Source organism: Pongo abelii, chromosome 3, assembly GCF_028885655.2.
Source record: "Pongo abelii isolate AG06213 chromosome 3, NHGRI_mPonAbe1-v2.0_pri, whole genome shotgun sequence".
NCBI classification, from domain to species: Eukaryota; Metazoa; Chordata; class Mammalia; order Primates; family Hominidae; genus Pongo; species Pongo abelii.
Window position 1 is genome coordinate 165,142,671 of NC_071988.2, and position 70,065 is coordinate 165,212,735.

Sequence of the window (70,065 nt, forward strand, 5' to 3'; positions counted from 1 at the left end):
ATACATTCTTTTCAGTACCACATCACACTTATTCTAAAATTGACCACATAATTAGAAGTAAAACACATCTTTTTTTATCTAAAAAATACATATCCCTGGTTATACATCTTTGAGAAAGAATATGTACAAAGCCTCAGAAACAAGGCAGCAAAATATTATTTGAAATATTTGGTTGGCAATGTTCACATCAATTTAAGAAAACTCTTCAACATATGTGTACATGTGTATATGTATATATGTGTGTATCCAATTATGATAAAGGAAGTTAAAACGTGTAATTCCTAAGGCTTTATAACACACAAAAAACTTACTGCCTGTCAAATCTCTCCTTAAAAAATATAGATATATGTCAAATGAGCATATATCTCTAAAATTTTTCATAATTATTGAGTTCTGAGTACTATAAGATATCATGCTGGATGCTGGGTGAGGAGCAGGAGGGACGATACACATTATCCCTGTCCTCAAAGAACTTATATCCTAGTGCAGAATAAAGATATTTAAGAATTACAGAAAAAATTATAATTATGATAAGTGCTAGAGAGAGATTAAGGATGGTATAAGGATACCTTGCAGAATAAGATCTATTTTGTGAAGTTAGGTAAAGCTTCTCCTGACGATGGGATATTTGAGCTGAGACCTGAAAGCATGTGTTAGTGAGGCTACAGGAAAGGGACTGTGACAGGAAACATCTAGTGTGATTTTAAAAGCAGGAAAAAAAAAAAAGATGCATGTAGCTAGCACAACATTAAAGAATTTATCTAAATAGCTAGAGAGGTTCATTGCAGCCAGAAGTGATTCCTTTATTTCTATAACACATTCCAAAAGCTAATAGGATAATCTCTCAAAAACAACTTTGAGGAAGGAAAATGCAATGTAGACCAAGCATTGAGCTATGCACCTTGTGTGTTTTCTTTATTCTTACAACAAATCAAGGAGGTAGCTATTTACAGACCCTAGTTTTATTGTCTCTATAATCTGCTGTGCTAAAAAGTGTCTTGTGCACCAATTGTCACAGCAGACTTAAGAAAATAATCTAAACATTAAATAAACTCTGTCTTGTCTGCCCTTTAAATCTTCAAAACCTCTACATAAGCATTACACTATTATGCATTCCAGCCCCTTCCTTTTGTTTTAACAAACATGAATTTTCAGACTGTGCAAATACCTTAATCACATGAAAACTAAAACTGTAACCATGCCATAGTGACCGCTTTTCTTGCTCTATACCCACATTCCTGAAGTAACATTCTCCTTTCCTAATCAGTCAATGCCTTGATTTTCTCCAACCAGAAAATTGTTCGCCTCTCAACATTCAGCAATAGATATGATATTTCTGAGTTCCTGTTATAAATAAGTGAACAGGAGACACACAAGTCCAGGCTTACAGGTAGAAGATAAGTGGGTTGACCAAAACGAGAATGAAAAAAAATTAATATTCTCACCTACTGTTTTCTCCTATATCACATGGTGATAATTTTAGGCAGCATAGGGGGAACCATTACAGCTTTTATATGCCTATAAACATTTATGTCGTTTTTTAGGTTTGGAGTCAGATCACCATTTCTTTATTCTGAATTCATGTTCAGCCAGTTATGACTGCTTTGGTGTTTTGAAATTTTTCAAAATCAAAATTCAAAATTCAAATTTTATTTGAATGTAACAAACAATAGGTAAAATGTGTATAAAACAAAAAGATGCTTCAAACTCTTACCAGGCAAGAGGACAGAAACTTTTTGCCTAGATTTTGATCCATAAGAGGATCATGAAAATCTTTAAAATAGCAGCAATAATTGCTGCATGATGTCAATTAAGATAATGAATAATAAGCCTTGATTATCTTCAAGGTCTTCATAACCTCACATACTACTTTGTGGCCTTCACAAGGCAGACATTTTGCCAACAGGCATTTCACTCATGACTAATCTAAAACCAAGCTTGTCCTTGAATCTGCATTGAGGTTGCACGTTTGTTTCACTATAGCTTCAATTATGAATTTAAAGCTTTTATTAAAGACTTCCATCAAGATTAAGTTTATTATGCCCTTTATGCCTGTTGATTTTAGTTGCCACAAAAAGTCAAAATCAACTCATCCTCGGGACTCTAATTCCCAAAAGGTTCTGAACATCCCCTTATTTAATTCCATTTCTTATCTCTGCCCAACTCCTGAAATCTTTCCACTATGCTGAGACTCAGACAGTCATCAGCAAAATCACCTCAACATTCACTTAATTTTTACTTGATCAACCCTGTAGCCCTCTTGTCTGCAGCTAACTCAAAAGGTAAAGATTTTGTTCTTTCCCTCAAACTCTACTGCTATTGGGTCTAGAGATTAAGAAGGTGACATTCTTGCTACTTGTTACTCCTTCCAGACTATTCCGCCTCCCTCCTCCATTTAGATTTTATTAAATCAGATTTAATAAAATTTAGATTTTATTAAATCCCTGATGCAGTGCTCAACTTCCAAGTCACTCTCCTTCTATCTCATATCTTCAAGATTGTAGCTCCTGACTCACTGTCACAAACCCTATTCCTGTCATAATTCTCGGTTGATTTCAATGTCCACATAAATTACCTTTCCAGCATATTGTCACACAGTTCTTTGACTTGATCTCCTTTAATGGTTTTGCCCTCCCCCCTATTCCAGCCACTTACTCTCATGGTCATAACTAAATGTCATTCCCAATAACTATAGCCCTTCTATCATTTCAATTTAAAACATTCGGTTTTCTGAGCACCAACTCCTATCTTTCCAGCTCACTCCCTCTAGTTGGAATTTGGAGAATTCCAACAACTCTCTGACCTACCAGAACCTATAATTCATTGATCCTAACATCTTTTTATTGTCCTTCACCCCTTATATTATTTACTCACTTCATTTTTATTCAGCTTAAATTCCATGGTCCATCATAATCCCTCCCTTGCATACAGACTAACTTTCCTGCCCTTACCCTGCTTCCTTGTACTTGGCTAAAACACCACCCTGGTTCTGTCCAACTCTCTACCTATTCCATGCTTACACAATGTATACCTGTACATGTGAACGTGGCTGGAGGAAAACAAAATGAACAAATTGACTGGTATCACTAACTTCAAACAGGCCCTTAATGCTGACTAGGAATTATACTTATTTCCAGTGTCCTAAACAACTATTACATCACTTCACCCCTTAAAGTCTCCATCTCTTCCTCTGTCAGTCTCATTCTCAACTGATGATCTTGCTTTTTATTATACTGAGAAAATAGAAGCAATCACCACAGGCACATTCACTGACCTACAATGAGTGAATTTTGTTCATTCTCCTAGCAAAGGAAAATCACTTAATTTGCATGCTAGATTCTTTCTTGCCTACTCAAGGGCATTGTCTCAGCAACTTTTCTTTCTTTCTCTGGTATCAATAATTTTTCTTCCTCTTCTAAGTTTTTTATCCATTAGCCCAACAAACATACTTTTTTTCTATTCTTAAAATAAAATTTTTGCTTGATCCTACTTCACTCTATAGCTACTACTCCCATTTTTTCCTTTCCTTTGGCAAGTCTCCTTGAAATGAGTGTTTACATTTGCTGTCACTACTTTCCCATTTTCTCCTGAGCTTACCATTAGGCTTTAATACTCACCACTCCATCCAACTGTTAATCTTTATGTTGTTAAACCCAGTGATCTATTCTCAATCCTCATCTTATCAGACTATTTAGCAATAGGTGACACAGCTAATTATCTTCCTTACATGGCTTCCAGGATACCACACTCTCTTGGTTTTCCTCCAACCTCACTGGTTACTCCTTCAAAGTTTCCTTTGTTCCCTCCTTGCTATGGTCTGAATGTATGTGTCTTCCTGAAAATTTACAGTTGAAACCTAACTCCAAGAGGACGGTATTAAAAGGTGGGGTCTTTGGGAGGTGACTAGGTAATGAGGACAGTGTCCTCATGAATGGGATTAGTGCTCCCATAAAAGCGGCTCAAGGGGGCCCCCAGCTCTTTCCATGTGACCATGTGAGGACTCCACAAGGCACTGACATTAAAGAGAGCTGTCACCAGACTTCGAATCTGCTGATGGCTTTATCTTGGATTTGCCCACCTCCAGAACAATGAGAAATAAATTTCTATTGTTTATAAATTACTCAGTCCAAGGTATTTTGTTATAGCAGCTCAGATGAACTATGACACCCCTTTTCTCTCAAATATCTTAATGCTGGAGTTCTTAACTTAGAGCTAGATCTCTTCTATCTAATTTCTTTAGTGATCTCAATTACATCGTGCCTGAAATATCACCATGTGTGAATAACTTGAATTTTATCTCTAGCTTTAAAATTTTCCCTAAACTCAGGACTCATATATTCAACTAATTAACATCTTCACTTGGTGGTTTAGTAGCCATCTCAAATATAATATACCCCAAATGAAGTTCATCTCTCCTAAACCTGCTTCTTTGGCAGTCTTCACCATCTTAGTTATTGGTCACTCTATCTTCCAAAATGCTCAGATGAAAAACCCTGGAGTCAATCTTGACTTCTTTTTTCTCTCACCCTCCTGATTCAATCTAACAAATATTAAGAGTGCTATCTTTAAATTGTATTTGGAATCTTAACACTTCTTTCCACCTCCAATGTTAATAGCCCTGGTCCAAGCCACAACCAACTATCTCCTAGATTACTCCAATAGTGATTTAACTAATCTCCCTGCTTCTGCTGTAATCCCCCATGCCTTCCTTAAGTCCCCTCTCAAAAAGAGATCTAGAATATTCCTTGTGGGTTTTTTTTTTTAACTTTTTATCCCTATCACCTATTTTCAACAATTATCATAGGCCATTGTTTTTCAGTGAAACCCACAACCCTACTCCTACATCATTCTGGAGCAAATCTATATTTTATCTGTGAATATTTCAGTATGTATCTCCAAAAGATAAGGATTCTTTTAAAACATAATCACAATGCCATTATTAAACCTTTAAAAAATTCTTTTATATTATCAAATATCCATCCAGGGATCACTTTTCCTCAAGTGTTATATGTTAATTTTTGTGTGGTTTAAATTGAGATTCAAATAAGGTCTATATATTTTGACTGGTTAAGATTTTTTATTTTCTTGAGACAGGGTCTCACTCTATCACTCAGGCTACAGTATAGTAGTGTGAACGTGGCTCACTGCAGCCTCAACCTCCTAGGCTCAAGGGATCCTCCTGTGTCAGCCTCCCTTGTAGCTGAGACAACAGGTGTGCACCACCACACCTGGCTACTTTTTAAATATTTTAATGGAAATGGAGCCTCACTATTGCCCTGGCTAGTCTCAAACTGCTGGGCTCAAGCAATATTCCCACCGCACTTAAGGCTAGGAGTTCGAGACCAGCCTGGCCAACATGGTAAAACCCCATCTCTATTAAAAATACAAGTTAGCCAGCCATGGTGACATGCACCTGGAATCCCAGCTACTTGGGAGGCTGAGGCAGGAGAACTGCTTGAACCCGGGAGGCAGAAATTACAGTGAGCCAAGTGATCCATACCAGTGCACTCCAGCCTAGACAACAGAGTGAGACTCTGTCTCAAAAAAAAAAAAAATCACTAGAAATATTTCCTTTTTGTGTGGTATGAACCAAAGTACTATATTACACAAGTAAGTTTGTTTCATTGTATTTTGTATTTTAGAGATTTCTTCTTTTTCCTTTATTGTGTTCTATAATTATGTAAAATATTTACATGGTCCTAAAATCAAACATGCAAACAAGAAATTTTCAAAGAAGTCAAGTCATATGCTCTTCTTCCCTTATGTGTATCCTTTTTAGGGCTTATTCTTTCATTTTAAAAAATAAGCAAATACGTGTGTGTGTGTGTGTGCGCGCGCGCGTGTGTGTGTATGTATTTCTACCCCCATACCTTAGGAGATAAAAGATAGCTTCTTACAAACATCCATACAGCTTCTTTTCCTACCATACTTTTTAAAATTAATAGTAGGGGGTGGAGCCAAGATGGCCAAATAGGAACAGCTCCAGTCTACAGCTCCCAGCGTGAGCGACTCAGAAGACGGGTGGTTTCTGCATTTCCAACTGAGGTACCGGGTTCATCTCACTGGGGAGTGTCGGAAAGTGGGTGCAGGACAGTGGGTGCAGCACACCAAGCGGGAGCCAAAGCAGGGCAAGGCATCGCCTCACCCGGGAAGCACAGTGGGTCAGGGAATTCCCTTTCCTAGTCAAAGAAAGGGGTGACAGACAGCACCTGGAAAATCGGGCCACTCCCACCCTAATACTGCGCTCTTCCAATGGTCTTAGCAAACGGCACACCAGGAGATTATATCCCACGCCTAGCTCGGAGGATCGTACGCCCAAGGAGCCTTGCTCATTGCTAGCACAGCAGTCTCAGATCAAACTGCAAGGCAGCAGTGAGGCTGGTGGAGAGGCACCCGCCATTGCCGAGGCTTGAGTAGGTAAACAAAGCAGCCAGGAAGCTCAAACTGGGTGGAGCCCACCACAGCTCAAGGAGGCCTCCCTGCCTCTGTAGACTCCACCGCTGGGGGCAGGGCATAGCCAAACAAAAGGCAGCAGAAACCTCTGCAGACTTAAATGTCCCTGTCTGACAGCTTTGAAGAGAATAGTGGTTCTCCCAGCATGCAGCTGGAGATCTGAGAACGGGCAGACTGCCTCAAGTGGGTCCCTGACCCCCGAGTAGCCCAACTGGGAGGCACCCCTCCAGTAGGGGCAGACTGACACCTCACACAGCCAGGTACTCCTCTGAGACAAAACTTTCAGAGAAACGATCAGGCAGCAACATTTGCTGTTCACCAATATCTGCTGTTCTGCAGCCACCACTGCTGATACCCAGGCAAACAGGGTCTGGAGTGTACCTCCAGCAAACTCCAACAGACCTGCAGCTGAGGGTCCTGACTGTTAGAAGGAAAACTAACAAACAGAAAGGACATCCACACCAAAACCCCATCTGTACATCACCATCATCAAAGGCCAAAGGTAGATAAAACCACAAAGATGGGGAAAAACAGACCAGAAAAACTGGAAACTCTAAAAATCAGAGAGCCTCTCCTCCTCCAAAGGAATGCAGCTCCTCACTAGCAATGGAACAAGACTGGATGGAGAATGACTTTGACGAGTTAAGAGAAGAAGGCTTCAGATGATCAAACTACTCCGAGCTAAAGGAGGAAGTTTGAACCCATGGCAAAGAAGTTAAAAACCTTGAAAAAAAAACTAGACAAACGGCTAGAATAACCAATGCAGAGCAGTCCTTAAAGGACCTGATGGAGCTGAAAACCATGGCACGAGAACTACAGGATGAATGCACAAGCCTCAGTAGCCGATTCGATCAACTGGAAGAAAGGGTATCAGTGATGGAAGATCAAATGAATGAAATGAAGTGAGAAAAGAAGTTTACAGAAAAAAGAATAAAAAGAAACGAACAAAGCCTCCAAGAAATATGGGACTATGTGAAAAGACCAAATCTACGTCTGATTGGTGTACCTGAAAGTGACGGGGAGAATGGAACCAAGCTGGAAAACACTCTGCAGGATATTATCCAGGAGAACTTCCCCAATCTAGCAAGGCAGGCCAACATTCAATTTCAGGAAATACAGAGAACGCCACAAAGATACTCCTCGAGAAGAGCAACTCCAAGATACATAATTGTCAGATTTACCAAAGTTGAAATGAAGGAAAAAATGTTAAGGGCAGCCAGAGAGAAAGGCCGGGTAACCCACAAAGGGAAGCCCATCAGACTAACAGCAGATCTCTCAGCAGAAACTCTACAAGCCAGAAGAGAGTGGGGGCTAATATTCAACATTCTTAAAGAAAAGAATTTTCAACCCAGAATTTCATATCCAGCCAAACTAAGCTTCATAAGTGAAGGAGAAATAAAATCCTTTACAGACAAGCAAATGCAGAGAGATTTTGTCACCACCAGGCCTGCCCTAAAAGAGACCCAGAAGGAAGCACTAAACATGGAAAGGAACAACTGGTACCAGCCACTGAAAAAACATGCCAAATTGTAAAGACCATCGAGGCTAGGAAGAAACTGCATCAACTAATGAGCAAAATAACCAGCTAACATCATAATGACAGGATCAAATTCACACATAACAATATTAACCTAAATGTAAATGGGATAAATGCTCCAATTAAAAGACACAGACTGGCAAATTGGATAAACAGTCAAGACCCATCAGTGTGCTATATTCAGGATACCCATCTCACGTGGAGAGACACACATAGGCTCAAAATAAAGGGATGGAGGAAGATCTACCAAGCAAATGGAAAACAAAAAAAGGCAGGGGTTGCAATCCTAGTCTCTGATAAAACAGATTTTAAACCAACAAAGATCAAAAGAGACAAAGAAGGCCATTACACAATGGTAAAGGGATCAATTCCACAAGAACAGCTAACTATCCTAAATATATGTGCACCCAATACAGGAGCATCCAGATTCATAAAGCAAGTACTTAGAGAACTACAAAGACACTTAGACTCCCACACAATAATAATGGGAGACTTTAACACCCCACTCTCAACATTAGACAGATCAACGAGACAGAAAGTTAACAAGGATATCCAGGAATTGAACTCAGCTCTGCACCAAGCGGACCTAATAGACATCTACAGAACTCTCCATCCCAAATCAACAGAATATACATTCTTTTCAACACCACACCGCACCTATTCCAAAATTGACCACATACTTGGAAGTAAGGCATTCCTCAGCAAATGTAAAAGAACAGAAATTATAACAAACTGTCTCTCAGACCACAGTGCAATCAAACTAGAACTCAGGATTGAGAAACTCTCTCAAAAGCGCTCAACTACATGGAAACTGAACAACCTGCTCCTGAATGACTACTGGGTACATAATGAAATGAAGGCAGAAATAAAGATGTTCTTTGAAACCAACCAGAACAAAGACACAACATACCAGAATCTCTGGGACACATTCAAAGCAGTGTGTAGAGGGAAATTTATAGCATTAAATGCCCACAAGAGAAAGCAGGAAAAATCTAAAATTGACACCCTAACATCACAATTAAAAGAACTAGAGAAGCAAGAGCAAACACACTCAAAAGCTAGCAGAAGGCAAGAAATAACTAAGATCAAAGCAGAACTGAAGGAAATAGAGACACAAAAAACCCTTCAAAAAATCGATGAATCCAGGAGTTGGTTTTTTGAAAAGATCAACAAAATTGATAGACTGCTAGCAAGACTAATAAAGAAAAAAAGAGAGAAGAATCAAATAGATGCAATAAAAAATGATAAAGGGGATATCATCACCAATCCCACAGAAATACAAACTACCATCAGAGAATACTATAAACACCTCTACACAAATAAACTAGAAAATCTAGAAGAAATGGATAAATTCCTCAACACATACACCCTCCCAAGACTAAATCAGGAAGAAGTTGACTCTCTGAATAGACCAATAACAGGCTCTGAAATTCAGGCAATAATTAATAGCTTACCACCAAAAAAAGTCCAGGACCAGATGGATTCACAGCCAAATTCTACCAGAGGTACAAGGAGGAGCTGGTACCATTCCTTCTGAAATTATTCCAATCAATAGAAAAAGAGGGAATCCTCCCTAACTCATTTTATGAGGCCACCATCGTCCTGATACCAAAGCCTGGCAACGACACAACAAAAAAAGAGAATTTTAGACCAATACCCCTGATGAACATCGATGCAAAAATCCTTAATAAAATACTGGCAAACCGAATCCAGCAGCACATCAAAAAGCTTATCCACCATGATCAAGTGGGTTTCATCCCTGGGATGCAAGGCTGGTTCAACATATGCAAATCAGTAAACGTAATCCAGCATATAAACAGAACCAAAGACAAAAACCACATGATTATCTCAATAGATGCAGAAAAGGCCTTTGACAAAATTCAACAATCCTTCACGCTAAAAACTCTCAATAAATTAGGTATTGATGGGACGCATCTCAAAATAATAAGAGCTATCTATGACAAACCCACAGCCAATATCATACTGAATGGGCAAAAACTGGAAGCATTCCCTTTGAAAACTGGCACAAGACAGGGAAGCCCTCTCTCACCACTCCTATTCAACATAGTGTTGGAAGTTCTGGCCAGGGCAATGAGGCAGGAGAAGGAAATAAAGGGTATTCAATTAGGAAAAGAGGAAGTCAAATTGTCCCTGTTTGCAGATGACATGATTGTATATCTAGAAAACCCCATCATCTCAGCCCAAAATTTCCTTAAGCTAATAGGCAACTTCAGCAAAGTCTCAGGATACAAAATCAATGTGCAAAAATCATAAGCATTCTTATACACCAATAACAGACAAACAGAGCCAAATCATGAGTGAACTCCCATTCACAATTGCTTCAAAGAGAATCAAATACCTAGGAATCCAACTTACAAGGGACTTGAAGGACCTCTTCAAGGAGAACCACAAACCACTGCTCAATGAAATAAAAGGGGATACAAACAAATGGAAGAACATTCCATGCTCATGGGCAGGAAGAATCAATATCGTGAAAATGGCCATACTGCCCAAGGTAATTTATAGATTCAATGCCATCTCCATCAAGCTACCAATGACTTTCTTCACAGAATTTGAAAAAACTACTTTAAAGTTCATATGGAACCAAAAAGAGCCCACATTGCCAAGTCAATCCTAAGCCAAAAGAACAAAGCTGGAGGCATCACGCTACCTGACTTCAAACTATACTACAAGGCTACAGTAACTAAAACAGCATGGTACTGGTACCAAAACAGAGATATAGACTAATGGAACAGAACAGAGCCCTCAGAAATAATGCCACATATCTACAACTATCTGATCTTTGACAAACCTGACAAAAACAAGAAATGGGGAAAGGATTCCCTATTTAATAAACGGTGCTAGGAAAACTGGCTAGCCATATGTAGAAAGCTGAAACTGGATCCCTTACTTACACCTTATACAAAAATTAATTCAAGGTGGATTAAAGACTTAAATGTTAGACCTAAAACCATAAAAACCTTAGAAGAAAACCTAGGCAATACCATTCAGGACATGGGCATGGGCAAGGACTTCATGTCTAAAACACCAAAAGCAATGGCAACAAAAGCCAAAATTGACAAATGGGATCCAGTTAAACTAAAGAGCTTCTGCACAGCTAAAGAAACTACCATCAGAGTGAACAGGCAACCTACAGAATGGGAGAAAATTGTTGCAATCTACTCATCTGACAAAGGGCTAATATCCAGAATCTACAATGAACTCAAACAAATTTACAAGAAAAAAACAACTCCATCAAAAAGTGGGCGAAGGATATGAACAGACACTTCTCAAAAGAAGACATTTATGCAGCCAAAAGACACATGAAAAAATGCTCATCATCACTGGCCATCAGAGAAATGCAAATCAAAACCACAATGAGATACCATCTCACACCAGTTAGAATGGCAATCATTAAAAAGTCAGGAAACAACAGGTGCTGGAGAGGATGTAGAGAAATAGGAATGCTTTTACACTGCTGGTGGGACTGTAAACTAGTTCAATCATTGTGGAAGACAGTATGGCGATTCCTCAAGGATCTAGAACTAGAAATACCATTTGACCCAGCCATCCCATTACTGGGTATATACCCAAAGGATTATAAAACATGCTGCTATAAAGACACATGCGCACATATGTTTATTGTGGCACTATTCACAATATCAAAGACTTGGAAACAACCCAAATGTCCAACAATGATAGACTGGATTAAGAAAATGTGGCACATATACACCATGGAATACTACGCAGCCATAAAAAATGATGAGTTCATGTCTTTTGTAGGGACATGGATGAAGCTGGAAACCATCATTCTCAGCAAACTATCGCAAGGACAAAAAACCAAACACCGCATGTTCTCACTCATAGGCGGGAATTGAACAATGAGAACACATGGACATAGGAAGGGGAACATCACACACCAGGGCCTGTTGTGGGGTGGGAGGAGTGGGGAGGGATAGCATTAGGAGATACACCTAATGTTAAATGACGAGTTAATGGGTGCAGCACACCAACATGGCACATGTATACATATGTAACTAACCTGCATGTTGTGCACATGTACCCTAAAACTTAAAGTATAATAAAAAAAACTCTTCAAACTATAAAAAATAAAAAATAAATAAAATTAATAGTATATTCTGAAGATTGCTCTTTTTTTTTTTAAGGGACTCAATTGTGTAGATTTACTTTATCAGCCATTCCCCTACTCATGGAAACTTGGTTTACTTACAGTAGTCTTTGGTTACTACAAAGACTGCTATCATAAGAAGACTTGCACACATATAGTACATGTGTTTTCATATTTTTACCAGTACATTTTAAGGATAGATACCCTCAAGTAAGATTGCTGGATCACATGGTAAATGCATGTAATTTTATTATTGCCAGAGTCACCTCTATATGAGTTATATCATTTTACATTCCCATCAGCAATGTATGAGAATGCCTGTTTCTCCACAGTCTCAACAACAAAGCATGTGGTCAAACTTTGGAATTTTGTCTGACACATGAGAAATACATTTAAGCATAATTTTAATTTACATTTATTTTATTAAGAGTGATGTTGTGTATCTCTTCACATGGTGGATGGCCATCTCTTTGTAAACTGTTCTAGCCCATTTTTCTATGGAGTTGTTGGCCTTTTTCCAATCTATTTTCAGGAGCTCTTTATATAGCAGGTATATCTAACTCCTTTTTTTCCCATGACTACCTGCAAATGGTTTTTCCTAACTTGTAATTTATCTTCTATTTTTCTTCTTTCCTCCCATACAAATTATTAATTTTTATGTAATAAATCTTTTCCATTTTTTTCCTTATTTTATCTGGATTTTGAGTAACAGCAAGGTTTCCTCACTTCTAGATTAAAATTAATTCATCTAGGTTTTCTAGTACTTGTATGGTTTTATTTAATTTAAATTTAAATTAAATACATTTAATTTTCCCAATTAAACTGTATATTGAACATAGGTTTAACTCCATGAAAAAAAATACCTGGTGGCACTGTAATTGCGATTGTATTAAATTTCCAAAAAAAAAATAACTTAGGAAAGAATTCACTTTCATAATATTGCAGACTGATATTTTTAAAACATCAAGTCAAATCATGCCATCTCTCTGCTTAAAACCCTCCAATGTCTCTCTACCTCACCTGAAGTACAAGCCAAAGTGTTTGCAATAGCCCACGCTATTTGACTTCCGTTCCTAATAGCCTCCCTTGAAATCACTCCAGCCACACCAGCCATAGCAGTTGCTGGTCCTTCTGTGGGACTACTCTTTCCCCCAAATGTTTGCAGGGTCCTTTGGAGCTTTGCTCAAATGTCACCACTCTTAACAAGCATTTCTTGATCATACTACTTAAAACTGTAATTACTATCACCCCCTTCCCTGAATTACTTTTCCTCATAGCACTTTATACCAACTAATACACTATATGTTTTACTTACTTATCATGCATCTTTGTATCATAGTGAATGTAAATTCCATATACCCAATAGAGAATTAAACTGCCAACAAACAATCAAATTTTTTTAATTTAAAAAACAATTTAGTATTCTAACAAACTTTTAGACCAACTCTATCTGAAGCGGATCTTGTAAGTATTATCACTACCTAAATTGCCCTTGCTTATAATATCAAGTCTTAGGTTACTAATCTAATTAAGATGAATTATTTAGCATCAGAGAAATGGACGCTCGCAGAGGTTCACCATGCTTGAATTTAAATCCTAGTCTCCTTGCTTCTTCAGTTATGGCTTTTGCCAGCAGTCTAAGATGCCTTCAATATTTAAGTCTCTCAAAGTGAGTTTCTTTTTATACCATCCCTCCAAAGTCTTTAGTGCAATCCACTACACACTGAGAAATTCATAACCTATTAGAGTTACAGCTGTGTCAGTAAGACGCCTAACTTTTCCCCATCTAGTTTCTCACCCGCAATTTAATGTGGGGAGAGGGTTTGCTTAGATTAATGTTTTCAAACGTGGTAATGCATAAGAATCAATTGGGGTCTACTAACAACACAGATTTCTGTGCCCTACCCCAATTAAAATTTTAATTAATAGATATGGCAACAACTCAAAAAAGTCACCTCAATTTTAGGTGTTTCATTGAGAAAATCTAGCTTAATGTCTATTAGATAATAGCAATAATGCAATCCACAGAGAAAAAATTGGTTTCTGTTATGGACTGAATTTTTTCCTCCCTCCCCCCTAAAAAAAATGTATATGTAGAAGCCCTAAGCCTCAATGGGCATTTGAAGATAGAACCTTTAAGGAGGTAATTGAGGTTAAATCAGGTCATAAAAGTGGGGCCTAATCCAATAGAACCGATGTTCTTATAAAAAGAGAAACCAGAGATCCTCCTCTCTCCTCTGATGCACAGAGGAAAGGCCATGTGAAAACACAGCAAGAACACAGCCATCTGCAATTTAGGAAGAGAGCACTCACCAGAAACCAACCCTACTGGCATCGTGATCTTGGACTTCCAGCCTCCAGAACTGTTAGAAGATAAATTTCTGCTGTTTAAGCCACCCAGTCTATGGTATTTTGTTATGGCAGCCCAAGCTGACTGAGACAATTACTCTCTGGATTATTTTTCCTAAAGAATCTGTCACAACAATTCCAAATGATAGAGGGCCCATGCTGGAATCTTTATTACACAGAATTCAAATAGATATATACATAATCCCTACTTTTTAATCTTATTTAATAAATACTGGAACTAAAACGCTTATTTCTAGCAACAATGATTTATTAATAACTTGTTTCCCATTTACATCTAGTTAGATAAGAGCAAGAATTAATGTGTAGTAGGCCTGATAGGCTGCATAGACCACTGTCTATGCATAGTCATGAATCCATTTGCCTCTTAAAACATAATCCTGGCTGGGCACAGTGGCTCACACCTGTAATCCCAACATTTTCGGAGGCTGAGGCAGGCGGATCACCTGAGGCCAGAAGTTCCAAGGTCAGCCTGGCCAAGTTCAAGACCAGCCTGTTGAAACCCAGTCTCCACTAAAAATACAAAAATTAGCCAGGCATTGTGGTGCACGCCTGTAATCCCAGCTACTTGGGAGGCTGAGGCAGAAGAATTTCCTGAATCCAGGAGGCGGAGGTTGCAGTGAACCGAGATCATGCCACTTCATTCCAGCCTGGACGACAGAGCAGGACTCTGTCTCAAAAATAAATAAATAAATAAATAAACATGATGTCGGAAGTTCCAATCTCTTAGTTTCTAAATATTATGGAGTTTGGGGTTTGCTTTGGTGGGGAAGATCAAACAGGGCAGACTAAAGTCACCTAATTGAAAGTACAGGCCTCTTATGGCCAGGGTTGGTTTTTTAAGGGGTGTTTTGTTTTAAACTTTTTTTTTTTCAATTAGAATGTTTATTTGAGATCTTTTCTCTTTTTTGCCATAAGCATTTCTTGCTATAAATTTCCCTTTTAGGACTGCTTTTGGTGCAAAAAAGAGCCCGCATTGCCAACTCAATCCTAAGCCAAAACAACAAAGCTGGAGGCATCATGCTACCTGACTTCAAACTATACTACAAGGCTACAGTAACCAAAACAGCATGGTACTGGTACCAAAACAGAGATATAGACCAATGGAACAGAACAGAGCCCTCAGAAATAATGCCACATATCTACAACTATCTGATCTTTGACAAACCTGACAAAAACAAGAAATGGAGAAAGGATTCCCTATTTAATAAATGGTGCTGGGAAAACTGGCTAGCCATATGAAGAAAGTTGAAACTGGATCCCTTCCTTACACCTTATACAAAAATTAATTCAAGATGGATTAAAGACTTAAATGTTTTAAACTTTTTAATTTTGAAATCATTATACATTCACACGAAGTTGCAAAGATAATACAGAGAAATCCTCTGTACTCTTCACTCAGTTATACCTCAATGTTACCTCTTACATAACTATAGCATAATATCAAAATCAGGAAATTGATATTCATACAACGTATGTATAATTCCATGCCATTTTACCACATGTGGAGTCATGCAACAGTTGCAATCAAGGTACAGAACTATTCTATCACCACAAGAATTACCCTCATGCTACCCCTTTATTAAAAGTTCTACTCATCCCTCTGCCTCTACCATCTATACCTAGCCCTTGGCAACCACTAATCTGTTCTTCATCTCTAAAATTTCCTCATATTGAGAATGTCATACAAATGGAATCACATAGTATGTGACTTTTGAGATTAGTTTTTTTCACTTAGCGTAATGCCCTTGAAATCCATCCAAGTTGTGTCCATCAATAGTTTCTTTTTATTGCTAAGTAATATTCCACAGTAAGAATGTACCACAGTTTGTTTTGCCATTCAACATACTGATGACCACAGTTTAGCCATTCACCTACTGATGACAATTTTGATTGTTTTTGGTTGTTGGCTATTGCAAATAAAGCTGCTTTGGACATTTGTGTATATGTATTTGTGTGAACATAAGTTTTCATTTCTCTGGAATAAATACCCAGTAGTTCAACAGTTTGATCATATGATAGCTGCATGTTTAATTTTTAAGAAACTTCCAAACAATTCTCCAGAGTGGTTAAACTATTTTGCATTTCCACTTGCAATGTATGAGAAATCAGTTTGTCTGCATCTTTGCCAGGATTAATGTCACCATTTTTTATTTTAGCAGTTCTCTAATAAGTGTGTTATAATATCTCATGGTCTTAATTTGCATTTCCCTATTAGCTAGTAATGTTAAACAACTTTCCATTTGTTTGCCATATGTATATCCTCTTCATTGAAATGTGTCTTGAAATCTTTTGCCCATTTTTAATTGGATTGACTTTTTTACTGTTGATTTTAATTTTTTATTGTGGTAAAATATAACCTAAAATTTACCATTCTTAAGTGTACAGTTCGGTGGCATTAAGTACACACTGTTGTGCAATCATCACCACTATCCATTTACAGAACTTTTCATTCTTTGAAAGAGAAACTCTGTACCTATTAAACAATAACTCCCCATTTATTTTCTCCCTAGCCTCTAGAAACCTCTAATTTGACTATTCCAAGCACCTCATATGAAGTGGATATTTATCCACATGTGAGAGCTGTCTCTGATTTTCCAAATTCTCACAAGGTAAAACCTTAGCAGTCATCAAATCTTACAGTCTTGGGTGCCACCATCTTGTTTACATTAATTACCAACCTGAGTGGGTAGGGAGGAGTCCCCTGATAGTTTCTACTTTGACCTTCTTCTCTTTGTATAGTAGCCCATCCCAGCCATATTAACTTCCAGAAATGGGACCAGCCCATGTTTTCTTTTTAGATTCATCTCAGAGTTAACTTTAAGGGTTCCTCAGGTGACCCACGTACTTTCCACTGGTCTTTTTCCCACCCTTCCAGGGTCTCTTTTACCAGTCCCTTGACAAGTATAGTGAGTCCACCCCCATTCAGCTGTACACATGGCCATCTCAGGGGTCAGCAGCACTTGACAGGGACCTTCTCAGCTTGGGTGGTGCTTGTCTTCTTTCCAAGTCTTAATCAGCACCTAGTCACCAGGCTGGAAGTGGCGAACTGCAAACTCAAGAGGAAGAGTTTGAGTCAGAAGTCCTTTTAACCTAAGGGATGACAGGGTGGAGGATAATGCCTGTATATAATTTCTTAAGAATTGATCCTTGGTTTCCATAGTAGGAAGATCTGTAGCTCTGCCCAAATACAGGAGCCCATATAATAACTCATAGGGGGACAATCCCAAGTCTTTTCTTGGGACTGTCCTAATCCTAAGGAGTGCTATTGGGAGACATTTGGTCCAAGGAATTTTAGTTTATTAGTTTGGAGAAATGCTTTTTGAGAGTTTGATTCATTCTTTCTACCTTTCCAGAGGAAGGGGGATGCAAGGGGTATAATAATCCCATCTAATTTGTAAACCTTCCATAATTCCCCTTAACACCCTGGAGGTAAAGTGGCTGCCATTGTCTGAATCAATGTTTTTCACCAGGCCAAATCTAGGTACAGTCTGTTATAATATTATTTTGACCACATTCCTGGCAGTGGCTGTTAGAAGGGGAAAGGCTTCCACCCAGCTGGAAAGGTGATCTATAATCACCAGTAAATACTTCAGTCTTCCTACTTTGGGTATTTATGTGAAATCTACTTGAATGCTCTGAAATGGTCTTAGTCCAGGAGGTCTTCCTCCCGTGAACTGTTTTCTAATCACCTCTTTGTTTATCCTTTGACAAGTTACACAACTTCCACATACTTGTTTAGCGAGGGTATAAATCCCTATATACACATAATTCTTAAATATTGCATCATGCAGACTCTGGGGTCCCCAATGACTCCCTTTGGGGAGTAATACAGACATCAGTTCTCTCATCAGGGGTTTACTTTATCATTTCTCTCCCATCAGGAAGTACCCATTTCCCATCTTCAGTTTGAGTGACCCCATCCTGTCTAATTCTTCCTTCTCCTCTCTGGTAAACTGAGGCCTTAATACCACCTCAGGGATGTCTGGTATCAGGCTAAATAGTCTAATTTCTTCCTCCAGGGAGGCTTGCCTAGCAGCTTCATCCACAAACCTGTTTCCTACAGCTTCTATAGTGTTCTCGTTCTGATGATCATTTACATGAACTATGGCTACCTCTGCTGGAAGCAGGAGACTTTCTAAAACCTGTTTGACCAGTTCCCCATGTACCAATTCTTTTCCCTTGCTATTTACTAGGCCCCGCTCTGTCCAGATTTTTCCAAAAGTGTGTACCACCCCATAGGCACATTTAGAATCAGTATATACATTCCCTTCCTGGCCTTCAAGGAGCTTTAGGGCCTGGTCAAGAGCATGTAATTCACAGGTTTGGGCCGACCAGCCGTTAGGTAATCTACCTTTCTCACATAATGAGTGTTTATTTCCATAAAAGACAGCATAACCATTATGTCTCTTGCTATCTATCACTCTGGATAACCCATCCACAAACAGTCTAATCCCATCACGTAGTGGAGCTTCCCTAAGGTCTGGTCTAACTTTGGCTTGGTATTCTATGGTATCTAAGCAGTTATGATCTGATGTCTCTTTGTTCTGGTCTCCTTTCCATAGGAAACTGGCTGGATTCAGGCAAATATCTGGTGTTACAACCAAATAATATTTTTCTAGTAATATGGCTTCATATTTTAGAATCTGAGAATCCACTAACCATCTCCCAGCTTTTTGATTTAATATATTCCTGCCCTGGTGTAGGGTGTTTACTATTAGGGCCCCAACAAACATTAGCTTTCAACTCTCCTCTACCAGCAGGGCTGTTGCAGCTACTGCTTGCACACATTCAGATCACCCCTGAGAGACAGAATCGAGAAGCTTGGAGACAAAAGCAACAGGTTGCCTCTTCCCTCCCCAGGTTTGAGTGAGCACCCCAAGGGCCATGCCCTGGTCTACTGTTACAAACAGATGGAACGGTTTCTCTAAAGATGGGAGGGCCAGGACCAGGACTGTAATGAGGGCCTGCTTTAGCTCTTCCACTGCATGAATTTCCTCTGGGGACCATTACAAGGGATTGGGCTCCTCTTCTAGTAACTTGAGATACAGAATTTTGTATTTTAAGCATATGAGTCAATCCATAACCTACTGTAGCCAGTTAAACCTAAAAATTTTTGGAGTTTTCTCTTTGTCTTAGGCAAAGGCAAACCCACTATTCCCAATATTCTGAGTTTATTATCCACTTCCCTTCACCAATCAGGTGTCCTAAATATTTAACTTTTCTACAAACTGCAATTTGTTCTTAGAGACTCGCAATCCCCTTTCTCAAAGAAAATAAGGCAAGATTATGGTGGTTTCTGATACCTCGGCCTTCCTTTTGCCAGAAATTAAAAGTTCATCTACATATTACAACAACTGGGTTCCCCTGGAAGGTTGGAATTCCTCCAGGACTAAGATTTGACCAAATAAGTTTGGGGCTTCTGTGAAACCTTGTAGCAGAACAGTCCAGTGGTACTGTTGTTTTCTCCCAGTTATAGGATTTTCTCATCTCTTTGTTGCCTATGAACATCCAATTACTCCAGCACCATTTGTTGAAAACACTATCCTTCCTCCACTGAATGGCTTTTGAATCTCTGTCAAAAATCAGTTGGGTATATTTGTGTGGGCCTAGGTTATTGTTGTCCATTTCACTGATCTATGTGTCTGTCTCTCTGCCATTACCATACTGTCTTAATTACCCTGGCATACAATGAGTATTATTTTTGGGTAGTGATATGGTTTGGCTCTGTCCCTACCCATATCTCATCTTGAATTGTAATGCCCATAATCCCCACGTGTTAAAGGAAGAAACAGGTAGATATAATTGCATCATGCGGGCAGGTTCCCCCATCCTGTTCTCGTGATATAAGTTCTCACGAGATCTGGTGATTTTATAACAGGGTTCCCCCTTAGCTCAGCTTTCGTTCGTCTCCTTCCTGCTGCCATGTGAAAAAGGATATGTTTGCTTCCCCTTCCACCATGATTGTAAGTTTCCTGAGGCCTCCCCAGCCATGCTGAACTGTGAGTCAATTAAACCTTTCCTTTATAAATTACCCAATCTCAGATACGTCTTTATCAGCAGCGTAAGAACAAACACAGGCAAAATGATCCCTCTCACTTAATTTCTCCTTTTCAGAATTGTTGTAACTACTCTGATTTGTTTTTCCAAATACATTTTAGAATAATCTTGCCTGTATATGAAGAAGGAAAAAAAAAAAAAAACCTTGCTGGAGTTTTAATAGGAATTGTGTTAAACCTGCATATGGATTTAGGGATCATTAACATCTACACTATGGTGAGTCCTCCAATCCATGTATATGGTCATTTATTTAGATCTTTGATTTCTTTCATCAGTGTTTTGTTGTTTTCAGCATGTGTCCTGTACATGCACTGTCAGATTTACACCTACACAGTTTTTATTTTGAGCAATTATCAATGGTATATTTTTAATTTTGGTTTCCATGTGTTCATTGCTAGTACATAAAAGTACAATTGATTTTTGTCTATTATCTTATGTTCTGAAACCCTGCTGAGTTTTTTAGTTCTAGAAATTACTGTGTAGATTCCTTATGACTTTTTTAAACCATGTTTTTCATTTCATTTTTTAAAAGTTCATTAATTCAAAAAATTGTTAGATTGAGCTGGGCATGGTGGCTCACACCTGTAATCCTAGCACCTTGGGATGCTGAGGTGGGAGGATCATTTGTGTCAGGAGTTCAAGACCAGCCTCACCAACATGGTGAAACCCCATCTCTACTAAAAATACAAAAATTAGCCAGGTGTGGTGGTGGGTGCCTGTAATCCCAGCTACTCAGGAGGCTGAGGAAGAATCGCTTGAACCCAGGAAGTGGAGATTGCAGTGAGCTGAGATTGCAGTGAGCTGAGATCACACCACTGCGCTCCAGCCTGGGCAACAGAGTGAGACTCCATCTCACACACACAAAAAATGATAGATTGTTTACTCTAGTGTTCTAACTGCTAGATATAGAGGTAACTAATAAAATTAAGGGGTTCTTTTTGACCTCATGAAGCTTAGATTCTAGAAAACAGAAAAAGGCTGTAAACATAAAATAAATGAGAACGGTAGGAAAAGACACAAGAGCAACTTTATGGAGGGCCTTAAGTCAACAGTAGCCATTTGAATTTTAAGATGAGAAGCACTGGAAGATTTAAAATAGGGTAGTGAGGCTGCTCTGCCTATGAAGTAGCCAATGGTATATTTTTAATTTTTAATTGTCTTTTATTCCTTTACTTTCTTAATAAACTTGCTTTCACTCTGCACTGTGAAAAAAATTAAATGAAATAGTGTCGTGAGATTAGCTTGATGTCCATTTTAAGTCATTAAAACAAAAACCATATCAAAGTGGTTGGTGTGTTTCTTTACAGTCTTTTTCTTTACAACTTAAAAAACATATATGAACATAAATTTCATAAAGTCAGGGATTATTTGTAATTACTTCACATGATGGTTTATTTATCACAGTCCTCTCTAATCTATACAATCAGTTTGATTCTATTAGGTGATATAAATTTCCTAAGAGAAAACTAACCTCACAATAATGTTATTGCAGCTGGCCAACTCTAACCACTGCTTTTGGAACTGCCTTTTCTCTTTGCTTATCACAAACATAAACACATACACACACTTTTCATCTAATAGTATGATGGAAATAATAGAGACTCTACAGTCAGACTTGATTTTTTTTTTAACCTCCTTTGGCTTCAGTACCTTATCTATAAAATGCAGCTATTAACATCTACTTCCAAAACCCTGTTTTGAGAACTAAGGATAAAGTATAACATATTGAGTTCCAGGCACACAGAAGTTGCTAAATAAACAATCACGCCTTATCCTGTGCTTTTTCTCTTTCATCCCCATCGCTCAGCTTCCATTCTCAGATCTAACATATTTGTAAAACCATGTAGTCTGCAATTGAGGCCTTAGACTAAATCTTTATACAACATTTTAAAGCCCGTTACAATAACACCCACTAATCCAATGATTAGTGGCATGATTCACTGCAAAAGTCTTCCACAGACTTCTGAAAATATTTTAAAATGTTAAAAAGGAACATGGTATTATTACAGAACTTTTAGTTATGCTATAAAATAAATTTAAAGTTGGCCACTTTCAACTGAAATCTTATAAAAGAGCATATTATATACATTTTTTAACCAGTGGCAAAAGAAGGAAATAAGCTTTGAATATCTTGGTATAAAAACCTAATATTTCGTTTCATGCATCTATCATTCAAGAGGTATTTTAAAAATACAGAGTCATGGTGCTTTTGGAAGTCTAATATTATGACATGTAATTTATATGGACTAATAGCATTATGTTCTCTCAGACATCTTATTTTGTAATATTCAATTTTTCAAGACCTAATATTAACAGAAACAAGAAAATGTTATAGACAATTCAAAGTAATCTGTCAAGTTTTAAATTTACCAATTTTTTTTCTTGTCTACTTTGGAATAATCACTTCACTGGTACTATTCGGCAATCTTCATCCTGTTTCTTAGCACAAAGACTAATTCCAAATTTCCTCCACTCCACCTCAAATCCACGATCCTTCTTAATACTTAATTCCTTCTTAATATTTTATTTTCTATATTATTTTTGTCTTCCACTGTGGCATTATTCCCAGTAAAGACAAACATCTCTGTACCTTCACCTCCTGCCTATTGGAAAAATCATTCCTGTCTCTAGCATGACTGATAGATCAATTACCTCAATCCTCTTTTATCTTCAGTATCTTCCCACAAGTCAACTTGGTCTTAAGTTCCCTTTTACTCAAGCTCCTGTCTCCTCTAAACTGCTCTTAAGACTACCATAATCAACGTGTGAATATATTAGTGTAATCGTGTTTGTAACTTGGTAAAAAAAACAAAAACAAAACACTAGCAAACTGAAGTAACAGAATTTTGTTCATTTTTCTACGGGACATTTTAAATGACCTATTTCTTTAAAGTTTTGTCTGTATTACAGGGCCTTAATGTCTAGTTTCACAACTATATTAACCAAGCCTGAAGGGGGCTACAGTTAGGCAATATTTTCCAATATAAAGACCTCTGATTAAATTCTTACTGTGAATCTGGAATTTGGCATGAACGAGAACAAGCATGATTGCATCTGTTCTTCCCTATTGTAAACCATCTTCAGTGTCAACATATACAATAAGTTTTGTGGTATTTCCACCTGGTTTTCTATTTTCAAAGTACTCTTGTATGACACAGGCATAAAAATACTTTGATTCTAATCTGCCATTTTCCTTACTCTCCTCACACTTTTTTGGACGGCTTATAATTTTCTATATGGTACAAAGCTCACTAACTGGTTCTTTGCTAGAGGCCTGCTACTGATACTGATGGTCGCTAAATGCTAGGTACGCCGCCGGTATTGTTCTTACTTCAATACCGACATCGCAGGATAAAGGCAGTCACATTTAGGTTCGCAAGCGCAATTCTTGATTAATGAGCCAAGGCAAAGACTTCTCAATCCGAGTTTTGAGTTTTCCTTACTTTTCCCCCCAAATGCTCTTTTCCTCGGATTTCACATCAATAGCACTTATTCCAGTTTTCACGAGTAACCTGACGCAGACGGAACCGACGGAGACTAGCCGGCAAGAATCCTACAGTCGCAGCCATCTGCGCAGCGTCCGCCGGAGACGCTCCGCGCGGAAGACCGCCTGTGACTCGACACACTCTCCAGTGACGCGACCGTCGCTGCACCTGCGCGGCGGGGCGGGAAGGAGGCCCCGAGCGCCGGGGGGAAGGGAGTCTACGACTCGGGGCGTAGGTGGGGGAGCAGGGAGGGAGAGAGGAAAGAAGAGAGGAGTAGAGGGGCGGAGGGGCGGAGGGGCGGGGGGCGGTCCTTCCCGGAGGTTCCTAGGTTCTTCACTTCCTGTTTGCCGGCACTTCAAAATCCGGGTCAAAGGGTGTCGCTTCGGTCTCTTCTCCCTGGCTGATCCCAGCACACTCCGTGACAGCGCCTCTTGACTCAGCCCAGGGCCGGCTTCTTCTCATGACCTGCTGGAGCCTGGACGCCCACACCTGACCCGGAACTCGGAGGCGCGCTTCCTCCACCCACCGTCTAGCAGGCCCGGGTCCTGGGCGCCCGCCGACGCCGCTGGGGTGCCCGACAGGCCCCTCCGCGCTGATGCTGAGAGGGATCGAGGGCCCGGGGCGGCGGCGGAGTACGGGCCTCTGGCGCCTTAGGCTAGCCGCAGGTGTTGGTTCTTACGCTCTCCAGGCTCACCAGCTCCCGCCCCGGCTTGGATGGGTCTCCCTGCCCCATAAATGTGGCTGCTGAGGCGGCGGTGGCGGTGGCCCGTCACGCTGCTGCTGCGGCGCTCCAAGTTCATCTCCGCCCCGGGGCTCTCCTGCCCCACCTCGGGGCTGCCGCCACCCGCTCCTTATCCCCTGGCCTTGCAGCGTGGCGACAATGGACAAGATCCTGGAGGGCCTTGTGAGTTCTTCGCATCCCCTACCCCTCAAGCGGGTGATTGTGCGGAAGGTGGTGGAATCGGCGGAGCACTGGCTAGACGAGGCGCAGTGCGAGGCCATGTTTGACCTGACGACTCGGCTCATCCTGGAGGGCCAGGACCCTTTCCAGCGGCAGGTGGGGCACCAGGTGCTGGAGGCCTACGCACGATACCACCGGCCAGAGTTCGAGTCCTTCTTCAACAAGACCTTCGTGTTGGGCCTCCTTCATCAGGGCTACCACTCTCTGGACAGGAAGGATGTAGCCATCCTGGACTACATTCACAACGGCCTGAAGCTGATTATGAGCTGTCCGTCGGTGCTGGATCTCTTTAGCCTCCTGCAGGTAGAGGTGTTACGGATGGTGTGTGAAAGGCCGGAGCCGCAGCTTTGTGCCCGACTGAGCGACCTTCTGACCGACTTCGTGCAGTGCATCCCCAAGGGGAAATTGTCCATCACGTTCTGTCAACAGCTGGTTCGAACGATAGGCCACTTCCAGTGCGTGTCCACCCAGGAGAGAGAGCTGCGGGAATATGTCTCCCAGGTGACAAAAGTGAGTAACTTGCTGCAGAACATCTGGAAGGCCGAGCCTGCCACACTGCTGCCTTCCCTGCAAGAAGTTTTTGCAAGCATCTCTTCCACAGGTAAGGGTCATTATCTTTCAGAATATCTCAGAAAAATTCAGTATATATCTCTCTTGCACACACACATTCACACCATGTTTTCCTTCTGCCCTGAAAACATTCTTAAGCGAGAGCAAATCCTAATACCTCATCCCAAATTTATTCACATTCACTACCTTATTCAGGACGTCACATTGTACTTTAAAAATAGGCAGCGTTCCCATTTTAAAGGTTGAGAACGTCCAGGTCTAAGACCTTTGGTACTAAACAAGTTGCTTAATTACCCAGCCTCTGCTCAAGTTATTTGGAATGCTTTGAGGATGACAGCTACTGCAGAAAGCTTCCATTCATTAGTGACTAATGGTAGCATGATGTTTATCATAGTATTTATTGTACGTGTCTCTCATTTTGTAATGAGTTTTTCCCCCATTTTTGTATTTCCTCATTTTTGAATTAATGGATTGTGCAGTTTGTTTTATTACTGGATTATCCCAGATAACTATGAAGTTTTTAACTAGTGACATTTTTTGTCTACAGTACCTAGTAGACAAAGGAGGGATACAGATAGAATGAGGGAAGGAAGAGTACGAGGATTTAAATATTTGTTTTTGTGCCCATGAACTGCATTCTCAGAAAGCAGAGAAGGGTCACATGATACTTGCCTAGAAAATGCTCTCTTGCCGAGGAATTTTACCAGTACCTCTACCTTCGTTGTTCTGTCTTGGACCTTTCAGGTCTGAAAAGATTCAAAACCATGTTCATTTCCGCTCTGCTTGGTACAAGCATTTTCCTTCATTTATAACACCAGTGGGGACTGTGTGGCTGTTCAAATTGAACTTGTGAGGGATGTGTCCTCTTCTTATTTTAAGAACCAGAAGTAAAGGTGGAGTTTTAACAAACGTTCTGTGTTCTGATGAATTTAATGTATTTACGAAAGAATTACAAACGATGTATTTGCAGTATCTGAGTTGGTTTATTTTTTTCTTATTGTAATTTTACTTCTATTGCCTGTGTTGTCATAACTGTTAGATTCTTCCCAAATTTTTTGAACTGTAACAGTAAAGGTACTTGTCTTGGATTTGCTTAATTTATATACAGTTTAAACACAGTCTCCCCAAAAGTCACTTTAATTTCTACTTTAAGAGATTTTTTAAAAATCTTCCTTAGAGCAATGTAATGATGAATAGTTTTAAGTTATTTTGGAGGGTCTGAAGTGGGAGTTGAAATGATACTTAAGTGCCCCCAAAAGTCACCTTAATTTCTACTTTAAGAGATTTTTTTTAAATCTTCCTTAGAGCGATGTAATGATCAATAAGTTTAAAGTTATTTTGGAGGGTCTGAAGTGGAAGTTGAAATGACACTTTATGTTTCTTTATATTTCTTTTCTGATTAGTGATTTACAAGTTAATATTTTAGCACAATAACTCGATAAATTATGAAAAATTAAAGTAACTTATGGACTAACCATAGCAATATACTTCAGTATTCTGTCTATAGTATGAGTGATCATTGCTGTTCACTCTTAATCTTTCATTCCTGTAATTTCACATTCCTTGTAAATTAAGAGTCTACCCATGAGGGTGTAGCATAATAATCCTTCCTAGTTAACACCTTTGCTGCAATTACTTTTTTTTTTTTTGTAAAGTGTTGTTCTTTTTAAATACTTGAACCTACTTGCCATGTTCCCTCTTCTTTTTAATTGAAAAAACAGATGCATCATTTGAACCTTCTGTAGCATTGGCAAGCCTTGTGCAGCATATTCCTCTTCAGATGATTACAGTTCTCATCAGGAGCCTTACTACGGATCCAAATGTAAAAGATGCAAGTATGACCCAAGCCCTTTGCAGGTACTTCTTCATGACACTATTAATGGTAATTGTAGATTTGGGGAAGAGGAAATATTTTGTATTTTGTGAGTAATGAAAAACTTACGAATGTTTAAAACTAAAATCATGGAATGACATATGTGAAGATTCTCCAAATAGATTGGAACTGTTTATAGTGTTGACAGGCATCCCAATAATTCACAAATCTATTTTCAATTCAACTTTTTTTAATTCCCAAAATTTACACACATATACACATATTATACACTCAGATGTTGATTGGATTATCAGTATACAGTATTTCACTAATTTCGTTGCCCATTATTGTTTCCTGCAACCTATTTCTTTCTTCTGCGTTTTTTTTCTTTCTTCCTTAGTAAGTATATACTTTACTTTCTCTTTCAACCAGGCTTAATGTGTAATACACTCTTTGCCTTTGCCTGTTTGAATTTTTTTTCTTTCTCAGTTTTAAATAGATGATTTGGCAAGATACAGAATTCTAATTTGATAGCCATTTTCTCTTAGCGTTTTAAAAATAATACTGTATTACCTTTGGCCATCTGTTGTTGCTCATGGGAAGTCAGCTGTCAATCTGACTATCATTCCTTTGTGAGTAGTCAGCTTGTCTGGAAACTTTTATGTTCTCTTTATCCTTGATGTTCTATAATTTTATTCTTGCATTTCTAGGTATAATCTTAATATTATTTGCCCTTCTTAGCACTTTGGCACTTTTATTCAGTCATTCATTCATTTATTCAAACCACACTTATTGAGTACTTACCATGAGTGCCAGGCAGTGTTCAAAATGTCCTCAAACAAACCGATAAAAATATCTGCCTTTATAGGCTTGCATTCTAGTTGGGGAGGCAGACGGTAATTTAATAACACACTTCATTGATTCCAACATGTCTTCTAATTTCAAAGATGTTTAAATGTAGAAATGCCTAGTCATTCATGTCCTAGTTAAATTGACATGGCTTTTCTTGCCTTAGTGGTACATAAGCTAATTATACCTCTTAAAATTGGTTTTTAGATTTGATTAAATATGATAAGTAAAATAATTTAGTATGTTAGATAGTGATATATGTTTGAAAAAAAAAGCAGACAAAAAGAGGGATAGGAGTAGACAGGAAGGGGGACAGGTTGTGAGGAAGTGGTTTGCAATTTTAAATAAGATGGATGAAGAAGGCTTCACTAAGGTAACCGTGAAGTGAAGACATGAAGGATGCGAAGAAGCAAACCTGTGGAAATCTGAGGGGAATAATATCAATACTATTTTATAGTTCACTAATTTTCTCTTCAAAGGTGCTCATCGTAGAGCTTAGTTACTGAGTTTCTTTATTTCAATGACTATTTTTTTCTAATTGAGTTTTTTGTGTCTGTCTGTTCTTATTTAATACCTGCCTGTTTTTGTTTTTTAATTCTTTTCCTGCATGTGTGTGTATATTAAGCACATTTACATACAATATAAGGATTTGGACAAAATGGTTTCAGTGCCCCTGTTATAAAATTATAATTATAAGGTAACATGTAAACTGAGGTATTCATATTGAGTTCTCAGCTGCATTTGTACTAACTTCACTCTCTGTAATACAAACTCTGGGGACTTTGATTTTCTCCACCTTATCCCCCTTTTCACTTCATTGTTTAAAAAGGTCTTCCTCTTCTAGCATTTCTTCTTTCTTCTGTGCTCTTAAACATGATTGAATCAATTTATCTGTAACTTTTACTTCCAGTTTCATAGTATTCATTCCCTGTTTGACTTTCGAGATTTGTGAAAGTGCTTTGTATGTTTGAGAAAACTCTTATGTAAATGTTTTTCCTGTTGTGTGACCTCTACCCGCATTGCTTTTAATTTATGATGATCCACTTGCTGTGTTTGATAATCTGTATTTTCTCCTTGATATCTTTGTATTCATTGTTCTTGAAATTTTTGTCTCTGACACCATACTGTTAGGAATTTCTTTCTGTATCTATTCTTTTTATTTTCTTCCTTCCCATTATTATCATCTCTTTATCAGTTCTGATCTGTATGTGGTTGACTTCCAAGTCTTTATGTGAAGTTCTCGTTGTTCATTCATTTTTAAGAAACTGTTATCTTGTTCATCTCCTCATAATGTAACTCCTTCTGTGCCCTGTTTAGCAGCAGCACACTTTTGTCAATGTGAATGTAACAGCACTAAAGTCTCTTTCTCTTTGGGATGAATGTATTATAACTTATATTTCCTCCTAGTAAAACAGATTCAGAGAATTACAGATTTTACAGCTGGAAGTGAAATTAGAAATTAGTTGGTCCATCACTTTCATTGCATAGGGTAATAGTAGCAGATTTTCTTTACATGACATAAACTATTTAATACCACAGTCTTTTGAAATAGTTACTGTTATTGGCCCCATCTCATAGTTGAGGAAACTGAGAGGTTAGATAATTTACCCAAGCTCGTTCAGGTAATAAACAGTGAATCCAGTATTTGAACTTAAATCTGGCTCCCGGTTATGATATAGTCAACAATGAAGAAACAAACCAGGGTAGTCAAGTTTCTCACTTAGGGTCACTCTCTTAGAGGCAGAACCTATCTTCATGGCCTGATGTTGGTGTTTATTTTTTCTTTTTTTTTACTTAAATTCACACTAATTCTAGATATCTGGTCACAAACCTATAAGCAATTTTCAACTCCATCCTTTCATTCCCTTTGATTAACATAATTAATAAGTCCTTTGGATTATTTCTTTAGGACATTTCTTAAAATGACATTTATTCTATCCCCACTACCTTGAAGAAATCAGGCTTTCCTCATTGCACAGTTTTTTAGTTGGTCTTTTTGCTAGCAGTGGCTTACTTTTCTTATCTCAATCATCTGGACTCCTGATTTTTCTCTTCTAATTAAGACATTGTAGTGACTTCCACTGCCTACTAAGTCGAATTCATATTCCACTTCTTGGCATTCAGTCCTCTTAATTTTCCAGCCTCTTCAGAAACAGTTATAGTACCCAATTTAGGAATTTTTTTTAAGATGTATTTGGGAATTAATTTTTACTTATTTTTTTTCTACGAGGAGTTGTGACTCAGTTTTTGTATTACATTTCCAATGTGGCCTGCGTGATCCTATTTACCCATAATCTACCTGAAGTAATTACTCTTATACAGAAAATGTAACTGAAAGGGATAGTGATATTTGTTTTTACCATCCACTTCCCACTTTATACCTCCCCGTGCACTGTACTTTCCCAAACATAGCAGTGATCATGTTTACAGTCATTTTCTATAATCCATAGAAATGCAAATGCAAATGTAGATACCATACCAGGACCAAACAGGTAACATTAAAATATGAAATAGGCCAGGTATAAGTGAAATGATAGGGAATGGGATACGTAAGTACCTTCTAAAAGAGAAAACTGATCATCAACTCCAGTTGTCTGTTAATACAAGGAAATTGGAATCCAGTCTTGTTTGATTTGATTTTTCAAAAGAAGCCTGAAGTCCAGTTTTCTGTGTGAAATTTCTCAATGTTTAAAACATTGGAACAAATAAAAGGGAAGACTGCCTATAGCCCACAAGCTGCCATGTAAAAGTGGAAATTGGTGTTATTCTCCATAAATTACAATTAAACCAATCTTGGTGTCTTTCATAATTTTGCCAGTTTTACTGTTATGGTTTTAAAGTTGCATGTACTTTTCTTTAGCTATATAAAGAAATGCTTTCATTTATTTAACAAATTTGAGTTCTTACTCAGTGCCAGGCACTAAGTGCTGGGAATCCAAAGATCCAAAGGTATATGAGAGATTACTGCTCTCAATCTCACAGTCTAATGGAGGAGACAGGTCGTGGAGTACATAAATGACAAGTATATAGTTAAATGTTATTTAAATAGTAAGATATTAAATCAGTATACCAGGGTTAAAAGAAAGTGTCCTTAGAATTCAAATTGATAATCACTGATACATGGTGGATAAGATTCCTATAGTTAACCATAAAAATAGCTTATCTTGCAGTGCCTGCCTGTACTGGAGAAGAACCTCAGACATGTGCAAGTCCAATCAAATTGAAACGAAACTGAAATATAATTAAAGTGTGGCAAAAAACATTGTATTCTATGCTAGCAGAGCTTAGTTTAAATGCCAGTACTGTTATTTGATAATTGTGTAATTGTTGACAAATTTCCTAACTTTTCTTTCCTTTTTAAGGACAGAAACCATATCTTACTGTTATATTCTCAGCACCAAACACAGTACCTGCTATATAATACACAAATATTTATTTCATGAATGCTTTCTTAGTCTGTTTGGGCTACTGTAACAAAATATAGATTTTAGATTGGGTTATTTATGAACAACAGAAATTTATTTCCCACAGTTCTGGAGGCTGGGAAATCCAAGGTCACCATGCCTGGCTAATTTTTGTATTTTTAGTAGAGATCGGGTTTCACCATGTTGGCTAGGCTGGTTTTGAACTTCCGACCTCAGGTGATCCAGCCGCCTTGGCCTCCCCAGAGTGCTGAGATTACAGGCGTGAGCCACTATGCCCAGCCTTCAGTTGCTTTCTGAAAGAGTTGTACCAATCTTCATTGTGGTAGAGATCTAACTTTAGGGAGTGTCTCTATCAGATCCCATATTACTTTTTTTTTTTTTTCCATTAAATTGGTCAAGCAGATTTGGTGTCTGGTGAGGGCCTGTTCCTTTAGATGGAGCTTTCTGTGTGTCCTCACATGGCAGAAAGAGCAGGGGTGCCCCCTTCAGCCTCTAATCCCACTCACTAGTCACCTGACAAAGGCCCCACCTCTTAATACCAACACACTGGGGATTAGATTTTAGCATGCGAATTTTGGAGAGACACAAACATTCAGACCACAGCAACTTCTGATTTGTGTAAACATCTGATATAAAGTTTATTTATAGCTGGTCAGGAGATTGGCATACATGAAATAAGGTAAAGAATGGAAGCTTTTGAGATGGAAAGGCAGAAATGGAAAGGATGAGAAAAAGGCTGACTGAGTAATGAAGGAAAATGAAAAGCCATGACCAAGTGGAATTTTCTACTCTCTGCGCTCTCACCCTCTCTCAGTACTCTCTTTAGGCTGAGCTTAAGGGGGTTCTGGCCTTGAGACCTGTATTCTGGTGAGTGTCTGGTTCTACTCTGACAGTGTGACTTCCCATGATGCAAAGAATCCACAGAGCCAAGATGTGCTCACACATACACTGCCTCTAGATTACATCTTTATTATGTCCATATTTACATATATATATATATTCACATGATTTTCTTTTAGACTAAAATTGTTTTTTAAAAAAACTGCAGTGGTTTTTTTTTTCCTTCTTAATTCAACAATTTCTCAGCTCTTTCCATTTTAGATTCCTCATGGATAGATTCATGTACATCTATCTTATTATTTAAAACTCTATATAGTGTTCCATAGTATCAGTACCATAGTAGCCATTTCCTTATTGACAGTCATTTAGGTTGTTTGCAGTTCTTCTATACCATAAACAGTGCTACAGTGAATACCCTCTGTACACATATGCACGTGTGTCTCTGCTTTGCTGCTCTGTATAAGTAGAATGGCCACAAAATTTTATGAGAATCACCCCAACAATAGTTGGAAGATGTGGAATAGCTGTCAAGGACTATGTTAATCAGTTGTAACCATCATTGTTGGAAAAGGCCAGAAAAACAAGAATGGAAATAAAGTTTGTGTAGAGAATGGAGGGAACATACACATAACTTGTAGTTAACATGCATTTGGACTTTGGGACCACTCTTAATATCCGAATGGACATTTTAATTTTAAAAGCAAAAACCTTAATAAAAATAACATCCGAGTGTTAATGTAGATAGTTATATAACACAACTGTTGTGAAAATAACCATATCAATGAAGATGTCAGTCCTTTGGCCAGGCACAGTGGCTCACACCTGTAATCCTAACACTTTAGGAGGCCGAGGTGGGCAAATCACTGGAGGCCAGGATTTCAAGACCAGCTCAGGTAACCCCCTTGGCGAAACCCCATCTCAGAAAATACAAAAATTAGCCAGTTGTGGTGATGCACACCTGTGTAGTCCTAGTTACTCAGATGGCTGAGGAGAGAGGGTCGCTTGAGCCTCGGAGGCGAACTTTGCAGTGAGCCGAAGTAATGCTGCTGCACTCCGGTCTGGGTGACAGAGCGAGACCATGTCTCAAAAAGAAAAAAGATGTCAGTCCTTTTAACATAGTAGTTGTTGTTTTAGTAATGTATTTATGTCCTTAGTATTTATATTTACATTTTGTACAATCAAGGTATTTATTTATTGCCACATGTATTAACATTTGGTGGAAGAGAGGCATTCACAATATTTCCAGTGTTATAGATTAATTCATTTAATCTTCACAACAGTGCTGTAAAATAAGCATGTTTATCTGTAATTTACAGGTGAGGAAACAGACAGAGAGGTTAAATAATCTATGTAGGTATTTAGGGTCCCCTAACTAATAAATGATGAATTGAGCTTTTTAAACCAGTCACTCTGGCTTCAAAAACTCATTTTTCCCCCTTCTATTTTCTTAGTATATAATCCCAAAAATAGGACTACTAGGTCAAATTATGTGAACATTTGCTTCAGTTGCTTTCTTTTTTTTTTGGAGACGGAGTCTCACTCTGTTGTCCAGGCTGGAGTGCAGTGGCATGATCTCGGCTCACTGCAACCTCCGCCTCCCAGGTTCAAGCCATTCTCCTGCCTTAACCTCCCGAGTAGCTGGGATTACAGGCGCGTGCCACCATGCCTGGCTAATTTTTGTATATTTAGTGGAGATAGGGTTTCACCATGTTGGCCATGCTGGTCTCGAACTTCTGACCCCTGGTGATCCAGCCGCCTTGGCCTCCCAGAGTGCTGAGATTACAGGCGTGAGCCACTGCACCCGACCTTCAGTTGCTTTGTGCAAGAGTTGTATCAATCTTCATTGTGGTAGAGATCTAACTTTAGGGAGTGTCTCTGTCCGATCCTATATTACTTTTTTTTTTTTTTTTTCACCAAATTGCGTAATTTAATGAGTTTTCTTTCAAGAAAAGCACTCATTAGTGCAAAATGAAGCCATTACAATATTTACAGACTTAGTTTTGTATTTATGCAAAATAATTTACCAGAAATTCTTTTTATGGAAATATGTTGGATATGACTTAAGTTTTGTATTTATGCAAAATAATTTATCAGAAATTCTTTTTATGGAAATATGTTGGATATGAGAAACTGTCAGTTTACAAGATTGGAAATTCCATGAGAACAAGCACCTGTTACATTCACTTCTACATCTTGATCAGTGCTTTTCACCAGCAAATTCAGTAAATGTTTATTCACAAAGTGAGTGGTTATCTACTGTAACTCTTGTTATCACTAACTAAATGAAAATATTTTCAATAATGATTGTTTCATTTTCCTTCAATTTCAGAATGATTGACTGGCTATCCTGGCCATTGGCTCAGCATGTGGATACATGGGTAATTGCACTCCTGAAAGGACTGGCAGCTGTCCAGAAGTTTACTATTTTGATAGATGTTACTTCGCTGAAAATAGAACTGGTAAGTGGGAGTATGGAAATCTATTAGAATATATAGACTCATAAAATCAATATTTTTTTCTTTGGGTGGTATCCTTGAAAGCATCTAATTTTGAATATGTTATTGTTGTTTTGTTTTGAATAACAATTTGAATAGGCTTTAGAAATTTTTTTAAATGTCATTTAAATATAAGTAATTAGGTTGGGCATGGTTGCTCACACCTGTAATCCCAGCACTTTGGGAGGCTGAGGCGGGCAGATCACTTGAGGCCAGGAGTTCAAGACCAGCCTGGCCAACATGGCAAAACTCCGTCTTTACTAAAAATACAAAAATTAGGTTGGCATGATGGTTCGTGCCTGTAGTCCCAGCTGCTTGGGAGGCTGAGGCATGAGAATCACTTGAATCTGAGAGGCAGAGGTTGCAGTAAGCCAAGATAGCACCACTGCACTCCAGCCTGGACGACAGAGCAAGACTCTGTCTCAAAAATATATATATATATAAGTAATTAAAATAATTTTTTCATTTTCAAATATCCAATACGAAAACATTCTTTCCATTATCTCTTGAGTCCAACTAATCAAGCTTTTACCACCATTACTCTACCAAAATTACCTTTGACACCAGTAGTTTCCAGTGTTGCTAAACTCAAGAGTCATTTCTCAGGCCTCTTCTCATTTGACCTGTCAGCAATATTTGGCACAGTCTATCACTCCCTCTTGTTTCCAGGACATTATACTCTCCTGATTTTTGTCCTCCTTCACAGGCATATCAGTCTCCTGTACTTACTCTAACTTTTAGAATGCCTTACAGTTCAGTCTTTGGTCCATTTTCTTCTCAGTGCATACTCACAGCAAAGTTGTTCTATGGCTTTAAACAACATCTCTAATTTGATGACTGCCAGATTTATATTTTTAGCCTATTTTTCTCTCTTGAATTCCATATTCATGTATCCATCTGTCTTTACATGAATCTCAGATTCACTTTATCTATAATCTTATTCCTGATTTTTCCCTCCCAGACCTAGAGGCTACTCTATCCTTTCACTTGCTCAAGCCAAAAACCTTGAAGCTATTCTTATCTTTTTTTCATTCTCTCTCAGCCCATATCCTACAAATTCTACTGATATCACCTTTAGAATATATCCAGAATCCTACCACCCTGGTCCTACATTATCATCCCTTGCTGCAAGATTGCAGCAGCCTTCCTGCTCCTGTCCTTGGTCCCCTGTACTTATCACACAAGGTCCTATGTATTCTGGCCCACTTTTTCTGTAGTCCCATTTCCCACTGTTATTGCCTCGGTCTCTTGCTTCACTTACACTGCCCTTTTTTCTTCATCTGTAGCACACCAGCCTGAAGGCCTCAAGGCCTTTGCAATGCCGTTTGCCCTGCCTATAATGCTCTTGTCCCACGTATTTGCAAGGCTTATTCAATTCCTTCAGTTTTACAGTTGGAGATCACTTCTTTCATGAGGCACTTATTGAACGCTATATAAAACAGCAGACTTTTTTGCTACACATCGTTCCCTAGTCATCATACCCTGCTTTAAATTTCTTAGTAACACTTACCACCATGTGTTACTTTTTATTGTTTCTACCTACCCTCTAGATGGTAAACCCTGTAAGATAGAGATTTTTTTTTTTTTGATCCACTGTAGTAGCACTAGTTCCTAGAACTAGGACAAGTAATAGTATGTGCTTAGCAAATATTTGTTGAGTGAATTGAATGAATGGTGGACTAGGGAGCTATTGCCTTGTAACATAGTTTGACAAATTTTTATTTAATTGGGGAGTTTTAACAGTTGGTTAGGCCAATTACATTACCCTTGATCTCTGTCACGTTGTTATTTCCTAACTTCATCCTTCTCCCAAAGTTTAATAATATAAGTTATGTTAGAACTTTCCAGAAAGGGGACATTCATATAAATAAATTTTAGCTGTAGGAAAATAACCACTGTTGGATTAATGATTTTCCTGCAAATTCTTAAGATGGTGTCTTGTCTTATTTTGAAGGTTTTTAATCGACTTTGGTTTCCTCTTGTGAGACCTGGTGCTCTTGCAGTTCTTTCTCACATGCTGCTTAGCTTTCAGCATTCTCCAGAGGCGTTCCATTTGGTAAGTTATGACATAAGCTTTCTACTTTGAAAAAGCCTCATTTTGAAAATTTAGTTTAATATTGAGTCACATTTTTATGTAGTGAAAATATTGCAAGTTAGTCCCAAATCTGTTTTCATATAGCTTTATGATTTCCTAGAAAATTGAGATTGTGAGATTTCCCTCCTAGGAATATATTTTCATGTCTCATTCAAACTACTCCACTTGCAACAACTACCAGCAGTTGAGAGTTACTGTTCACGTGGGAGATGTCACTGATGGATGTCTCTTGCACAAATGAACAGTATAGAAGGATTAAAATGATTGAAAACCACTGCTTTAGAATTTTGAAAGCAGGAAAACACACCAGTCTTTGCAGGCTTTTCATTCACTCTCAGCCTACATCCAACAAATTCTGTTGACCCCACCTTTAAAATACATCTAGAATCCTACCACTTTAAGCCAGCTGAATCATTGGCTTTTATTTGATTTCAATTATTTGATTATCAGTTACTGCAGATGAGAAATGACAAATTGTAATTTTGGTCAACTGTCCATTTACCACTCTAGGGCATCATAGGAAAACAGTGCCTTTGTGTGGTTACTTAATTCTGCCAAAGACTAATCCTGTTTTATAGCACTAGAAACTCATTGTCAATAAACCCACAGTGGAAAAATCTTAGGAATACTGATTCACCATAACAAACTTCAGAGGAGACTAATGAAGTTCAGAATTCGATTTGTTTTTATTTATCTAGAATATATTCACATAGGTTGCTCAGTGTCTCATTTCCACTGAAGGAAAGTCCACAGGCTTTGTAGTAAGTAAACCTTACTAGCAAGTAATTACATTACACATTACCACTTAGGATGAGTGATTTCTGCAGTTAATTGCCCTAATTTTGGTGAATTTAATCATCAAGCAATAACCTTACATATATGTATAATACAAACAAAACTCAAACTCTTAAGATAGCAGGTGTACTAGCAGAGTCTTCCAAGAAAAAAAACATCAATTACTTGTCCTTGTCTTCAGGCACAATCATGTGTAAGACATTTGAGAAAAGGCTTTGTTTTCCACATTTTTTTTTTTAACTGTTAGATTCAGGGAAACGTGAAAGTTTGTTACATAGGTAAACTCATGTCACGTGGGTTTGGTTTACAGATTATTGCATTACCCAGTTATTAAACCCAGTACCCAATAGTTATCTTTTCTGCTCCTCTACCTCCTCCCACTCTCCCCGCTCAAGTAGACCTCAGTGTCTATTGTCCCCTTTTTTGTGTTCATGAGTTCTCACCATTTAGCTCCCGCTTATAAGTGAAAACATGGGGTATTTGGTTTTCTGTTCCTGGGTTAGTTTGCTAAGGATAATAGCCTCCCCCTCCATCTGTGTTCCCGTAGAAGACATGATCTCATTATTATGGCTGCATAGTATTCCATGGTGTATATGTACCACATTTTCTTTATCCAGTCTGTCACTGATGGGCATTTAGATTGATTCCATTTCTTTGCTATTGTGAATAATGCTACAGTGAACATTCACGTGCATGTATCTTTATGGTAGAATGATTTATATTCCTCTTGGTGTATACCCCGTAATAGGATTGCTGGATCAAATGCTAGTGCTGCTGTTAGCTCTTTGAAGAATCACCATACTGCTTTCCACAATGGTTGAACGAATTTATATTCCCACCAAGTGTATAAGTGTTCCCCTTTTTTTGAACCTCACCAGCATGTCTTCTTTTTTGACTTTTTAATGATAGCCATTCTGACTAGTATGAGATGGTGTTCATTGTGGTTTTGATTTGCATTTCTCTGCTGATCAGTAATATTGAGCTTTTTTTCTTAAGCTTGTTGGCTGCTTATATGTCTTTTTTTGAAAAGCATCTGTTCATGTCCTTTGCCCGCTTTTTAATGGGGTTGTTTTTCTCTTGTAAATTTGTTTAAGTTCCTTATAGATGCTGGATATTAGACCTTTGTCAGATGCATAGTTTATAAGTATTTTCTCCCATTCCGTAGGTTGTCTGTTCACTCTGTTGATAGTTTCTTTTGCTGTGCAGAAGCTCTTAAGTTCAATTAGATCCCATTTGTCAATTTTTGCTTTTGTTGCAATTGCTTTTGGTGTCTTTGTCATGAAATCTTTGTGTCCAGGATGGTATTGCCTAGGTTGTCTTCCAGAGTTTTTATAGTTTGGGGTTTTACATTTAAGTCTTATCCTTGATATAACGAACACCGATACAAAAATCCTCAACTTGCAAACCAAATCCAGCAGCACTTCAAAAAGCTAATCCATCGTGATCAAGTAGGCTTCATCTCTGAGATGCAAGGTTGGTTTAGCATACACAAATCAATCACATAAACAAAAATAAAGACATAAACTACGTGGTTATATCAATGGATGCAGAAAAAGATTTCAATAAATTCAACATCCTTTCATGTTAAATACTCTCAATAAACTAGGTATTAGAGGAACACGTCTGAAAATAATAAGAGGCATCTGTGACAAACCCACAACCAACATTATACTCAATGGGCAAAAGCTAGAAGCATTCCCCTTGAAAACCAGCACAAGACAAGGATGCCCTCTCTCACCACTCCTAATCAATATAATACTGGAAGTCCTAGCCAGAGCAGTCAGGCAAGAGAAAGCAATAGGGGACATCCATATAGGAAGAGAAGAAGTGAAACTATTTGTAGATGATATGTTTCTGTATCTAGAAAACCCCATAGTCTCAGCCCAAAAGCTCCTTCAGCTGATAAACAACTTCAGCAAAGTCTCAGGATACAAAGTTAATTTAAAAAAATCACTAGCATTCCTATACACCAACAGCAGCCAAGCTAGGAGCCAAATCAGGAAGGCGATCCCATTCACAATTGCCACAAAAAGAATAAAATACCTAGGAATACAGCTAACCAGGGAGGTGAAAGATCTCTACAATGAGAAATACAAAACAGTGCTCAAAGAAATCAAGAAGACACAAACAAATGGAAAAACATCCCATGCTTATGGATAGGAAGAATCAATATCATTAAAATGGCCATACTGCCCAAAGCAATTTACAGATGCAGTGCTATTTCTATCAAACTACCAATGACATTCTTCACAGAACTAAAAAAACACTATTTTAAAATTCGTATGGAACCAAAGAAGAACTTGAATAGCCACAGCAGTCCTAAGCAAAAAGAACAAAGCTGGAGCCATCACATTACCCACCTTCAAATTATACTACAGGGCTACAGTAGTATATTAAAAGAGCATGGTACTGGTACAAAAACAGGCACATAGACTAATGGAACAGAATAGACAGCCCACAGACGAGGCTGCACACCTGTGACCATCTGATCTTGACAAAGCTGTCAAAACAAGCAATGGGGAAAAGGCTCCCTCTTCAATAAATGGTGCTTTGACAACTGGCTAGCCATATGAAGAAGATTGAAGTTGGACCCCTTCTTTACACCATATACAAAAATCAACTCAAGATGTTTTCCAAATTTCTAGGAAGGAGATTCTCTGACATAACTTTATCATTCATTCTAATGTTTATTGCCCACATTGAGGACATTCCTTAATCTAGTAGTGGGTAATGTGGTAGTTAAATCACCTATAACTCCAAATAACTCAGTAAAGGACTTGGGCTTAGGAGTTGCTAAGTATGAGCAATAATCTAGAATCAGCATCATCATAATTCATTATAAGTTTAGAATATCTTAGGGTAAGCCAAGGTTGATGTTAGAATACATGGTGTTATGGGTCAGGTTACTTTTCTTATGCATTTTACCCCGTGGAATAAATTTATTTAAACAGACACTATGGCAGACAGTAGTAATGGAGAAAGAAAAAAAATCAAAGCTTCTAATTAAATAAGTTTTATACATTTCCTCAAAAACTTTAGTATTATAATAATGTCAAGAAACATTTAGTTTCACTTATTCAAAAAAATCAGCTTTCACACATTTAGAAGGTAAGAGCCTGCTTGGAAGTATATCTGTATAACTGTGAAAGACTAAGTCTTATTTCCATGTCGTGATAATGTTGACCATTTGGGATATAGTAATAGACAACCATATAACCTGATTACAAAGACCTAATCTAATTTGACAGATTTGGAATTATAAATTTAATAATTACTTCTAAAATTTTTGCCTCTTCTGTCTCCCTTCACCTTTGAGAAAACAAAATAATTTTGGATTTCTGACTTTTAGCAAGAGAATATCTGATAAATGTGGCTTTATATGACAAAAGTATAATTCATATTTGCTTAGAAATGTAAAGATGATAGCAATAGAATGAACTCACTAGGAACTGGTAGTTTTATGGTCACATTAGTACCTGTGATGGAGGTAAGATAAAAGAAGGTAGTGCAAAAGCTACCGTGTGATTTAAGCACAAATGTGAAGCTAGACAGAGCAGAATGGAAATAGCACTGTGTTGTAAGACTATGATTATTCTTTTTGTGGGAAGGACAGGGAATTGATGGGTTATTACTATAATTGCTGTTATTGCTGTTTGATGGTATGACCCTAATAGTTATAACTTTGTTTTTTACTGTGAGTTAGCAACCCCAAAATGTTCTACAAATAGAACAGAAGATACCTTTTACCATAAGAAGTGTAAATATGTAGTATCAGATTATAATTAAAAATTAATTGAAAAAATATAGTATCATGCTAATGGAAAGAGCCATGTCTGTAAAATAGAAGTTGTTTCATTTTAATAACCTCCTAAAGATATGATTGGCTCTGGATTGATTGACTTTTTGGTTTAATTTTACAGTGAAAGAACATGGTTGTGCTGATGATCAATATTAACAATATTCTATATGTTTATGAGCAGTGATCATTTTAGATTTCACTTTTATTTTTAGCCCCAGGTCTTTAAAACTAACAGAAGTTTCTGATGCCTTTTATTTTTAGAACCGTCTCATCTTTTGGTGGGAAATGGGATTTGTTAGTAAGAATAGCCACTCTAACATAAGGCATGGTCTCTGTGCTTATCTAAAAGTAATCCCATTTCCTGAGCTGCAATTTTACTTACTCATGTAAAGATTTTCTTGAAGTAGACTTTAATGTGCAATGTACTTTTAATTCTTTCAAGTAAAAAATTTTAGATTCACACTAGATGGAGCTCTTTAGCTAATTCCAGGATTATTTTTCAAAATTTATTCCCATTGTATGATCTGGTAAATATAATAACCCTAACAATTTCAACCTACAGCATTTTTCAGAATGGTGGCAATGACTAAGATTCCTATTTTATACCTTAGTTTATGTTTTAAATGGTGTGTAACGATGAGGAGAGGGGTCATATATGGGATTACAGTCATATGAGACTTCAAAAACTAGATTTACCTTGATATTTTAGAAATGTTTAACTTAATAACAAGAAAAACTCTGTGATTGAACATACAGAAAAGTATTTGCTGATCATACATCGTTTGTGTTCTGTTTGTAGGCTAGAGAATGTGTTACCAATTTGTATAAATTCAGCATTGTTTATCTTTTTTCTTTTCAGATTGTTCCTCATGTGGTTAATTTGGTTCAGTCTTTCAAAAATGATGGTCTGCCTTCCAGTACAGCCTTCTTAATACAATTAACAGAATTGATACACTGTATGATGTATCATTATTCTGGATTTCCAGATCTCTATGAACCTATTCTGGAGGCAATAAAGGTATGATGATAGTTGTACCAATATTTGTGGAGTTGTGTTATATTAATAAGGTGAAACATTCTTATAACCAGCTACTCAATTTACTATTTTATGGTAATATGCTTTTTATTTTAAAAATGCAGTTAGAATCAGGTTTCATTTAGGGAGTAACTGCTTTCTTGCTGGAGTCACCATTCTAAATTAATAACCATATTTCTTTATTTCTGCAGTGTCATCAATTATAAGGCATATCTTTAAATTTATAATAGCTTTTTGGGAAATTTGTTTAAAAAGAAATGCTACGTTAAGTTAATGCATACATCAGATTTGCACCCCAATGTTAGAAGTGTTAAAGTATATGTAGAGTAAATCTTAGAATACAGGAAATGGAATTTAATAAAATATTTCACTTTGATTTCTTCCCCTTTTTAATCTTTTTTTTTTTTTTCTTTTTGAGACCAAGTCTCGCTCTGTCACCCAGGCTGGAGTGCAGTGGTGCCATTTCTGCTCACTGAAACCTTCACCTCCCGGATTCAAGCGATTCTTCCGCCTCAGCCTCCTGAATAGCTGGGACTACAGGCATCTGCCACCATGCCCGGCTAATTTTGTATTTTTAGTAGAGACAGGGTTTTACCATGTTAGCCAGGCTGGTCTCAAACTCCTGACCTCAAGTAATCTGCCTGCCTCGGCTTTCCAAAGTCCTGGGATTACAGGCGTGAGCCACTGCACCTGGCCTCCTTTTTAATTCTATTTTTGCTGTGGACTGTTCATCAATGTTTAGAATCTTTACTTGAATTATTTGTGGAGTTATACTGTGTTTCAATTGTATATGGAAATGGATCTAAAAAGCACTTTTTTTTTTTCGGACAGTATTGCTGTGTTGCCCAGGCTGAAGTGCAATGGCATGATCACGGCTCACTGCAGCCTCTACATCTTGAGCTCAAGTGACCCTCCTGCCTCAGCCTCCCAAGTAGCTGGGACTCCAGGTGCACACCACCACGCCAGGCTAATTTTTTATTTTTTTGTAGAGTCGGGGCCTCACTATGTTGCTCAGGCTGGTCTTGAATTCCTAGGCTCAAGTGATCCTCGTCCTCCCAAAGTGCTGGGATTACAGGCATGAGCCACTGTGCCTAGCCTATAAAGCACTTCTGTTTGTGTTGAAGACTGGATCACAATAAACATACTTTCCTCTCAGTAAACTTACTGCAAATCAGTGTATAGCAAAAGAATAGGAGAACTGAACTCAGCCAAACTCAATCAGAAATTATTAGAAATCAATTCTATTGATGGTTTTTTTGAGATGTGACTTTCAATATGAAGGTCTTATTATCTTTACTTCTGTATCTGAGATGGACTAAAAACAGTTCTTTTTACTATATCATTAACTAAATCAAATTTATTTTGGTTGAGCTCAGAACACAAAGACTGTTAAGCAATTAATGTATATTGCTGGGGTGACACTTTGACACTTCAGAAGTAAATTATGTGCAGGAGCATTGTGAAGTGGATTTGATGGTAATACTAATCTCTTTCTACATTGTCCCTGGATCCATAGATGATAGTTGCTGCACTTGTTAATTGATTGTCATTCTTTAGTTCATCAGAGTTTTTCATGTTGAAAATTCTGATAACTCATATAGGCTCAGAAGAAACAATGGGCTCGCTCTAAGCCCAAAGAAAGCACTTTTTCTTAGCTGTCAACAACAACAAAAATTAGAAGATTGAAACTCCTTCAGAAAATGTTTGTTTGTTGAGGTCTAAGTGCCAGATGCTAATAGCAGTCCAGATAAGCCCTAATGATTTTACCAACTTCCCTTACTCTCCAGTGCTCTATTCATGCTTGAAATAATTTATACTTGAAATGTTATCTCATACTTCACAAAGTTGATAAGAAAAATCCATATATTGTAATAATTTTCTATATGGGTAACATGAGATTAAGTTTTATTTTTCTTAAAGGTCATTGTGCATAGATGCTTTCATTTCTCATTTCTTAATTACTTTGGGATTTTATTTCTAAGGGTTAATACTGAGTAGTATTTAATGAAAAGGAGACATTTTTATTACAAAATTTGAAAACAAATTGTTTGCTTATGTTTAACTGTGTGCTACAATTTAAGTCTTCATTCTACTGCCTTTGAATAGCACTTCAGTGTATTCTCTGACCCCAAAGTTTTATTTTATAAACATTTTGCTGGCATATAGAGAACATAAAGAGTTCAAATGTGCCTTGAATTTCCGGCTTTTGAGTATTCCTCAACTTGATAAACTCTGTTATTAGACAGTATTTATTTTTGCCATACAGTGAAATTTGATATTTTGATGACTAGCCAAGTACTGCCAGTTACTTCAAAACTAAGTGGGGGAAAAGAAAGTTCAAATGTCAGTGTAAGAATCTTCTTAATGGTGTTAATTGATTTAACAACAAAAATAATTTTTACTTTACTTTTAAACTGTTTTTCTTCTTTATGACCTATAGGATTTTCCTAAGCCCAGTGAAGAGAAGATTAAGTTAATTCTCAATCAAAGTGCCTGGACTTCTCAATCCAATTCTTTGGCGTCTTGCTTGTCTAGACTTTCTGGAAAATCTGAAACTGGGAAAACTGGTCTTATTAACCTAGGAAATACATGTTATATGAACAGTGTTATACAAGCCTTGTTTATGGCCACAGAGTAAGTTTAAACTTGAATCTTTTCATTTTAACTGTAGAAGTTGATGCATGCTGATGAAATATAAGATGATAGAATTGTCTGCACATTATTCCTTATAAATGGCATAAATTACTTTGATTGCCTTATTCAGAAATGAAACTGCTTTTAGTGCTCAGAAACTATGAAAATGTTAGGCTGGGTGTGGTGGCTCACGCCTGTAATCCCAGCACTTTGGGAGGCCGAGGCGGGTGGATCGCTTGAGGTCAGGAGTTTGAGAGCAGCCTAGCCGACATGGCGAAATCCCATCACTACTAAAAATACCAAAATTAGCCAGGCGTGGTGGCGGGCACCTGTAATCCCAGCTACTCGGGAGGCTGAGGCAGGAGAATCACTTGAACCCAGCAGGCAGAGGTTGCAGTGAGCCAAGATCGTGCTGTTGCACTCCAGCTTGGGTTACAGAGAGTCAGTCTCAAAAAAAGAAAAGTTAACATTAATTCTGCTTATTATTCATTGCATTTAAATGCCACTTTAAAGAAATTACTCTGACGATTTTTAAGAGTGTAAAAGAAAGATTGATTGCACCTATTCCAAAGAGTTTTAAGTGTGCTAGAGTACTTCATTGTTATTATCCTGTGAGACTGTAATTTTTTTTAACCTATACATGTTTTGAGGGAAGTTATATATAATTTTATCTGCCGGTTGGTATTTTGGTATTTGTCAGATCAACAACTTTGTTGCTGTTTAAGAAGTTTAAGTTCTGCTCCACCCCAGGGCAATAATTACTGAACACATGTATAAACAGACATGTTCCTTTCCCCTCTTAAGAATTTTCTTTCAAATCCATTTTCTTTTGCACCTAAGCAAATAGGAAATCAGAAGTTGTTAGTTATGTGAATGTTATCTGCAAAGGTACAAAATAACGATAAACTTTTCCTGAAGACAAAAACATGATTGAATTTTTCTCCTGAATACCAATAAAGTATTCATGGAACTTGCCCAAAGAGGTTTACAAATTGAGTTCTAAGCTTTTCCAAGTTGTTATGCCTGCCCAGAGGAATCATAAACTATGAAATGTCGAATTTGGTCAGGCGCGGTGGCTCACACCTGTAATCCCAGCACTTTGGGAGGGTGAGGCAGGTGGATCATGAGGTCAGGAGTTCGAGACCAGCCTGACCAACATGGTGAAACCCCATCTCTACTAAAAATACAAAAATTAGCCGGGCATGGTGGTGCGTGCCTGTAATCCCAACTATTCAGGAGGCTGAGGCAGGAGAATCACTTGAACCCAGGAGGCGGAGGTTGCAGTGAGCCAAGATTGTGCCACTGCACTCCAGCCTGGGCAACACAGCGAGACTCCATCTAAAAAAGAAAGAAAGAAAGAGAGACAGAGAGAGAAAAAAATTCGCTTTATTTTATTGTTGGGCTCCAGATTATAATATCAGCACTCAGGTGTTTTTGGTTTCATTTAGCATTTAATTTTTTGGTTTGTTTGTATTTGGAATTTTTTTTTCTTTGGAGAACAGCTATATCTTTAGACACAAGTGATACTAGGCATAAGACTGAAAGAATCCCTGTCTTACCACCAGAGGTCATCTAGTCCAAACATCTCCTTTTACAGATGACAGAGAAAACAGAAAACCAAAGCAGTTATAACGGCAAGAGCAAATAAAAGGTTATCTCTTACTGAACAGTGGCCAATAATATTATCTCTGAATATGAAGACAGCATATTTTATTTCTTAATTAATATATGAATTCTTCTTCATAGTTTAAAAATAGTTAAATTTTATATAGAATAAAAAGCAGACATTCCCATTTCCAAAGGTAATTTGTTAACAGTTACGTTGTTCCAGACCTTTTTTGGTACAGTTGCATGTTTGTATTTAATATGAAAACAAATGAGTTTTTTTAAGAAAATTTGCAGAGAATCCTATTTATATATTCTTTTCCAGCCACTTGCTTTTATCATTTAATAATTTGTATTCAAAATATTCCCATGTTGGGGCAATACAGATCCGTGTCATTCCCAGTAAATGTGTATGCCATCATTTATTTATTAAATAATCATTTAATTTAATGAGTATTTAATAAATACTCCTTTATTTAATAATGCTCCTATTGGTGAATATTAGGTTGTTTTGCTTATAATTAACATGTCTCTGCCCTTATACAGATATAAAGGATTTTTCTTTGAATATTTTCCGTATCTTTGAATATCCTTTGAATATCTTTCAAATTGCTTTCCAAAAAAGCTGTAGCATTTTGAACTCTGATACTAATATAAGATTGTACCTAGAACCTGTACCTTTAGCAGCAAATAAGCCTTTTTAATTTTTTGCCAATATGAAGAAAAATGTCTCTTAATTTGCATATCGCTGCTAATTATAGAGTTTTTCTTTTTTTATTTTATTTTTTTATTTTTTTTATTTTTCTTTATTCATTTGTGTTTCTCTTGCAAATAACCTGTTCTTTTCTTTGTACATATTTTTGTTGGGTCTTTTTTGTTTTCATGTTGCTTTATATATACTCTGGATGATCATCCTTTGCTACATGCTTTTTTCAAGTCACAATTCAAATTTGTGGGGTGTTTTATTTATAATTTTTTTATTTTATGTATTCCAGTCTTCCACTTTTCATTTATAGCATCTGGACTTTTAAAAGCCTTTACCCTCTAAATTTCTTGTTTCTTTATTTTAAGTACTTCAGTAGTTTTGTATTTTATATCTAGCTCATTAGTCCTGTGGTATCTGTGATGGTGTATAATCTTACGTAACTTCATTTTTTACCAGGTGGATACCCAGTTGTCCCTTTACTTTTTGTTTTTTTTTTTTTTTGAGTAGTTTATCCTTTTCCCATGCTCTATTCTTTAAATGACTGTAATTTTATAGTGTGTTTTAATGACAGCATTTTTTTTATTTCATGAAGATTTGAAAGAATTTAAGTTGTTTACTTATGTTATAAATTAATGGCTTAAACTATTTCTATTTACTAATCCAGAAAATAGAAATAATATGTGATAGCACATAGTCCATTAACAGGCTTTATAGTAAATGTTAATTTATTGTCATTCTTCCCTTCCTTCTTTACTGTTAGATAGGTAACTTCCTTAGGAAAAGGACCATTAGGTAAATTAAGTTTTACTTTAAGGATAATAAATTCTTGAACTAACTTGCTTTTAGCTTTTAAGAAATGCTTTTAAATGGCCAGGCACAGTGGCTTATGCCTATAATTCCAGCACTTTGGGAGGCCGAGGTGGGTGGATCATTTGAGGTTGCGGTGAGCTGAGATTGTGCCACTGCCCTCCAGACTGGGCAACAAAAGGAAACTCTGTCTCAAAAAAAAAAAAAAAAAAAAGAAAGCTTTTAATAAATGCATGTGTGTATACACACATATACATAAATCATTATATTCTCTTTCAGTTTCAGGAGACAAGTATTATCTTTAAATCTGAATGGGTGCAATTCATTAATGAAAAAATTACAGCATCTTTTTGCCTTTCTGGCTCATACACAGGTGAGTGTGTATGTGTATATAGTATGTTTATGTTAACTGCATGGTAATATTCATTAAACTTTACCTTATACCTAACCGTTTTAACTGATGAAATAGTATAATAGATCTCTCACCCAGTAGAACAAATCCACTTAGACATGCTAAAGAGATCCTGCCTAAAATATCTAGATATTTTTCTATTTTCAGGATATGCCCTAAGTTTTTATGTTTTTCTCTTGCTTCCCATTATTGTAGCTGAATATTATGCTGACCCATTGATCTAGAAATTTTTACAAAGAAAATATGATTTCCTATCCAATAAATAAGTTCCTTCATGAAGAATTATTTTTAAGTGTATCTTTAATTGTTTCCTGATATTAAATTAATAGATTTGTACAATAATGAGCAACTAAAATAATATTGTGGTGCCTGGGCTTTTTTCTCTTTTCTTATGTATACCTATTCATTATAACTAAAGATCCCTGCAGTTCTGTTTATCTGTTAAGTTCTAGAGCTTAAAATTTCGTGGTCATCTTTTATGTCCACACATTAATCCGGGGTCATTAATTTATATTAATGGCACCAAGGTGGTCATATATAGTAAATATTCACTCAACAGACATTTATTAAGAGACACTATATGCAGTCAGTGATAAGCATTAAAAGAAGAGTCTTGGCCAGGTGCAGTGGCTCACGCCTGTAATCCTAACACTTGGAGGCCGAGGCAGGCAGATTACCTGAAGTCAAGAGTTTGAGACCAGCCTGGCCAACATTGTGAAACCCCGTCTCTACTAAAAATACAAAAATTAGCCAGGCGTCATGGCACACACCTGTAATCCCAGCTACTCAGGAGGCTGAGATAGGAGAATTGCTTGAACCCAGGAGGCGGAGGTTGCGGTGAGCCGAGATCGTGCCACTGCACTCCAGCCTAGCTGACAGAGCGAGCCCCTGTCTCAAAAAAAAAAAGAGTTTATGTTCAAAAAACTTTTAGTTTAGATTTTGAGCCTATACACATGAATTATATATATATATATATCATTATTTATAATATATATTATTATTTTTCTGGTTTTACTTTCATTGCCTTTATCTCACAGAAGTCTAAAGGAGTAGTAGTTAGGGCCAGAAGAAACAATAGGTTGAGCATTGATGGGATTCAGTTGATGGGAATGCTTTTGTTTTCTTTCTACAAGCTGAGAAATATCTCAAATATAACTTCTTAAATGGAAAGAATCTAGACAGGATTAATATAAGATGATAGTAATGGCCTATGAGTAGTTATATACTCAGATAATTTTATTATTCTTTATCTGGGGAAAGTATGTTCACAAATTAAATTTACCATATCAAGACCAAGGGAAATGAAATGAAAACTATCTCCTTCCTCACTCCCTGTTGTTTCCTACTAAATTGATTTTTGTGCTTTATCACTAATCTGTATTTATTATATATAAAATATATATGTATATGTAGGCAGATATATACTTTATTAACTTACTAAATCAGAGCTATTAGGAAAAAAATATATTAGGGGAGGTTTCCCTGCTCCTCCCAAGAAAAGTAGAAATTAAAAAGAGCCTGATTAAATTTCTGTCACAGTTGAGACTGTCTCTGGTAGCAGCCTGACAGAGATTATTTTAGGCAGATAGATTTTCCCATATAATTGAAAAGTCCTTTTTTCTTATAATTAATGAAACAACACTTATTGAACATTTACATTTTTTTAGCCCCTGGTCTAAATCTTCTATGTCTTAATCATCAAAAACAGTCTGTCAGGTAATAAGGTATATCCCCATTTTACAGATGAAGAAACAGGCTTACATTACCTATTCAGGGTCATGCAAACGAGCAGCAGGATTGAAATATGACCCAAACAGCTCTGAAGCCTATGTTTAACGTAGGCTAAACTTCCTTCCTTCAGAATGCTATAAACACGCTTAATTTGGGTAAAAATTTTCTTAACTGGGAACTTCACTGTTACAAAGTTATGCCACAAATAATCAAAATGTCAAGAGAATTCCAAAGTTTCAACTTATAATCACATCTTTGAGATGCTTTTCAGTTCTTTTTTGTCATGGCAAAATCTAGGATTTGAACCTGGATCACTCCAGATTCCACATTTTAATCACTAAGCAGCCTCTATACTTTAAAAAAAAAATTAGCAAGGGTTTCTAACCAGTGTACTCACAATCTGCACATGTATGACATGTATCTACTCAAGGAAATTTTCGCCTAAAGTAGGTATGCATGACTCTACTGTAGAGTATTTCCTTTATTACTTTGTTCAAAGTATATACTAACAAAATATACATTAATCTTTTTTAGATTTGATTTTTCAAAAAATTGTGGACTCAAACATGTGACTGTCATAGAGGGATGATACCAGGAGCTTTATATCAAGAGTTAGACATGGGTTCTACTTTAATGCCCTGTGCCACTCATTTAGCTGTATGACCCTGGGCAAGTCACCTGTTTCTCTAGCTCTCATTTCTCCTCTGCAGAGTGAGAAGTTATGACTAAAGATTACCTAACTTTATTTCTAAATAATTTTATCTGTCCCTAAGTTGCCACTTCTGGCACTTTTGGCTGATGCGATGTTAACTGTAAATAATCTTTATTAAACGCTGTATATTAAGATTTCAGTTACTTGGTTCATGCTATAAGAATCACTTCCTTATATTTTCTGAATTGCTATCAAAAGAGGGAAGCATACGCACCTCGGATATTCTTTGAGGCTTCCAGACCTCCATGGTTTACTCCCAGATCACAGCAAGACTGTTCTGAATACCTCAGATTTCTCCTTGACAGGTAAAAAGTATTCTTAAAATTGTGATTTGAGTGTTGTCTTTCATAACAGTTTAATTCTACTTAATATTGCTTTTACCTTTAAAAACATATTTCAAATGTTACTCTTTAAAATACTATTGTATTTATTGTATTTTTTTATATTTTCTTTTGATTTTGTTTTCCTTTTTTGAATTTTCTTCCTTGAGACCAGCTGTTCTCAAAGTGTGATACAGGGACCCCTGCAGGTTCTCAAAACACTTTCAGGAGTCTATGAGGTCTTCTCTTTTCCAATAGCATAACTGTGTGAGGCCAGATTTTCTTTATATGCTTCATCCAAAAAACATATAACAATAGAATGCAGAGAAGATATGAGGCTCCAGCTGTCTTCTGTTAAGCCAGATACTTAAAATATTTGCAAAATGTAAAACACTGCCATTCTTACTTTTTTTGGTTTTAGAAAATACAACTTTTTCATTTTTAAAATGTTACTAATATTAAATAATGGGTTTATTATTGTTTGTCAAATGTTAATATTTTATTTTCTCAGTTCTGACAGTAAATATCAATAAATACAACCCATATAAAGGAAAGCTCTTTGTTTTTTAATTATTTTTAAGAGTATAAAGGGGTCCTGGCACCAAAAAATTTAAGAGCCACTCCTTTAGACCAGTTCATAATTGTATGGGTTTGATATATTTTATTGTCGCCTGACCACTTAATTAATAAAACCTGTTATCATCTGTATCTCCCTGTCTTTGTTCTGCTCTGTGGAATGACTAGTAAAGTTAGTTGGGCTCGGTATGTGCAGCCTTCCTTCCATTCAGCTAAGAATCTATTCAGTAGTTTATTTGTGCCTGGCTTTCTATGAGATGTCAGGAAGACAGAGATATGTAAGACAGTTAAGGGATGTTTATAATTAACTGCAATGTAATACGTGCTGTTAAGTAGCAGTATGAAGAAAGTGTAATGAGAATATAAAGTAGTAATAGCCACCCAGCTTTTTTTCTGCATTCTCAAACTATTCAATTTTCTTTTAATTAAAACAGGAAAAACCTGATTTGTTTACATTAAACATTAAATTTGATTAGAATAGTTTATAGAAGCCACTAATATTTTTAAATAGAAATGACATTTGAAGTTAATTTAAGTAGCTATATAATGATATCCTCTCCTGCAGGCTCCATGAAGAAGAAAAGATCTTGAAAGTTCAGTCCTCACACAAGCCTTCTGAAATTCTGGAATGCAGTGAAACTTCTTTACAGGAAGTAGCTAGTAAAGCAGCACTACTAACAGAGACCCCTCGTACAAGTGACGGTGAGAAGACTTTAATAGAAAAAATGTTTGGAGGAAAACTACGAACTCACATACGTTGTTTGAACTGCAGGAGTACCTCACAAAAAGTGGAAGCCTTTACAGATCTTTCGCTTGCCTTTTGTCCTTCCTCTTCTTTGGAAAACATGTCTTTCCAAGATCCAACATCATCGCCCAGCACACAAGATGGTGGTCTAATGCAAGCCTCTGTACCTGGTCCTTCAGAAGAACCAGTAGTTTATAATCCAACAACAGCTGCCTTCATCTGTGACTCAGTTGTGAATGAAAAAACCATAGGCAGTCCTCCTGAGTTTTACTGTTCTGAAAACACTTCTGTCCCTAACGAATCTAACAAGATTCTTGTTAATAAAGATGTACCTCAGAAACCAGGAGGTGAAGCCACACCTTCAGTAACTGACTTACTAAATTATTTTTTGGCTCCAGAGATTCTTACTGGTGATAACCAATATTATTGTGAAAACTGTGCCTCTCTGCAGAATGCTGAGAAAACTATGCAAATCACGGAGGAACCTGAATACCTTATTCTTACTCTCCTGAGATTTTCGTATGATCAGAAGTATCATGTGAGAAGGAAAATTTTAGACAATGTATCACTGCCACTGGTTTTGGAGTTGCCAGTTAAAAGAACTACTTCTTTCTCTTCATTGTCAGAAAGTTGGTCTGTAGATGTTGACTTCACTGATCTTAGTGAGAACCTTGCTAAAAAATTAAAGCCTTCAGGGACTGATGAAGCTTCCTGCACAAAATTGGTGCCCTATCTATTAAGTTCTGTTGTGGTTCACTCTGGTATATCCTCTGAAAGTGGGCATTACTATTCTTATGCCAGAAATATCACAAGTACAGACTCTTCATATCAGATGTACCACCAGTCTGAGGCTCTGGCATTAGCATCCTCCCAGAGTCATTTACTAGGGAGAGATAGTCCCAGTGCAGTTTTTGAACAGGATTTGGAAAATAAGGAAATGTCAAAAGAATGGTTTTTATTTAATGACAGTAGAGTGACATTTACTTCATTTCAGTCAGTCCAGAAAATTACGAGCAGGTTTCCAAAGGACACAGCTTATGTGCTTTTGTATAAAAAACAGCATAGTACTAATAGTTTAAGTGGTAATAACCCAACCAGTGGACTCTGGATAAATGGAGACCCACCTCTACAGAAAGAACTTATGGATGCTATAACAAAAGACAATAAACTATATTTACAGGTAAGTTGGAAATACAAGCTTTATTTGTTGAAAATATTAAACAATTGACATAGTTAAATGAGTACCCTCATTTTGAAATCTAACTTACGAGTTTTTATGAAATTCTGAAATATAGGTCTGGATTTATATGAAGTATTCTCAACCTGTATAACTAAATTGCCTTTCTAATATTGTGACAATTTAAATGAAAAGTGGCAGTTAGATATAATGCAGAAGACTTTATTTGTTCATTACAAAAGACGGCTCATTCTGAAATCATGCCATACAAAATACAGAAAGTTTACAAAAGTGGACATATCCTCCCTCTTCCCCTCAGCCTCACCCACCAGAGGAAATAACTGCTAAATGTGGTGTTTATGCCCACAAGACCTTTGTGTAAATGTTTTAAAGGCTATTTATTGATATTTAGGTGGATAAGATTAAAAAACACTAAAAGGTAGACTATGTAAAGAAAGGATATTCATATTCTTTGAGGATGTGGGCAGTAAAACCAAGGAGATATAGAACAATTGTAAATCAAAGCCAAGGTGGTTTTATTTGAGATAAATTTATTCATAAATATACTTTTTTCAAGGAGTTAGTGATTTTATTACTTAAATAAAAGCTAATAAAAAGTTAAAATTCTTGCTGAAAGTATTTTTTTTTGTTTTTGAAACTTGTGAATTTGTTCTCAACATACAGGGCTAGCAGTAAATTACAGGTGAAATTCTAGGTACATTAATTGGGTAGTCTAAGTGATTTTGAGTTTGAATGAGTACATTTTTAAAATTTTGTATTTGCATGTCACTCCTGAAAGATACAGATAGAATAAGAAATGAGCCACTATAGTACTGATTTTTAGAGGGAAATTTTCTCAAAAGCTTTCAAATTTACTGCATTATAAAATACTCATACATTTTTAAAGAAGTATAGCAATGTTCTTGAGTGACAAAAACAATAAACTTTACAGAAAAAAATAGAAAATCAGAATATTTGTTTGAACTGATTAACTACTGAAGACTCTAACATCTAGTCAGATGGCTTATGATCAACATGCTAGAAATAGAATGTATTCAACTGTGTCCTTCTTACTAGATATCATATAAACACTAGTCAAAGGAGAAATATGAGTTTTAAAAGGTAAAAAACTACTCTCATTTCTGTGATTAGAATCCCAAATGCTTGTATAGCCATAGCAACTACTTGTTTGTAGCTTAGCTCCAAGTGATTTTCCAGTTTATCTTGCCATTTACCCCATTACTTTCTGATTATACAAATTTGAGCATGAAGAGCTGTTCTTTTCATTATTAAGACTCGTATGTTACTTTATTATAAAGAAAAAGCATTATGTATTTTGTTAATTCAGGTTTTCAGTTTTGTGCAGTTGTTCTAGATTCAATCTTAAGTTTCATATTGACAAGTTGTTTGATGCAAGAAAAGATACCACCAAATTTTATATTAAAGTATTTACCTGTATTAAGACTAGGTAGTAAATCAAAGTTTCATTATCAGAGTACCCTTTTAAAGCAAAAATGCAATAATAAATATTCAATTTTTTTTTTTTTTTTTTTTTTTTTTGAGACTGTCTCACTCTGTCACCCAGGCTGGAGTGCAGTGGTGTGATCTCGGCTCACTGCAACCTCCACTCCTGGGTTCAAGGAAATCTCTGGTCTCGGATACCCAAGTAGCTGGGATTACAGGCATACGCCACCATGCCTGGTAAATTTTTTTTGTATTTTTAGTGGAGACAGAGTTTCGCCATGTTGGCCAGGCTGGTCTCAAACTCTTGGCCTCAAGTGATCTGCCCACCTTGGCCTCCCAAAGTGCTAGGATTACAGTCATGAGCCACTGTGCCCATCCTATTTACTTTTAAATACAGTGATTGATAAAGGCTCAAATTGTGAAGTTTTTCATACCATTTAATCAGATCATTCTGGTATTTTAAGTACTTGTTAAGAGACTACGTTCTTTATTCTGTTATGTGGATGCACATGTGCTCATAATTGCCAGGCAATAGAAAACTATAGCGTTGAGATTATGTATACAGCAGTTTTCAGCTATCACTTCTTAAACACCTGGAGCATGTACATGTGTGTTTTCATTCTGTCATTTTTGTTTTTATATCCATTTTTGAGATACAATTATTATAAATATATGTCATACTTTATAATAGATTACTATGTCTGGACTATAACTTTAAGAAATAGCATAATACCTATTTATAAAACAGTTATAAAAACTTAAATCATAAAAGTAAGGATGTGAAGTGAACATTTTGAGTTCCTCTGCTCTTGAACAATATTGCTAATGAATTTACCATTTTAGTACATATCAGGGTAGCTGCTTTCATTTTAATACTTCATAATCAGATTAGAAACTCACCTTGTGATAATTTTAAGAAGCTTTTTTTAGGATTTCATTTTTACATTTTAGGATTTCATTTTTCAATTTTAAATCTAGCCACAACCAGATTTACAAGTGTTAGAAAATGTTGCTCTTTTGAGTATTGGCAAGATCCGTGGTTTTGAAAAACCCAGGCAAAAAATCTTATATGACAAACCATTCTCTACTCTGTGTATCATAGCCTGACATTTGGGAAAACAATGCAAATTGTGGATCTCGAAGTAAATTTTTGAAAGGACTTTTCTCTTCATATATTTCTTTCCCCTTCCTATATTTCTTTCCCTTCAGTCCAGCTTCCATTAGGAGTATCTCCATTGTTTTAGTGTCTGGAATATAAAAACTAAGCCTTTGGTTAGGATACAGTGAGAGATTGTGTAATGCATCATCATTGCATGGTCCAGATTACCCACCCATCTGTCCTGCATCAGCCACAGACCACTTCCCATCTTTTCTTGCTTGGTTTCTTTCCTTTGTTTCTTTGGAGGAGGTAGTAGTTCTTCTTAACTTCTTAATTATTTTCTTTTTCGTACATTCAGAAGAGTATATTCAATATATATGTGCAGTTTAAAGAAAAATAAAAGGATTAATGTCAACAGTTTTACTTGAATGAGAAATATAAATATACTAAAAATTATTTGTCTCAAGGAGCAGTAACTTTCCTGTGACTAGATCTATAGTCTACTACTAAAATTAGAATTAACTTTAGTACTTGATATAAATTTGTGATATAAATTACACTTTCTATGATAATCATAATTTTGACATTGTACACAATGTTCTTACCTGTATTAAAATAAAAGACAGTTTTTCCTATTTTTATCCATTGTCTAAGCTTATCAGAAAACAGAATACCACACATTTTTTTCTGTCAGCCATATATTTCTATAAATAATAAAGCAGAAAAGGAATATTACTTTTTTGGGATATTGTATATCTTGAAATACAATATAGGTTTCATGGATACAGATGCAATGGAGCTACTAATTTTATATTTTATGTCATTCGACATAGTTTCTATAAGGGAATCACTGTATAAAAACATCTATGCAAGATTTGCCATATCTTTTAGTAGCAGAAGTTCAAGGAGAACTTCTTGAACTCTACCTTACATGTTTGTTCAGTTTTAATTCGTTACGGAACATTGTCTATATATCTGAAACCGTGTATTGTTTCTCAGATACAGAGTCGTAGTTTCATCACTTGTTTGGATAGTTTAATAGGTTATAGAGCTAGAACAATGAAGATTTGTGGGTGGGGGGGTTTCTCTCTGTTTCTGATGTTACTTATGGCACTTAATTTCAACCTGTAAAACATTTATAATTCCTACTTAAATTTTATAGCTCAAAGGATAAATTAATATATATATCACCTTAAAAATACTCTGTAGGTAGATATTATACCAAAGAGCCAGCAATTATAAATGTTGTAAATGACATTGTAGATCACAAAAATGTTTTTAAGAAATATCCTGCAAATTAAGTTTTAAATGTCCTAACAGACTGGTTAGTTAAGCCATTTTGTTACAAGGATTTATCAAAGGTCCCTTTCAGCCATAAAAATAGGTGATTCTTGATCATCTTGTGTACTGGGACTTGAACAGAAGATGCTGCATGCTACTGAAAAATAAAGTATCTATAATATGACAAATAGGTGTCAGGGTGTGCCTGCGTCTTTTCTTCATAACGAAAAATTGAGCATTTTGTGAAGAGGGAAGAATAATAAACTAAACCATTTTAGGTAGAAATTATAAAATAGTATTACCTTGCCAGATGGAACAAAATCACTAGGCCTTGAGTTGAAAAATCGAAATAATAGTGTTTTCGTTATTAATGTTAACTGTATTTTGAAAGCCCTTCAGGATGATTATGCTAACAAGTTCAGGTACGCTGTGACCAGTAACTTTTCGACCTTATTTTTACCAACCCCATTTGAAATCTGTAGATCCTCTCCCAGAAAAATGGTCACATGCCAGAATATTTTGCATATTTTTCCAAAGAGTTTGTGGGTCCCAGTTTCAGAATCCAGTTGTATACCTTGCCAAATGAATTTGCCATTATTTATTCATATTTGCTCCCTTTGAAGTTAAGCACCTAATAGTATTCTAATCTGAGATCATTAATATTTATTGAATACCTAACGTATGTGTGGCATCTAGATAAATATGACTGATTTCTGATAAAAGTTTTCCTGATAAGGAAACATTTAAGATATTACTATGAGGAGGTAGGCCTCATTTTACTTGTCAGTGTTTTTTGAGACCTGTCTTATTATTTATTGAGAAATAGTCTATGGAAAGGCCAGAAAAAAATTCAGTCTTCTTCCTTTATTCATACATTTAACTGTAATCACCCATTTCCAAAATAGCCCCAATTGCTGGAGAATAGATAATCTATTGTGATAATCTTTGAATTCTATGTTAAATGTATTAGAAAAGAATCAATTCCAGTATGTTTTAGAGAGTGTTGCAGGAACTGTAATATTTTCTTAGAGAAATTTTTTTTTCTTAGGTGCTTTAGTTTCAAAGTTATTGAGATTTGAAGAATGCTTATAAGGATTAAGATAGTTTTAAAATATTTCTATAGGTGATATAACCATCCATTGTATTTAGCATTTTAATTTCATAAAAATTATTTTTAATTCTAGGAACAAGAGTTGAATGCTCGAGCCCGGGCCCTCCAAGCTGCATCTGCTTCATGTTCATTTCGGCCCAATGGATTTGATGACAATGACCCACCAGGAAGCTGTGGACCAACTGGTGGAGGGGGTGGAGGAGGATTTAATACAGTTGGCAGACTCGTATTTTGATCCTGAGAGAGTCCAAAATGCACTGGTCACGAAACGTCTAATACTATGACTGTTAAAATGTCAGACTGTAACAAATATCTATCTTTTATTTTTCATTAGACCCTTATACTTCAAGAGAACACACTCAGTGCTTGTTTTTATTTTCTTGACACATTTATTAACAAAATGCATCATGGAAAAAAAAATCTACCTCTTAAAATTCCATTTGCTTTTATGGTTAGACATGCTTGACCAAAAATGTTCAGAAGAAAATATGTACCTGGTCCCTAATTAAGCTGCGTTAAATTTGGTAGAAGCATTTAAATGGTCTATCTTCAGTTTTACTGAACAAAAAATGTAATTTATTTAGCATTCTTTATAAAAGAATTGATGCTAGAGGTAAAAAAAAATACTTGTTTTTAAAAAATCCTTTACGTCTTGTGTAATTACCCCATTATTAAATTCAAGTCTTTGAAAATCAACTAGAGATGATAAAGTCTCTAAAGAAGGCAATAACAAAATTTATCAAGATATAGTACTTTTCAGTTTTTGTTTAGTGTCTTCAGCATCACTGTGTCTGTATTTCAAGTACAAATGTTTTTAAAAAGGATTCTTTATACATATGTGCTGAATTGATTTTAAGAAAGTTGCATGATCCTGTAGGAGCAACATTTTTACCTAAAAAATGCTAACTTTGTAGTATTTCTAATTGTTCAAGGATTTTAAAATTCTATTTCAGGGAGTATATCTTCTGTGTGTTTTGAAGGAGGTGAGTTCTGTATGTGCCTTGCAGTACTGTAATTCAAAAATAGGAATCTTTGGCTGCGAAATTTTTTTTTTTTAATGAAATGTTAGGAAGTAATTTTTGTGCTAACATTAAAATTATAACTTTTTGAAAGGTAATAGATTTTCCAGAAGTAAAATCTGATGGTTCTAAATCAATCAATGTGATAGTTCATTTTTAACTCTTAGAAGAATTCAGAGGAAATGAACCCAGCTAAGTAAAAAATCTGTCTTGATTTTGTTACTTATTCCTCAGAATATTAAACATTGATCACATATTTTTAGAGTTTTACATTTGGGTTTTTTGTTTGTTTGTTTCAGTCATATGTTTTGCAATGTTGTTTCTGTTTTCATAGATTTAGATAAAATGTTAAAATGCCAAACCCTACCTTCCTACACTTTCTTTTGCCAGGAAACTGGAAACATGTCAGTTCTCCTGGTTCTTGATTATACAGTACTCAAGAGTTATCCCAGTTATCCCCCTTCCTAAAGGTTTTAACTTATCCACAGTTGTGCATTGTTCTGAAGATTGGTCTCATATTTATTTTGAAAACATTTTAAGGAAACAATGTTCTTCGACGATTTGGGGTTTATCTTTTTCCCAAGCTTTTATGGCAGTGGTTAAAAAACAGAAATCCTCATGTTTATTCCATTACCTCCCATTCCTAACCTGTTTCCAGTCACCAGGAAGATTAGGAAGGCAGATTAGATGAAAAACTGAAAATTCTTTGCAGATTTAATGAAGGTTCTCCTCCTCATAAATGAACGAATGAACCAGTTATCATGCTTTTCTGTGGTCTTCCTATCCCAATAGTGAATTTCTGAGCTATCCTGTGTGTTCAGTTATCCACTTACTTGATAGCAACTTATGACCAGATTATATCAGTCATGGCATTTATTGAAATCGGTAAAGTGATTTAATACTTGATAGACTGATATTGGGCTAAGATGCTTCTAGGAACTTTCATAAAAGCAATTAGACTTAGGCAGCTTTATCTATGAATATCAGGTGTCTCAAGGATTTTATATATCAAGATAATATGTATTGACTTTTTTAAATGATAAAATGAATTCTAGTTAGAGTCTTTCCTTGGTATCTGCAGTGGATTGGTTCCAGAACACCATCCCCCAATATTAAAATCCACAGATGCTCAAATCCCTTATTTATATAAAATAGCACAGTATTTGCATGTAACCTATGCACATCCTCCCATATACTTTAAATAATCTCTAGATGATTAGATATGATTGCATAACGCTTACATTGTGCTATGTAGTTGTTATATTGTTTTTTCATTTGTACTATTTTTTATGATATTTATTGGTTTTTTAAATTTTCTATCCAAAGTTGTTTGAATCTAAGGATACAGAGCCTGAGGGTATGGAAAGCTGACTGAATATAGTAACACTGAGAGTATTCCAATGATAACAACTCATACCAGTATCAAAAACTTGAAGACTTCCTTTTAACAATAAAATATAGTAACTTTTTACATGATTTGTTGAATTCAACATATTTGGAACCAGAATAATCAGAAACTTCATTCAAAACCTATGCATCTGAACTTTTTTAGTAAGGTAATACTCAGGACTGCTCTGATTCTAACAGATCCCTGTTAATTACAGATTTATTTGTCATATTAGGTCTTTTCTTTCTCCCATTGTCCTAACCCTTGTACTTAGCTCCAACTGTTGTGAGGTTTGACTCTGAAGACTGAGTAGAGAACTATTGCTGTTTTTCTTTCCTTAGTCAGAGTAATCAGTTTAAATGAAGTTGCTCATTGCTGCTAAGAAGCATTAGGCTTCACTGCTAGCAAAAATGAAGAACTACAAATCTGTGTCTTTCTTTCAAAGATGTTTATTGACATAAAGTAAATTGTTTAGAGATATGCAAAGAAGGAAATATATATGATGTCACACAAGCTCCGGTAACCTATCCACTAAGCAGGTGCCTATGCAACTCTGAGTTATGGCATTAACATATCTCAAATTGAAGGAAGGATTCTAGCTCATTCTCCATTCAAGCATCTTCCCACTGCCTCTCTTCCAGCTAAATAATCAGAGAAGCAGGGCAGTATATCCCTGGAGATCCCTGACTTTTATCTCCGTACCTTAAATTGTTGGTAGATCCTTTGGATGTAGAGATAAAAATTCATTATGATGCTAGAGGTATTGGGGGGTCCATGCGAAAGGTTCCAACAGCCTATTACATTAATGCACATGTGGAAAGAACAAAAATTTTCAAGTTAAGTCTTAAGTTCAAAGCTATAATTTTTTCTCTTCAGTTCTGTTCTTTGTATGATAATACTTACAAAAGTATTTGTCTTCTTTTCACATACTACCTCTTTAAAGCTATCATCTTATAATAAGTGGAATTGGATGCTTATTGTGTGCCCAGCACAGTTTAGGAAAAAAATAATTGGCACTGTTTGTCTAGTTACTGGAGATCTTCATTTTGATGCTTTGTACTTTGTTCCAGGTCTTTAATTCTCAGTCCTTCTTTTCCTATGATTGTGTACTTCACATGATGCATTCCATATAAAGAGCTCTTTTAAAATGAGTATTTCAAAAATACTGTACATTTATATATAGTATTTTTTCTCATAAAAATGCGATAGTTTATATATCCTTTCATCATACATTTTTTCTAATGAGTTTAGATTTCTGAAACTAAATATTCCTGAAGTAGAGAAGAGTAAGTTATTCACATTTTACAAAAACATACTAGGAAATGCTAACTGGTGGTTATTATTAGCAACTCAGTAACATCATCCAGAGGAGTAAGGTTAAATCTTAGATAATGCAAACCTGTAACTAAGAAGTTAAAGTGCAACAGTAAGGAAATTTGAATTAAAAGTTGCTATCCCCAAAAAACAATTCTAAAATATAAGCTGTTTTATATGTATATTCTTAAGTTTTATCAAACTGTTATGTATCTTCAGTGTTAGCCTAAGTTAATTTTCTTACAGTCCTTTTTTAGAAGTGAACGAACCTCAAAATGAATGGGGGATTAAAAAAACAAACTCCTTAAAAAAAAACTAGCGTGTTTAAAAAAAAGTTTTCCCATATGAAGAAATTTGTATAGAAATAATTTTTAAAGAAATGAGAATCAAGATTTTTATAAAATCAGCAATCTAGGTTTCACAAATTCAAAAGGATTTATTATATAAACCCATTAGCCTCACTGTTACATAACCAGTGTGGACTTAACATTAAAAATAGAATCTAAGAAGTCAGCCAAGTGTATTGCCAGCTCTCGTCAGTGTCTGTTATGACCTGCAGTTGTTTTTCTCTTCATGGATCTCATGTTTTCATGTTTTGCTTGTGTTGTTGACACACACAGACACATCCCTTGATTTCAGAGGGTGAAAAATTTAGCCTTTCCTGGCCAGATCATCAGTTTTTAACCTTGCATTTCATGTTGAAATCACTTGAAGAGCTTTTTAAAAATAATACCATCCCCAAGCCTCATCCCAGACCAATTACATTATGTGGAGACTGGGCATCAACATTTTTTGAAGTTCCTCACATGATTTTAATGTGCCACCTGGGTTGAGAATTGGACTACAAAAGGAATTTTTTCCCCATAGGTCTTTCATTCAAGGGGATTATTAACGTATGTCGAGAGTCTACTGTGTGCTGGACACTGGCAGATATTTATGTGTCTTTTTAACTTATACCAGCCCTGTAAGTAGGCTCATATCCATATCCTCCCTCACCCCTTAATGGACAAAGAAAATAAAGATTCTGATTAAGGAACTTGCTCAACATCGTGCAGCTAGTAAAAATCAGAACTGAGATTTTAACCCAAGTCTTCAGAGCTCCAAAGTCAATACTCCAATGGAGCAACAGGACTTAAGCAAATTACATATTAACAAAAGCTTAACAATGAATTTTGTAAAATGAAATATCAGTGTGTTTCCTTTATCCTTTTGCACTCCAAACATGATTCCTTAAGAAAAAAAAAAAAAAAAGATCTACTTTGTTAAAACCTGTATGTGATAAGCTAAAGGGTTGAGAAATGTGGTTCTTAAACTCATTTGTTATATCCGCCTAGTTTCTGTTTGCTTTACTAGGCTTATCTCTTCCATTCTTGCCGTTATGCCCTCTCTCATGCATATTGGACCTTGCATCATTTTTTTTCACACAGCACCATATACTTGCCATCTCGAGACCTTTGCACATTCAGGTCTCAGGATAGCATACCGTTCCCCTTACGCTACTTTCTCTTCCCAGCTTTCAGCGGACTAATTGCCTCCTGCTCTTCAGTATGTTCATATCTTCTCATACTGACCTCCCAAGCTGATTAGTCTTCCCCCTTTATCCTGAGATGTGTATTGTGCTTCTCTTTGAGAAGGCCATGGCTTAGCAATGGGGCTAAATTAGCACTGGAGTAAAGGCTAATCCTTTATAAAGTTTACACCCAACAAAGATTAAAAGTAGGTCTTAAAAGGATCAAATTCTAATGCTGGTTAAATTCTTTAAGTAATTTAACTGCATATAGAACAAATTGCAACCTATCTTTAAGGAAATGCAGTATACATACCCAGCATTTAAGAAAGTAAAATTCACAATATCCAGCATCTGATCAAAAAGTCTGAGGCATTCAAAGAAGGAGAAAAATCCAGAAATTATGGAAAGAAAGGAATTTGCAAAGTAGGAGCTTAAAAGGAATGTAGAAAATCATGAGCACAGTGAAGAGAAAAATGGAAGATCTGAGAGTCAATTATCCAAGAGAAAATTAAAAGCACCCAGAGGAAAAGAATACGAGGTCAGCAAACAATACACAGCCCACAGACCAAGTCTATCCTGCGCCCTGTTTTTTCATAAGTAGAGTTTTATTGGAGCACTGCTATACTTGTAACCTATTGTGTATGGCTGTTTTTATACCACAATAGTAGAGCTGAATAGTTATGATGAAGACCATATATATTAGTCTGTTTTCATGCTGCTATAAAGAACTGCCTGAGACTGGGTAATTTATAAAGAAGAGGATTAATTGACTCACAGTTGTGAGTGGCTTGGGAAGCCTCAGGAAACAATCATGGCAGAAGGGGAAGCAGGCTTGTATTACAAGGTGGCAGGCAAGAGAGAGCAGGGAAAACTGCCTTATAAAATCATCAGATCTCGTAAGAACTCACTATCCTGAGAACAGTATGAGGGAAATCGCCCCCATGATCCAATCACTTCCCATCAGGTTCCTCCCTCAACACCTGGAAATTACAATCCAAGATGAGATTGATTATGGTGTAACCATATCACCATATAGCCTGCAGAGCCTAAATTATTTACTATGGTACATTAAAAAATTCTGATCCTTGATATAGAGAAACAAAAGACCAGTCATTTTATCAGAATATGAAAGCTGGAGGATGGTGGAATGGCATCTAAAAAGTGCGGGAGGGAAAAAAAGTCAACCTAGTGAATACTCACTATATCCAGTGAAGATTCATTCAACATGAAGGGGAAATAGATATTTTTAGACAAAAGCTGAGAGAATTTTTTTCTTGAATATTTGCACTACAAGATAGGTTAAAATTCTTCAGGCTAAAGAGAGCATACCAGGTGGAAATTTGGATCTACAAAAAGGAAGGAAGATTTGGAAATGGATTTGGCACCATTGACTCAATTTACAGGATAAGAAAGCAGGGACAGTTTTGGGAAGCTCAAGACACACTGCCCATGAGCAGCAATTTGGACCTCCTGTTGCATCCACTGTGCATCAAACACACACTGTACAAAGACTCCCAGGAAAAGAAGTATAAACATGGACTAACACAGAGGTGGGCAAACTACAGCCTGTGACCCAGCCACCTGTTTATGTAGAATCCAAAGTAAGAATCTTTAACTTACACATAAACTTCTAGAATTGAGTTTAGCAAGTCTCCTAAATACAAAGTTAATATACAAAATTCAAGGGTATATTTATACACCAGTGACAGGTATTAGAATATGAAATTTTAAAATATTGACAATAATGTAAAAAATCAATTTTTTAGAAATCTAGAAACAGCTTTTTAGAAATCAAAGATGCATAAGACTGCCACACAATACCACAAAACATTATTTAGGAAATTAAAGAAGACCTAGATAAATCATGGCTTGGAAGACTCAATATTATAAATGCCTAATTTTTCCTCAAAATAAATAGCTAACTTTTCCCCGTCTATAGAATCAATGCAATCCCAATCTGGGAATTCTATTTTGTATTGAGCTGATTCTGAAATGTAAAGGGAAAAATCCAAAAATTGTCAAGACTCTTGGAAATGAGGAACAAGGTAGAATGACTTTCTTTACAAGATAAAACTTATAAAGCTAAAATAATTAGGATAAGGGGACTTATCAGAAATACGCCCATACTTACATGCATATGTGATTTATGACAAAAATAATGTGACCATACTAGTTGTTTGAGACTGAGGCTGTTCCCAAGACATAGAAATTTCAGCTGAAACCAAGAAAGTCCCAGGCAAACTGCAATGACTTGGCCCCTAGACAAAGGTGACACTTCAAAGCAGTGTGGCAGTGTGAAAAGGATGGTCTTTTCCATAAATTTTAGTGGTACAGTGGGTAATCATGTAAAATAAAAGAAAACCTTTACTGCACACTATATATAAAAAATGTATTTCAAGTGGATTTTAACTCTAAACTGAAAGGCAAAATAACACATCAATGAGATTACTTAGAACATCTTCAAAATCTAGGTGTATGGTTAAGATTTCTTAAACAGGACCAAAAAATCCTTAGTCATGAAGGAAAACAGTGATAAAATGGATTACACTAAGGTGAAAAGCTTTTCATCAAAAACCCCATTGAGAATAAAATATGGGCCAGGTGCAGTGGCTCACACCTGTAATCCCAACAATTTGGGAGGCCAAGGTGGGAGGATCACTTGAGCCCAGGAGTTCAAGACCAGTCTGGGCAATTTAGTGAGACATCGTCTCTAATTAAAAAAAAAAAGAAATAAGAATAAAATACAAAGCCACAAAGTGGTACATCTACGTAAATCATAAGTGAACGTACAAAGAACTACAAATCAACATAGAAAAGCCATAGAAAAATGAGCAAAAGACTTGAGCAGGCACTTCCAAAGAAAATAAATTTCTAATAAACATACAAAAAGGTGCTGAACTTCATTAATCACCAACCTCAATAATACGCCATTAAATGCTCATAGAATGAATAAACTTAAAAAAAAACTGGCAATATCAAACTGGTGAGGATATAGAAAGTTAATTCTCATATACTACTTACAGGAGCGTAAATTGATAAAACTACTTTGGAAAACTGTTTGGCCCTGTCTTCTAAAACTGAACATGTGCCTACTGTGTTATCTGGTAACTTCACTGCTAAAGAGAGATGCTACAAAAAATGTGTGTAGAAGGCACATTTTAAATGTTGTGTACACAGAAACAGTTTTAAATGTTCAATGCAGTATTATTCATAGTAGCCTAAAACTTGAAACAACCAAAATATTCATGAAGAAAAGAATGGATAAATAATCTGTGGATATTCATTTTTCTTGCTGCTTTTAGAAAAATATAAATTCTGATGGACATTCATATATATTAAATTCCTTTACAGCAGCAAAAATGAATGAACTCCAGATACATGTCACAACATTTGAATTCCACAACCATAATACTGAGGGAAACACAAAAGAATGCCCATCTTGTAGCTGGGCGTGGTGGCTCAAGCCTGTAATCCCAGCACTTTGGGAGGCCGAGGTGGGTGGATCACGAAGTCAGGGGTTTGAGACCAGCCTGGCCAACATGGTGAAACCCTGTCTCTACAAAAAATACAAAAATAGCCGGGTGTGGTGGTGTACACCTGTAATCCCAGCTACTCAGGAGTCTGAGGCAGGAGAATCACTTGAACCTGGGAGGCGGAGGTTGCAGTGAGCCTAGACTGCACCATTGCACTCCAACCGGGGAGACAGAGCAAGACTCCATCTCAAAAAAAAAAAAAAACAAAAAAAAAGAATGCACACTTTTATGATTCTGTTTCTATAAAACAAGCAGGAGCTAATTTGTGGTATTAGAAGTACAGACAATATTAACTTTGGAGAAAGGGAAGGAGAAGTGTTCAGAAAAGATCATGAATAGGGGACTTCTGTGGTGTGATTAATGTTACTTTTTTTAACCTGGTTCTTTGTTTACCAGGTTGTGTTGATTTTGTGATTACATGTGAAACTATCTACTTATAATTTTGTGCTTCCCTGTATGTCTTTTATACTTCAAAAAAAGTTTAAATTTTTTAATTATAACTGGCAGCTCTATTGAGTCTAGCCTCCCAGAGTGTTTCATTAGAAAAGGAAAGTAGTTTAAGCTGTTGGAAGAGCCTCAGTGATGGATGATGGGCCTAAAACGAGAGTTGCAGAAAATTGGACAGGATGAAATGAACTGTTTGTATATATCTAAATTGAGTATCCATTATTTAATTTAAATGTCACCTACTCCAGTGCACTAGCCACATTTTAGACACTCATGAGCCATGAGGCTCATGGCTGCCATAATGAACAGCACAACTCTAGTGATAAGCCATAATGGTGATAAACTACATTTTATCATTTTATGCCTCCTTCCCATCCTGTCCATTATTTGGGTACTCTTTAAAAATTAAACACATATGTTGTCTAATTACTGAAATAAATGAAAATGCTACCAAAAAAATTTGGGCACCTATCTTCCTGGAAACTTCAGGCTTAATTCCATTTAGAGAATGGACCGTCTGTGACTTCTGAAAGAAGAACTTACAATATTATTAATGGTTTCCCCTGTTGTTAAGACAACAGACCGATAAACTTATTTTTTAATGTTGCTGCTATTGTCCACTTATTAACCAGTCTGTCTGCTTGCTAGACCCCATTAGAACATCTTGTCTTCTTTTTAAGTTTATTTTTATTTCTTGGGTCTTGGTTTATACTCAGTCCTCCACTTCCTACCACTGATCCTAGTTTTTTTTTGTTTTTGGTTTTTTGGGTTTTTTGTTTTTTGGTTTGTTTTTTTTTTTTTTAGACAGAGTTTTGCTCTGTCACCCAGACTGGAGTGCAGTGGCACGATCTCAGCTCCCTGCAACCTCCATCTCCCAGGTTCAAGCAATTATCCTGCCTCAGCCTCCCGAGTAGCTGGTACTACAGGGACGTGCCACCACGCCCAGCTAATTTTGTGTATTTTCAGTAGAAACGGGGTTTCACCATGTTAGCCAGAATGTTCTCGATCTCCTGACCTCGTGATCTTCCTGCCTTGGCCTCCCAAAGTGCTGGGATTACAGGCGTGAGCCACTGTGCCTGGCTGATCCTAGTTTCTTGAAACACACAATAATAGAGGTGACTATTTTTCAGGATGCCTGTCTTGTGGTTGTTATGGTCTTGATATCAAAATCACAGTATTTCAGTACAGAGCACTAGCACTGCTGCCCTTTAATTTCTCCACGATGATCTATACTTAGCTAAGTCCAAGACACATGTTTATAAATACTACTTATCTGTATTTTTGGCAGCTTATATTTCCAGAGAACTTCATTTTTAGTGTGAATGACAGGCTTGACCTTAATTTAGTTCTGTATGGAGCGGTTTGTTCTCAAACCATAGTCTAGTGTTAATGAGGAAAATATTGAAATCGAGGCTCAGAACATGGAAAAATAATTTGCAGTTGAAATCAATGATACACCTCTGTAGGTTTCTGCTGAATAATTTCTTGAATTGGGTAATTTTCACCCTCTCAGCTTTCAGTAACAGCAGAAGCAACTACGTAAGTAGATTAGCCAATAGACACAAGTTTATTACTTTCCTCACTGATGGCTAAGATGAACGCAAAACGAAAAGTAAAATAATAATACAAAACTTGCTTCTCAATCTTCACTGCCTTAGAATAAACACTATAACTACCCTTAAAATCTGGCTTTGGAAAGTGATTGTCCAGAATATTCTATCTTCAGCAAGGACTCAGGCTGCCAATATAAACAGGCCAGCAATTGT

The 70,065-nt window shown here is 36.6% G+C and overlaps 1 protein-coding gene across 1 annotated transcript; it reads left to right on the forward strand.

Annotated features, from left to right (window-relative positions):
- The first annotated feature begins 23,014 nt into the window (after nt 1-23,014).
- On the forward strand, nt 23,015-60,364 carry USP38 (ubiquitin specific peptidase 38). The gene is made up of 10 exons (XM_002815171.6): nt 23,015-25,593; nt 27,284-27,419; nt 34,819-34,948; nt 36,939-37,040; nt 42,533-42,691; nt 45,150-45,343; nt 48,741-48,834; nt 51,515-51,621; nt 52,778-54,137; nt 59,163-60,364. The coding sequence occupies exons 1-10, from the start codon at nt 24,912-24,914 to the stop codon at nt 59,322-59,324; spliced, it is 3,126 nt and encodes a 1,041-aa protein (XP_002815217.2). The 5' UTR covers nt 23,015-24,911; the 3' UTR covers nt 59,325-60,364.
- Nucleotides 60,365-70,065: the final 9,701 nt, after the last annotated feature.

Coding starts and splice junctions, on each gene's coding strand:
- USP38 (XM_002815171.6), top strand. CDS start 24,912: ATGGACAAGATCCTGGAGGGCCTTGTGAGTTCTTCGCATCCCCTACCC. Junction 42,692..45,149: donor CTATTCTGGAGGCAATAAAG/GTATGATGATAG, acceptor TATGACCTATAG/GATTTTCCTAAGCCCAGTGA. Junction 45,344..48,740: donor GCCTTGTTTATGGCCACAGA/GTAAGTTTAAAC, acceptor ATTCTCTTTCAG/TTTCAGGAGACAAGTATTAT.